Below are 72089 nucleotides of genomic sequence, written 5' to 3' on the forward strand. Positions count from 1 at the left end.
TAACCCAAAATCAAAGAAAGCTATTTGTTTTTAGTTATTTATAGACCAAGGTGTAAAAACATGTTATATTAATAAATGATGCTTTTTAGGATTAGATAAAACAAATAGTTTTGGGTAATTTTCCAAAAGTGTATAAAATTAAGGGGAATCCTTCTTATAATTCTAACAGATTTGGCTTTTAAAAGTTTTTAGAATAAAACACAGTGTCTTAATTTTACCATGTTTACTCCAAAGATAGCTAAAATACTTAAAGAGATATAGATATATTAAATATACATGTGAAACTATAAGCTATAAATGATCCTTCACAGAAAATACACCCAATTTTATATTTTATTACACACCTTTTCTTACATCCATATTTTATATGATTAACTTGCTGCAATCTTTACCCTTAGTGGTAGAAATAGCATATTAACTTTATTTTATAATAAGCATTAGTATATAAGCACATATATTTATGTTTAGGGTCTATGAACAGACTTTGATTTTTGTTATTTTGTTTGTTTTGTTTTTAAGAATAAAAAAGGAAAGTTGAAAAAATTATCTTCAAGACTTTTGATTTTTTTATTCCTTTTTATTTAAATATTTTAACATAGTAAGAACATTAATATTTTCAAGCCCTGTTTGTGATATTTTATTGCATGTAATAAGCATGTGTTGTGTTTTCTCCAAAGCACAACAAAGCACTTTTCTGAATATTAGAAAATCAAAAATATACTAGTCAATAAATCTAATACAAAGCACTTTATCCAAAGTGTTTTTCCTTCTCCAACACTAACCTAATTCCTTCAACTTCCATATTCAATCCATCAGTATTTCTTGTAAGTTCTACTTTCAAAATTCAGCGAGAAGCTTATTTCTTACTACCTAGCACAAGCTGTCATTATGCCCCCTGCAAATTACAAAATAAACTTCTATGTTTTATATAGTCTTTATCCTCATAATAATGATTTTTAAATATTTAAATACAAATCTAAATTAAATCTAAATAAGATTTTCTAAAAATCTCCCAATCTACTTCCCATGAATTCAAATATCTCTTTTTATATCTATCTTTCAGTCTTCTACTTTTGAAGTGAATATGGTAAAATTAAGGCATTGATTTTTACTCTAAAATCATTAAGAGTCAAATCTGTTAGAAATATCAGAAGAATTTGTCATAATTTTATACACTTTTGGAAAATTTCCCGATGCTCTTTAACTCATTATTTATATGATCCTGAAAAGCATCACTGATTAACACCGACTCTTTGCCATGAGATACAATGTTCACAGTATACAATATACCTGATGACTTTGTTTACCTCTAGGACCAGTTTTTCTTCAGCTCCAGCCTTACTGGACATGCTGCTTTTCTTCAACATCTCAAGTTTGTGCCCTTATCAGCTTTCATGGCATCTTTCCCCTTCACCCGGAGATCATTCGCTCTGGGTCTTCACAGGACTTGTCCTCTCACATTATCGAGATCTCTGCTGAAATCATCTCCCTGAAGAGATGCCTCGAACAACTCTATCTAAAAGCCACTCTCCACTCCATCAAGCTAAGTCTCCTTTTCTAGCTTGACTGTCTTCCTACTTACATTATCTGATTAATAGATACTTATATTATCTGATTACGTACACTATCTAATTTATATTATGAATACCTTTCTTCATTCCTTAGTATCCATCTTCCTCTCCTGTTTGGCTTTTATTACATCATATTCTTCAAGTTTTTATTCTACTTCATTGGCTCTTTCTCCAGAATACCTGCTTCACTCTCCTTTTTTGGCTGTCTTTCTATTACTTTAAATTTTGAGTATCCAGAACTCAGTCTTAGCTTCTCTTCTCTTTTAGTTTAGTTCAGGTAATTTCATGAAGGCTTTAAACTTTGACAAGACTTTATATAACACCAACATTTTGAAATTTCAAAACATAGCTCAAGACTCATATATTCAATTTCTTTCTTAATACTTCACACTAAGACATTTCAATATCAATATTTCTAAAAGTTTATCCTACCCCAACCCAATGAATTCCTCTACAATCCCAGCTTTCCCCCTTCCCATATGTAGCATCCCATATATCCAGTGGTTCAAGCCAACAAATCTAGAAGTAATGCCACTTTCTCTTTTCCCAAAACCAGTCCATCTTTACTTATAGTACTTTAAGGTTTAGCTTCAAAATATACATTACATCTTCCCATATCTCCCCATCCCCATCACTACCACTCCCTCCATCTTCACTACGATCACTCAACTCATACCTTTTTTCTCCACTCATATATCTTCTTACTTCTACTTGACCCCCTGCATTCCATTTTGCACATCATAGAAGAGACAGAATATTCTTTCACAGTACATCGTGTCACTTCCTGAGTTGAACTTAAAATGACTTTTCATTGCTTTTAGAGTATAATGTAATCTACTCATCACCTGATACGTTCGGCATTATTTGGTTTCTGTTTACCGCTCGACTTTGAATTCATTAAACTCTCTCCCTCAGTCATCATCTTCCAAACATAATGACCTCTTTTCTGCTCTCCTCAAATTCCAAGTCCTTTCTGCTTAAAGGCCTTCTCCTCTGTCTAAATATTGCCCTGCTCTTCAAATAACTGCAGGCATCAGTTCAAAAAGCACTTCCTATGAGAGGCTCCCCAAACTCTCATTCATTTATTTTAAAAGATTGTTTTATTTCTCTATATCAAGCACTATGACAGGTGGAAAAAGATTGATTTTCTTTCCTTCCTGAAGCTTAGATTCTATTAGTAATGATATATTATCATTTCAGAAGTTTCTATAGTACTTCACAGTTATAGTTCTGGCTTTTGGTAATTCCTGGATGTTTAAAAGATGTAAATTGTTTTGCAATATAATTTCAAAAACTTAAGACTAGAAAGTATAATTAAGAGCCTGAGTCCATTTTTGTTGACCTTTGACGCTTTTCATGCACACCCCTCCTTTCCTTCCCCCTGTCTCCACATGTGAGCAAGGTAGTAAAAAAGCCTCCCTTGGCTATGCAGAAGTTCAAATCATGCACTCTGTCCCTCTGGACCCCACTTTTTAACCTCCATAAAAACCAGAGACACCTGCCTGTAAGACCACACTCCCTACCTGCTTTGTTCACACCAGACCACATTTGAGCCTTCCTGAGGGAATTCTTTGGTTGTTTGTTGTCTTTCTTTCTATTTGCTATCCATTGGTGCATATGTACCATTCATCCTAACTGTAAATTTTGGAGAGGCACACTGCCCAGCATCCAGCAGAGGATGCTAAGCACCCTAATAAAATAATTGGCACTGTGAGTGGGATGCCCTGGCAATGACCCTGGGGGTGAGATCTCCAATCTCTCCCTCTTGATTTACTCAGTGTATTACTCACAGTTCAGTGGGCCTGAATGGGATCAACCAATTGCTGAGCTTGTGTGCTTGTGTTCCGGGCTGTGCCTCTTTATGTTGGGATGGCTAGATTCTAGCAGTCTTAAGTTTGTCCAACCTGAGTTAGCCCTTATGAGTGAGGAAAAGTGGCAAAGAGGCTAACTTTGGGTAGAGATGGGAAAATAAAAAAGGAATAGAGGCTGAGTTGCTTAGGAAATATAGGGCCACTGTGGTCAGTCTAACCAGGCATTGATTCCTGTATTTTCAGAATATTGCACATTAAGGAATGGTGGATCCCCTAGGTGGTCACCAGTTGCTACGTGGCATTCAGACCTCAATGGTATGGATCTACGGGGTCAGGTGTTGGGCTTACTATCCTCCCTTAGTTCACAAAATTTTGGTCCTCATTGGGATTCCACAAAGAAGAAAAAACTACAATAAAAATTATCCTAAAATCTACTGAATTAAAATGGTAAAGGTAAAATTGCTACAAGAAAAAAACTGAGATAATGATCCAATGTGGTTTTGCCAATAAAAATCCTAGAGTGAAATTCAAAGTTTGGGATAAGGTTGCATAATAAAGGAAAATAGAAATAGTTGGCTTTATATTTAAGCCTCAAACCAGATGCATTAAATTATTTATAATTAAATTTTTAGCCCTAGGGGTATATCTTACTAAATGGAACTCTAAATTTGCCATAGCAACCCAACCACATCAACTAATGAAAGCTAACAAATTATAACTCAGGCTATGAAACTTCCTAAAGGAAGGGATAATTAATCCAACGGTTTTCCCCTTCAGTTGTCCAATTAAGACACAATGAAAATGTATGGTACCTGACTATGAATGATCACAGTTCCACAGTGCTTCCTATAAACCTCTAATCCCACACATTATTAAAATAACAAATTCCATTCAATTGGCCATTAGAAGATACTTTGCTGTGATATTTGGCTAATGTGTTCTGCTCGACGTCTCAACAGCCTCCCAGGTGCAATTTGCATTCACCTTCGAAGGGAAACAGTACAGCTTTACTTGGCTCCCATGATACCTGAATAGGACAGACATACATAAACAATGCAGACTATAACCCCACCACACCCAGTTGTTCCTCAGAATCCAGGTATGGCATTTACTGATGATGCTCTTTCTATATACACCAACACAGATTTTTAGAAATATATATGCACAACATCCTTTAAAGACATTTGTAAGAGTAAAAGGATATAAATTATTTTTCCCTAGTGGCATCCTGGTCCAATCAATGAAGTAAAAACCAAATTTCTGATTGGGTATTTCTCTAATTTTAGATTGAAGCAGTTTTTAAACTTAGTTTCATTGAGATGAGCTCAGTTTTCCTTCAAAATAATGACTACCCTGCAATGAGTTTTACTGAGTTGACAGATGTTTACAATATGCATAACCAGATACATACATAAACATTTAAGACTTCTATAGAAGTGCAATTGGAGGAGGGAGAGGAAAGAAAATGAAAAATACCAGATTATTTCTTATTAAACTCATCCAGAAAGGGCATGAATTATACAACTTTAGGGTGCATTTGACACTAGATTAATGGAAATTTATTCACAGAACTCCCTAGGAACAGAGATGAGCATATACTATTTACATTTCTCATTTTACATATTATAACTTTATACATGCCGACAAGTTATATACTTAAAAGACCAGCAGGCAAATATTTAATGAGAAATGATCTTTTGATCCTGTTTTGATGTTTAGTTACATATGGAAAAACACAGGAGTTTAAAATGTTTACATCAAATCCAAAAAGCTACCTTGCATGAGGACAAGGGAGACTACATACTTATCAAAGTCTTGATGCTATAGCTTTAATTTAGACTGAAAATTATTGCTCTTGTTTCTGTTGCAAATACTGCCTTTATTACTCCTCTTGATGATGAGGGGGTCTTCCATGCCAGTTCTGGATGTGAAACAATTCAGAGGTTCAGTTTAAAAATCATTTTGATCATTTTCTCCTAAGAATATAAAAAACAACTCTAGTTTTTCTTCTGCCTAGTATTATAGGCAATACTAGGCAGAAGAAAAACTAGAGTTGTTTTTTATCAACTATTGCTTTCAAAAGTTGCCAGATGAAAGAAAATATATTCTAAATAAACTTTTCAGATCCGAATAATGTTGTAATCCAATGACCACTTGATGTATAGAGAGCTGACAAGAGGCCAATATATAATAAAAGATGTTTATAAATACATTTCTGTTTAGTCAAGAGATGGGTAATCCTTTAACTTCAAAATTGAGCCACAAATTAATAAAAGAAAATCAAGAGGTTGATCTTATAACCGTTAAAAGAGATTTTACTTATATTTACCTTTGCTACGTTTCAATTTGCTAGAATATGGTTCTAATGACACCAAACCTATGAGCTTGATTTTGAAAATTATGATACGATTCACAAGTTCTCACCAGCTGTCTTTGGAACACAAATTGGGGGGTTGGGGGGGCAGTTGATGCTTGAAGAAAAGATAGGAGATTGTAATCAGTGCTTTGAAAATCTACTGGGAGATAATCATCCCAGAAATATCTCAACATACATGCTGACAGTGGATTATCTCTGAATATGAAGGGCAAAAATAGCTTTCTAAGCACCTGCAGATTATTTCTTAGTTAAGATTATTATATTAAGAATCCAGTTTCCTCAGTTGCCTCACCAAACTCTAGAATCCTGTAACTCCTGTTCAATTTATACTCACATGTCCTTGAAAAAAAATTATTCCCAGGAGGGAATATTGTAAATGCAGCTGCCAACTCAGGAACGTTACTTGCCACCTGTTCTACGAGAATTAGGTCTTTAGCCACTGCTATCGCTGACTCTCAACACGCTCTGAAAGGATTTCAGGGCGGAATGAGGCCCTCTGTGTTCTGGGAAAACCTCCAGAAGAGACCTTCAGATACTTAGATATTTTCATCAGAAATTTTTTATGAACCTAGATCCTTGCATCTTCCCATTCCCAGAAAAGCACTAAAACTCCTCATGACTAGCAGCAACTTCCTAGTGAGATACGTACTTGGTTGCATGTACCTCCTTCACCAAAATCACATATACACTGTCTTCTCCCCTTACCTCTTCAGAGAAGTTTCTTAGGGCTCTCTGAGAGGGTGTTTCCGGGGCTACAGTCCTCAGTAAGACCCTGAAGAAACTTGACCCAGAACTTTTAAGTTGTGCTTTTTATTTTTCAGTTAACACAGTGTTGTAAATTGTGACATCTTACCTGAGTAAATGATTGAATAGACTTCCCCTTAACTTTCATGTTTCAGCAAGAACCTCTCAGTAAATCTTACACGTTAAGATTTTTATGGAAAAAGAAAGAAATGTTGTTTGTAAGCTTCTGCTAAAATCAGAAGATATTTTGACATTATTCATGTGGAAAATATTTATGTGCAAATAACAAACAAATAAAATTAAACCATTTTGTTTTGGTAACCACTTCAGTGTATTATATGACAGCTGAGTGAGGGTGACTGTTGTATTATGTGGCAATTGTTTTTCCCAAACAGCTAAATATTTTCCATATATTGTTTCTTTTTCCAGATGAAAAATGCATACAGCTCTAGAAAGTTTTGGAAATTAAAAAAAAATGTTTTTGACCTTTAGATCAAACAATTTTATTAATATTCAGTAACATGAACATTCAAAAAACAGCCATCAGCATATTTTCTGCATTCCCTTGACTTACTTTATGTGAATAAGAAATCAACCACATATTCAAAGTGGATATAACCTTGTTAAATATTATAAGCTTTTTTTAACCCACAGATAACTGAGAAAAAATACATTAACTAATAATTCACCAGTCTCTGTAAAGACAACATTACAATCTTCTTCATTAAAATCTTTAATTTAATCATTGTAGTGCTTAGTTAGAAAACATTTTAGGGAAATTTTCACAGTATGTTCACAAATTTAAAATGTAATATATAAATCACCCAGACCTACACAAGACTCTGCTATTTATTCTAACTTTATCTTAAGTGGAGAAATTACCAGCATACCAGAGAATAATCCAAAGGTTTTACTTGATCTACTTTTCAAAACTCACACTTTTTGTTTAACTACATGCAAAATGGACAATGTTTTTTATGTGAGAAAATCAGATGTGTTGTCCCTACCTGGCACCCCACCAGCAGACCCAGCTGTATTAGAACAATTTTTAACATTTTAAAATTCTATCTTCTGGGCAATTTTCAGGGAAAATAAGTCAATGCACTTGGCCAATCTTGTTGAGCATTTTACCTCTACTTCTGGTGCATGTGTGGCAGATGAGTCACTTCCAATTCATTCCTTCAACACATATTTATTGAGCATTAACTATGTGCCAGGCACTCTGTGCTGGTTATATTGATGAAAACACAATCATGGTGTCTAAAGCTATTCTCTCTGGGAATTGGGAAATGATCATTTGAAAGCTACAGAGAGGATAAAATAGAAACTGGATGGGAAAGAGATGGAATGCAACAATCTCCTTGAACTATATGTTTCTGATACACAAGCCAGAGAGAAGCCTCTAGGAGTAGATTTTTTTTTTTTTTTTTATAAATGGCAAAAATATTTTCAGCTCTTTGGAGAAAAACCTACTTCACTCCTGTATAAAGGAGAGTTTTCTCTTTAGATACAGAGAATTCATACTTCTGCTTATAATTTCAAGTCCTTTTACCCTCCAAATTCATAGACTGGTCATAAGGAACTATCAGGTCTAGTTACTGATACTCCCAGCCCATAAGGTCATTTCAATGTCTGTTCTTAAAAAAGTATATGAACGTGGTTTGGATGCATCACCATATTGTGTTTTTTCCGTAGATAAAGCAAATTAAGCAATGTAGATCAAACAAAAATTTCTATGCTACTCTGACCAAATCACTTCAATGGGTTTGAACATTAATCACAATTCAAATTAAATAGCAAAATATTTTATTTTCTGAAAAACTCTATTTTATTAAGGTCTACTTTAACTTAAGAGTAATGAAATTTTTCTCTCAAATTTTCAAGTATGAAGTCTGTCTCACCTAATCATGAAGTAAAAGTGTAAACTCCAGACCACTAAGCTTCATGGCATATTCAAAGAATGAACTAAGTTCCACATATACGTACTGTAGTTAGCTTTTAAAGCTCAGTTCCATCTGGACTTATCTCTCATTTTGTTCACAAAGAATTTAGTTTTATGTTACAGTGTATTCTTTTGTAAGAGCTCCAAAATCATGGTGGGCAAACTTCTACAGAACCCTGTCAGGCTGGAGCGCACAGACATTTGAACCCAGTGCATCAGGGCCTTACCAAGAGAAAACCATGTCAACTGGGTTTTAAAATGAGGAGAAATCACATGTTTTCTTAAAGCATTAATAGAAGGGTCTGCAGTTTATCCAGTGCCTTCTAATATAGCAGATATCAAGGAGGGTTCATTCATTATCTTTTCTGAATTTAAATCACCAAATTTAATATTACGTGTTGGACAACAGTTTCTAATCAGAATAACATACTTATCTGAAAAGGGTTACAGAGCTGCAGACAATGCACCTGTGTTGGAATACAGAATATTCAACCAAAGCTTTCAGAAAGGGGGGAAATCTGGGGGTGGAGAGTTGGGGGTGGGGAGTAGTTCCTAAATCTAACTCTAATGAGAGATTATATAATGGTCTATCTTATAGACCAAATTAAATCCACACATGTTTTCTTTGTAGTCACAGTATTGTTACATGTATGTTAATTATTTCTGAGTTAACTTTTCTTAGGAGAACCATGAATTAGCCAATTTGTCACTGGCCCCACCATTTCCTGTTGTCCCACATACAGCCCAATTCATATCATTATGTTCTCTAGCAGCCCCTGGACTCATGCTCTGCATAAACTATTCTACTTCTTATTTGAAACACTGTTCCATGAAATCTTGAGTTATTTTTATCCAGGAACTTAGATTAAGGTTGCTTCGGAGTTTCATTTAGACATGAGCCAGCTTATACTTGATTTGTCTACATGATGGATATTTGCAATGTCACAAATTTGAAATTTGTACACTATCTTGCCCCATACTTTATGGCGGGCTATTATTCAGCTTCTTAGAGAATGGGAAGTTTATATTCCTGTAAAGCAATGCTTGGATCACAGACAATAATAAAAGTGATCAGATAACTAAGATCTAAATATATCTGAGTCTGAAGATTAGAAGAATCTCTGTATCACAGTTGAGCATATGAAGCATATAGTTGTCATACTGAGACTAGAAGACTTTTGTTTGGATTTATGAAAGTTGGTTGCTCATGGATATCCCTTGGATACCCCAAACTGAAGAGTTTAACCAATTTGCGGTTCAGAACTGAAATACTTCACCAATGCCCCTGCTGTGAGTGAAATTGACTTAGATTACAAAATCTACAGTCACAGCAAGGGTCAGGGGCGAAATCACATCACTGCTCGAGAGTGTCTCCTGCTAGCTGCAAGCCAGGATGTGAAGAAAACAGAGAAGACATGAGGGCAGAAAATAAACAACAGAAACCTCAAAAGCAGTAACTACAAAAAAAGTGTTATGTGTTTATAGCATTTAAATTCTGCCTCACTGGAGAGGTTGCTGGTGTTTAATTACAACCTCATCCTTTATTTGTTTAGGATTTGATTTGAGCAGTTCTGTAAAAATGGCTATATCTAAAATTTTCAAGACTTTTCCAAAATACTAATCACTCAGCTTTTAATCCTTATTTACCTCTCACAGTAAATTAGAAGAAGGACATCCAAAGGAAATGCACAATGTGATTAGTGCCCTCCTGCTGACAATACAACAAGCAAAAACAAAAGCAATTATAATAATTTATTTTCAAGAACGCCTTCGAGTAATTTCTCATGCATGCATGTGTATTCATATATATGTGTGCATACACGTACACACATACACATAGAGTGTGTTTTTATGCATGATATTAGTCCTCCAGACACTAATTCTTATTGCTAAATTACATTAGATTTTTTGTAGTTTTTGGTGACAACTGTTTTGAACATTATCTTACTAATAGACTGGAAATGCTTATTATTTGGCTATAATGCTGTTGTCTCTTCTTTAGACAAGAATCTCATTATATCTCCCAAGTGTCTAGTTGTTCCCAGCATTTAAGTGCTGTTTTTAAAACCAGGGTCCAAAGTTCACATGCATCAGAATTCTCTAGAAGGCTTACTGTAAAAGCATTTTCCCCAAACTTCTGAATCACAGTCTCAGGGACTAGGCAGTGAAATCTTTATTGTAAATACCCAACGTGATCCCTCAGGACACTACAGTTTGAGAACTGAAAATTGTGATTTTTAATATAAAATTGTATTGTAATATTAAATATAAATATTAGACCTCTAAGTGATAGTAGCACAATTCTACCAGGCATAACGAATTCACACTTTCAATTTAATTTTTAATGTTAATTTGCCACAAAACTTTCATTTATTCATTAATTCACACAACTATCATGCTGACAACGGTCCCTTCATTGAGTTTACAATTATGTAAGTATATAAAATATACATTTTTATCTGTAGATATTTGGCCTAACTATGGATCAATGAATCTTTGCAAAAACTATCTCTCTGGAGTTCCTTGGCTTGCAGTTTAAGAACTACGGTTGCAGGCACATGAAAAGACGTTCAACATCACTAATCATCAGGAAAATGCAAATCAAAACCACAATGAGATGTCACATCACACCTGTCAGAATGGCTATCATCAAAAGTCTACAAATAACAAATGTTGGCAAGGATAAGGAGAAAAGGGAACCCTTATGCAGGTGGGAATGTAAATTGGTGTGGCTACTGTGGAAAACAGTATGGAGGTTTCTCAAAAAGCTAAACACAGACCTACCCTATGACCCAGAAATTTCACTCTTGGGTATATATCAGAAAAAAATTTAAAAAACCCACTAATTCAAAAAGATATGTGCACCCCAATGTTTACAGGAACATTATTTGTAACTGCTGAGATAAGGAAGCAGCCTAAGTGTGTCCATCAACAGATGAAGATAAAGAAGATGTATACATCTACAATAGAATACTACTCAGCCATGAAAAAAAATTTTGCCATTTGCTGCAGCATGAGTTGACCTGGAAGGCATTATGCTAAGTGAAATAAGCCACAGAAAGAAAAATATTGTATGATATCACCTATATGTAGAATCTAAATAATACAACAAACTAGTGAGTATAACAACAAAAAAAACCTGACACACAGATTATGGGTTGTGGGAGTGGGAGATACAAACTATTAAATTTAAGATAGGCTTAAGGATGTAATGTACAACAGGAGGAATATAGCTAATATTTTGTAATAACTGTAAGTGGAGAGTAATCTTTAAAAATTATATAAATTTTTTTAAAAATTTAAAGAACTACTATTGTAAATTATAAGTAGATTCTTAGCCTATTCTGCACCAAATAAAAATATTTATCCTTTCCTAATATCTGTAACTAGTCGTAGCTATGCAATGTTCATATAACAGAAAGAAAGAAACATGTTCTGGTATGTGTTCATCTGTGAGTTCTCTTAAAATTGGAGAAATTATTGAGAGAACAGAGTCAGCAGTTATCAACTGTAAATATCAATTTTCAGAATTTGAATTTGCTAAAAGCCACCTTAATTAAATAATTCTGAATTCAAATGATTTCATCTTAGGAAAGGTAGATTTACATGAGTAATGTTATAAAATAAAATTAATGACTTTTTGATATATCAATACTTCCCCATTTATAAAGTGCAAAAGAAAAAAATGCAGAAAAAATTAAAGGTGGCCTGTATCTTTACTTAATGATGATCAATATTATTTGGGTAGATTTTCTAGTATTATTGTATTTTTTCTTTAAAGAGTATTAACATGCTATAAGGATTTTTTATTTTATATTTTTTATATTTTCCATATTATTATAGTTCTTTGTTATTATAATGATAATTAGTACATAACATCTCATTAAAATATGCTCTTTATCAGAGTTTGCTTAAACATTATTGCATTTTTAAGTATTTACATGGTTACCAAAATTATTTCAAAGTAATAAATGGCACTGAAATGAATTTCAGGCTCAAAGCACAATATAAATTTTGTATTGCTGCCTTTGGGCAAATTTCTAGGAGTAGAAATATGTACTCAAAGGGCATAAAATATTAAGGCTTTTGATACTTACTTGGAAATTGTTTCCCAGAGTTTTTATTGGCTTTCTGGATGGCATATGAAAACACATATCGAAATCTTTAAAATGCCTTTGTTATTTAACTTGACTATTAGTCATTTATAAAAAAACTAATAATGAATAGGCTAAAATATGTGGAGCTATTTATTGATTTAAATTGGGAAAATCTAACAGTGAGAATTGGTTACCTAATATTTAGAAATGAGATTACATAATATTTTATAGCCAATGAAATATTCTTGAAGCAAAAAATGATATAAAAGTTGTTTTTGATAGTGCTACAGTAAAAAACTTGGTTATCATATATATTATATATGTGGTTATACATGTGTATGACTATAAATATGAATATATATATCACTTGAATATTACATATATTTACATAGGTCTGATAGAAATGCATGTAGTTTTAAATATTGTTTTAAAGTCTTTCTATATACATGTATTTATATGTCAAAAAATAGATTCTGTATTCAGAAAAAAACAAATACACAAAGTTTACCAATTTCATTTACACTAGCCTTCGGTCAAAATGTTATTTTCCATAACTTTGAAAGTCATTCTTAAAAAGTCTATTTGAAAGTGTATTCTTAAAGCTAAATATAGTATTTTTCAATTGAAGAATAGTCAGTTATAATGTGTCAGTTTCTGGTGTACAGCACAACGTCCCATCATACACATACATACATATATTTATTTTCGTATCTTTTGTTATTAAAGGTTACTACAAGATATTGAATATAGTTCCCTGTGCTATACAGAAGAAATTTGAGTTTTTTAAAAATCTAACATTTGCTAACATTTGCAAATCTCAAGCTCCAAATTTATCCCTTCTCATCCCCTTTCACCTGTAACCATAAGATTGTTTACTATGTCTGTGAGTCTGTTTCTGTTTTGTAGATGAGTTCATCAAAGCTAAATGTAGTTTTAAATAATTTTGTGTACATTTTGTGTAATGAGGTAAATTATGTGCTTTAAATTTTTTAAAGTAGTACTGATATGTTGAATAGATATATTCATTTTAGAAATCTTGCTGCTATCAAGTACATTGTGTAAAAGAATTCAACCTTTACCCAAAAGGTCACTGGTGACTTTGTGTGGGCAAATCATATTTACAAGAGTGACTACTATTCCAAGAATGCTTAGCCACTCCTTCCTGAGGAGTAGATAGCATTGGATGGGGCGTTTACTAACCAGTCTGATACTGAACAAGAAGATACTTAGCTTCGTTGGGCTTAAAAATATTTTTTTTCTTAGGGAAAAAAAAATCACTTGTTTTCTCTTTGCAATATGCCTAATAATCCCACATTTATTAGCAACTGAATTTTGACACATGTAGAACAACTCTATGTAGAATAATTCTTTATTACTTTTCAAATGATTTCATAATTGCTAACAATTTTGAAATAAGGCTACCATAAAAATAAGTAAGATACTAAGTACATACTGTAAATTAGGAATACAATTTTTAAAATCATCTCTGCAAAGTACTTTGGAAATACCTGTTATATTTTAAGTATCTGAAAGTTGTAATTTCAAATCAATATATGACATATTAGATGGCATTAATTTCCATGCATTATTACTAAGATATATTAGACATTTCCAATATAAATTAAAATCTACTGATACAATATCTACTCCAAATAGGTGCAGCCTAACCTGGTGCCTATGAAGAAGTTTCTGTGCCTGAAGCTGGAAGTGGAACATAGCAAATCAGTGCTTTCATTTCTCATTTTGAACTTACTAGAACTCATATTGAACTAGTTTTATTATGTTCTTAGGAGAAATTGCACAATTTAAATAATCTATCTGCAGTTTCACTTTTGGCATTCTTATAAGCACCAGTATAGCTTTCCACAGAAAATTTGGAATACATTTTTTTCCATCAAAATAAGTAGTACATTTTTGTATATAGTTTTATATAATTTATGCTTTTCTTTTAGGATGCCATATAATGGTGTAAAAATTAGAGTATGAATACTAATTATGTATAAGTAGGATAATAATTTTCAAATTAAAAGTAGAGAAACTAACAGACTCGGAGGAATGAACTGACATTTATCAAGGCAATGCATAGTAACCTGTAAGTTTACTTCTCTTTTCTATTAATATTAAGAACAAGAAGGCATGTGTTTATGTTCTATTTATAATAAATTTCTTTCTTTTGTATAGTATGTGATACCAATTATTCTACTTTCCAGGAAATTTTAATATTTGTATGAGTCAATTCTCATTATAATAAGAAAAGTTCTTTCTCTTTGCTACAGATTACAGTCAAGACTGAGTTTTTCACATACACCAGCCTTTGGTCACAAAAGAGAGTGTATTGGGCAGGGCTGGGGGCAGGGTGATAACAAGCTCTTTTACTAAAACATTTCAAAAGAAGTATATTAACTTGTCAATATCACTCTTGAATGTGATAAACATTTGAAGTACTGCACACTACTGAACTTTTCAATTTGATGTGTTTTATTTTAGAAATGCATGATGTTCCCTAATTATGTCACTTAACGTTGAAACCAATTATACCTGCTTTCTCCAGCCACTGCCCTTTACTAATGACGGCAGACACTGCCCCAGACAGGAGAATGTGCAGCCAATAGTCATTCTATCCTTCTAAACTGTAGACTTCTAAATCACTTCAAATTTTTTTTCTACTTTCAGAGGCAATTTTTCTAAAGTTAGTGCTAAGGCAACAAATATTCACTGATGCCATATGCATTTTATTCAAGATATATACCATAAATAAAAGAACCAGTGTATGTACCTGTGCTTAAAAAACATCTGCTGCATGGTAAGTGTTGTACAATTATAAATACTGAAACAATATGTGGTATATAATTAGAATTTTAAAACCTCACATTATAATATTTTATATTTAGTTCATTTGGTGCTTCATTTGGGAGATTATGACTTCAGGACAACAGCCGTATTTAGTTCATTGTAACCTTAGTTTTATATTTTGTAAGAAGCGAGAGAGAAGCCTTGAAAAAAACTTGTAATTGACTAGGTAATATAAAAGGATCATATAGTGAAAATACTGAATTTCTATTTCTGTTTATTCACAACTTTGTATTTATTCAATGACCTAAATCTGTGATTCCAATTCAATAGAAATTTTACACTGGCCTTTTTAAAGACAAACTGTTGAATGTACCACTAGATGGCAGAAAAAGATCAGAAAATTCCCATTGCGTACTCAATACTTAAGAAGTTATGTATAGGGCACCTAAAAATCTTACTTGAGGGACCTATATACATACATTAATTATGCTTCATTATCAACAAAACATGCTTTATAATTTTTAAATCAAATATGTCTTAATATGAAGAATTTTATACTTTATTTGGTATATGTATATACATATATATGTACTACATAATTCATATACTGTGTGTGCATGTGTGTGCATGTACTAGCAAGTTGTGTGTCTTATGTAGGACAATACTTGAGGAAAAATAAAAATGTAGACCTATGACAATATATATATTCACATTTTCTCTTGGGCGTAAGTCCTATGTTAATTTAAATTTTTACCTTTCTAACTAAGAATAATTCAATAATAATTATCATTATATTCATAACTTTAATACCATACTTTTATATTATTACATACATATGAATGTATTTAATCTACTATATTTTACCATTTTAAATTACTAATAAATATAATCTACTACTCAAAGATAACTTCTAAATTCTTTTGATTAATATTTACATAGGGTTATTGATTCATTGAAAGTTCCAAACAGCTACTCATATTTGAAGGAAGGTTCCTACTTCCATATTAGAAGAATTTGGTAAAAGAGTAGAATATTCTCTCTGGTAATCCTTAATCTGCCCTTGATCAAGGAGAGGTTCATTTTTGTCTAAACATAAAATTAGGAAAAGCCTCAGACTGAGCTACGAAACACTGGATCCAGTTTTGTCTCCACAAGTGATACGCTCTGTGATCCTTTGTAAGTCAATGAACAGATGTCAATAAATAAGTGAAAAGAATTTGGTTGCCAAAAGTTCTCATGAAAAAAAAAAAACTTCATTAATGTATGAATGACTTTTTTTTAATTGCCACACTTTTAGAGAAGCTTGGATGAAACGGTGTTGTGAATCAACTGTAGACCCTCCTAACCTTGCTTGTTTAATTTAAGGTTGAATTTTTAAAGAGTTTTTACATTCTGTCTTACCTAGTTGCCTTTTCCTTTCTTATTTTTCCTCCCCTATTACTTATCTTCCTCCATTCCTTCTCCCTCTCTATTTTCCTAGTCTTCTGTATCTTCTTATTACTATCTTTAGCTCTTTAAGTACAGTTTTGCATAAATGGTATTTGAGAAATGTTAACAGTTCATATTGTGACTTGAAGCTGTGCAGGGAACACTGTGAGAGCCTGGAGTCACCCAGAGGCCACTGCAGGAGCCTGACTTCCACCCACAATCCCTTCCATGATTTCCAGAGACTTCTGGGTTCTTATTTGACTTTCCACAACTTCTACTGTTTATTCTTAGGCTAAGAGAGACCCATTAGATTTTCTAAAAGTTCACCTAGAGAGATTTTCAGAAGCCTCTGGTTTCTAGACTTAACTGGAATGTTCTCACCCGGCTCCCCAGATGACAAGCAAGACCCGGATTACTTTTTCATGTCTGCCAAACTGCGTTTGGTTAGTTTTTTAGACAGTCAACTTGTTCAGTTTGCTTAGGGACTGTTTCCTGCCTGGTGGTTTCCAAGTTAAGTATAGGCTTTTCTCAAATCTTTGTGACTTCTATCTTAGCATAGCATCCAACAGTTTGATTTCTCACAATGCAGGTATCCGTAACAAGCCAGGAATAACGAAAGAGATGATGATGACAACGACTTCACCAACATGAACTGATCTCATCATATGCCATACACTCACCTCGGATCTTGAAGGGCTGTAATAGCTTTTGCTAGATTTTACTGAGACAACAATCACTGAAAAGCTTAACAACAAAAGGTTTTCTCACTATGTCACCTGTAGGCTGAAATTGTCTGCAGCTCCGCTAAACAAGTCTTCTTCATTGGGTTCTAGGCAAAAGAAGCAGCCCCCAGCTCAGTCTTATGGAAGAGGGAAAGCAGAAACTCAATAAAAAAAAGTTTATATATAAAAAAAATTGAAAGAAAGAAAGAAAGAAAGAAAGAAAGAAAGAAAGAAAGAAAGAAAGAAAGGAAGGAAGGAAGGAAGGAAGGAAGGAAGGAAGGAAGGAAGGAAGGGAGGGAGGAAGGAAGGAAGAAAGAAAGGAAGGAAGGAAGAAAAAGAAAAAATATTTTCAAATAAAAAAAGAAAACCTCACATTTTAACTGGGGCATATTTTCTTTGATTTAATAACCTCTGATATATCATCTATTTTTCCTTAATATTTTGGATTTGCTCCTTTAATGTGTCTAGATTGTTCCTATAATCACTTGAGGAAAATAAATCCTTACTGCATATCAGTTTACCAACAGCTGAAAAAGTCTTCACTCATTCATCTCAAAGAAAGAGCTTTCAGTGAGGAAAAAACATAAATATAATCCAGTTAATCTTTCCATAAAAGATCTATCCATGGTGTCAGTTGAATGAGAAGAATAATCACAACCCTCTATGGACATGTTTTACATTTTTCTCAAATAAAATGAATGTTGAGAGAGTTTTAAAAGTAGAAAGGAAAAGTCACCAACTAAAGACACTAGTTTATACTACTATCCTGCTAAACTTTAAACACATGCCTGCTTTTGGTTGTGCTTAAATTTAGAAAATACTCAACAACTATAAACTCACCATTTAAAAATTTTTTTCTATATGAGAAACTTCCTACTCTCTTTTGTGGTGATAAAACTATCAGATCGGAAAAGTGTGTTCTTAGCATCAAACTTATGTTCTACCTGTAAGGTTTTATTTAACGTTCTCTGAACTCTCCACATCTGCTTATAATAAGAATCAAACTATATGCAAGGATTTACTAAGATTCTAATCAACATTTTAAGAGAAATATTTCCTTCACATTTTATATTTCCTATTGAGATTTTTTTCCCCTCACACCACTAACAGTTGCTAAAAAATATACTGCTTATGGCCCAGGGTGTCTTCAGTGTCATTCTTAATCGATTATGCCCCAGTTGGCTCCTCACTTTACTCTCATATTATTTACAGCAAATATGAACATCTCCTTTTTCATTTCTTCATTCTATTTTTGCATATTCATTGATATTTCATATCTATTGACTTTCAAGGAAATTTCAAATTCCATTGAAAGCTAAGGCAGTTGTAATACTAACCAATGGTATCATCTGCTTATTAAAACACACACAAAAGCACACACAGAGTATCACAGCAAGTTAATCATCTAATTCTATTTTCAGAATGTATCCATCTAGGAGTTACTTAACTCCCGTGAAATATTAGCAATCTGCTTACAATTCTTCCAGATACTGGAGAGACCATAAAGAGGTTGTGGGCCAGACCTCATCCACAGAGTTTAGAATTCAACCATCTATATTGGATCCTAACAGAGGAAAGTTATTTTTTTTCTTTCTCTTATTTCCTGCCAAGTTTTCCTCAGCTGTTGAGAGTTTCTATGGCTTTTATCCAAGGAGTTTTTGCTACATAATAATTGCACAGTGTTTTCTAAAAGAGAAATGTCCCTCAGAAAACAGCTCCTGGACACATTGGTCAACAGTTTCTTGAGTGCCTTCCCCTTTGGAAAAGAACACTGAAGTCAATGCACAGAAAAGACTGCCAACCTCAAGCCAAGCATCACTCTTACACATAAAGTAAATGTGTCTGGTTGTTATCAGGTTATGATGTTTTCTGTTATTAATTGGACTGGCCATGAAACCTATGGTCAATTAATCTTCAACAAAAGAGGTAAGAATATACAATGGAGAAAAGACAGTCTCTTCAGCAAGTGGTGCTGAGAAAGCTGGACAGCCACATGTCAACCAATGAAGTTAGAACACTCCCTCACACCATACACAAAAATAAACTCAAAATGGCTTAAAGACTTAAACATAAACTTCCTAGAAGAAAACATAGGCAAAACATTTTCTGACATAAGTTGTAGCAATACTTTCTTAGATCAGTCTCCCAAGGCAAAAGAAAGAAAAGCAAAAATAAACAAATGGGACCTATCAAGCTTAAAAGCTTTTGCATAGCCAAGGAAACCATAAACAAAGAATAGACAACCTATGGGAGAAAATACTTGCAAATTATGCAACCGACAGGGGCTTAGTTTCCAAAATATACAAACAGCTCGTACAATTCAATATCAAAAAAAAAAAAAAAAAAAACCCAATCAAAAAATGGTCAGAAGACCTAAATAGACTTTTCTCCAAAGAAGACATACAGATGGGCCACAGGCACATGAAAAGATGCTCAATATTGCTAATCATTAGAAAAATGCACATCAAAACTACAATGAGGAAGTTGTAGTCAGAATGGCCATCATCAAAAAGTCTACAATTAAAAAATGCTGGAGAGGGTGTGGAGAAAAGGGAACCCTCATACACTGTTAGTGGGAATGTAAATTGATGCAGCCACTATGGAGAATAGTAGAGAGCTTCCTTAAAAAAACAAAAAACAGAGTTACCAAATGATCCAGCAATCCAACTCATATCTCATATCTAGCACATATCTGGAAAAGAAAAAACTCTAATTCAAAAAGATACCTACACCCCAATGTTCATAACAGCACTATTTACAATAGCCTAGACATGGAAGCAATCTAAGTGTCCATCGATAGATGTAAAGATAAAGAAGATGTGGTGTATATATCAACGTACATTGAATGAAATACTATTCAGCCATAAAAAGAATGAAATAATGCCATTTGCAGCAACATGATGGACCTAGAGATTATCAAACTAAATGAAGTAAATCAAAGACAAATATCATACAATATCACTTATATGTAGAATCTAAAAAAAAAGATACTAATGAACTTATTTACAAAAACAGAAACAGACACAGATTTAGAAAAACAATTTACGGTCACCAAAAAGGAATTCACTGTTTATGTGAAATTAAGATTGAACTGGGGGGATGAAAGGATAAACTATAGGAGCTTGGGATTAGGAGATACACAATACTATATATAAAATAGATAAACAACAGGGACATACTGTACACCACAGGGAACTATATTCAATATCTTATAATAACCTGTAATGGAAAATAATCTGAAAATATGTATATATGTGTTTATAGCTTAATCACTTTGCTGTACACATGAAATTAACAGAATATTGTAAATCAACTATACTTCAATTAAAAAGACTCAAGTTGATCACGTTATTAAAACAGTAAATACGATCAACTTTTACATTAACCTGTATACCCTGATTGGTAATTCATAATTTCATGTTTTTATTTTCACAAATAATAAACTAAAATCTCACCATACATTAAAAAAATTTCTTTCCTTCTAGAAACTTTCTAGTCCTTGTATTAATTTATCTGGTATCTGCCATAAGGTAAAAGGAAAAGCTTGCAAATTTTTTCAAGGGCATTCCTGGATTTGGAGGACAGCAATCCTTTGTTGTAAGGAGCTGTCTGATGCATTACAGAATATTAGCATTCCTGTTCTTCAAGCAACAAATGCCCGTAGCTCCCTCCTCTCAGTGATTGTTACCACTAAAGCATCCCAATTATTTTACTAAAGCCCCTTGGGGGTGGAAGAGGTATTACAGGCCTGAGAATTACCATTATGCTAAGGATGATTTTTTTCCACTAACATTAAAATATGATACTGTATACATTATAAGTCCCTACATTTTAAATACATATATACAAAATTAAGCAGAGGGAAGTTTCAAGCAAATAAAAAATTTCTGAATATTATTGTTACAATGCTCAGATTAAATCTTCAGTATTGCTGATTCTTTAACAAGTCTGGGTGATCCAGAAAGAAAATCTTATCCTTTGTAAATAGACAAAGAATCTTGGAAACCATTATAGTCCAGTGTCTTTATTTTACCAAAGAAGCATCTAAGGTAAGTTAAAAAGTGGATGTGGTCACCCTTGCATCCTGAACTTCTGAAAAGTGGTATTTAAAGCCATGCCCACTTTAATAAAAAGATGTAAACGTTTCTAAGAAGTGGGACGCTTAAAAGAGGCACACCTCCTTTAGCCAACTTCCCAGCCTAATCTCTCAAGGTGAAACCAGCTCAGTGACCCATACAGTTCTCAGTCGAGCACTGCTACAGCATCTTAGGGCAAATTTTGTCTTTACAGAGAAAAACAATTGCTCTGTCTTCCATTTCATTCTAATTGGAATAAATGAAGCCCAAACAGAACTTTCACACCTAAGTCTTACTCTCAATGACTAATGTAATCAAAACCTCTTTAGGTGCTGACACCATCCCCTAACTGTGGTGTTCTGAATTATTGTAAATATTCCTTTAAATGTTTTATTCTCATGACCTACTAATCTCAGCTAAGATAATCAATTCCTTTAAACACATTTGAACATAAAATAGTAGATATTATGTGACGTAATCAGACTATTCATGAAGCAACAATGACTCTAGATTGGAGCCTATGGGACATGACAGATGTGTCCTACAGGTGTATTTTTAGGTCTTACTTACTTTTGAGAGAATGTCATCTGGGATTGAAAAGAGATCTTTTGTGAAATTTGAAGCTTATCACTATTTGGTTTTCTTCTTGTCTTGAAGTTGCCACGCTGTCACAGAGAGAATAAAATTAGTTGGACTCAATTTATTCTTCATACCACCTGGCTATTTATATTATCTTAGTGTTCACCATTTCTCCAGGTAAAATCAAATTGATTATTGAGTGAGTCTTCCTAAGATCTTCCAAGGAATCAAAGTTAAACCTTCTAGTCTGGAATCACATATTCTCTTTTATTATTTGTTAAAGAGACAATTTGCATATGCTACTTTTCTGTTTGTAATGAATTTTGTCTTTCCTCTTGAGGATTGTAATGAACCAAAATTCTGACTCTAGGAATCTTAACTTTGATTGTTTCCATTTTACCCATGCTCTCTTTCTACTAACTCCTACTTCTTTCCTCCTAAATTGTATTTGGAAATTAACCTGGTAACTTGCTCTCGGAGTCCATCACTGATAATAGCACCTTTCCTTTTATATTTCTCATGTGAAAGGGAAAAAATGAGAGTTTGAGAGGGAATCACATAATACAGTCCAAGTTTTCTTATTACTGTGCTTCCTTCTCTCTCTCTCCCAGCATTAATTCACTTTCGCATGACCATCATTCCATCCTCCATCTCCAGTCTCTTGAGATCAGTGCGGGTTCTACTAATAGACTGGCAGCTGGAGGAGCCAGGAGACAGATATCAGATTGTCATTCTGCACAAAAGCTTGAGTTTACCAAGGGTAGAAATCTTTCCAAATATGTCTGAAGTATGAAAAATGTGGCTCATTCATGCTTGAATAACTGAAAGGTAGCCAAACTACTTCTATCAAACTTAAAAAAAAAATTACACTGAGAATAGCATGATAAATTTTAACTCAGAAGTTAATTCATTCAAAAGGTTATAGATCACCTGAAATCAGGGAATTTAAATAGCAAATGCCTCTCAAACATTTGGAGTATTATTGCAAGAAACGTGAAACTGATAAGGAAACATATGAGAAAGCCAGGTTATATCCAGTTAATTATAAATTCTGTTCAGATAAATGGATAAATGGAAATAAAATTCTTCTTATCTCTTTGTACCTGCATAAGACTCTCATTCCTGCAAAAGAGCATTTTGAAATATGTCACCTGTGCAAATGTCCTTTCCAACTCCCTCCATGGGAACAGTATATTTCTTAGGTGACAAAGATGAAAATATTTTAAGACCCTGTGATACGTTTTTAAAAATACTTTTTTTGGTCTTATTTTGATACATTTTGAGGAAGATGGGGTATTTCATATTTGTTGTAAACATTTTCACATTTCCATGCTCAGTTACCACTCTGGAAGACATAAGAGTTTCTGGTTGTGCTAAGAATTCAAATTTTCAAAAGATTATAAAATTGGTATAGTATAAGTTCACAGAGAAGTCACATCTTTATCTGACACCCAGAACAAATACACAGAAGTACTGATACATCCACTGATTGTGGAAAATAGGTTTTGTTCTGCAACTTGTGATATATTCCTTCCTGTGTTCACATATGCTGAAACAATATGCATAGTGAGCTGGATGGAAAATAAAAATCAATTTAACATTGCAAATAGGTGCCAAATAAATGGCTCGTGCTGAAAAAATGAAGTGAATTTCCAGACCTCAGATCTGAGGTTAGGTACTTATGCAGCAGAAGTGGGGTCTTGGGAAAAACCCAACTGCAAAGGTTGTATTATTGTTCTTTCACCTCTTATTTCCTTCTGATTACAAAATAGATTCCAACTGATAGTGCAAACACATGCCTGAAGTCATAGTTGTGTATTTTGATATACTGTCCAAAATTTGTGGTGAAATTATTTTGAACGTAAAAGAATGAGTAGGAAACATAGACACCACTATTAAACTTGTTTATGCCTCAGGCTTAGTTTGATGACTGGACCATGTGTGACGACTCATGAGTCTTGTAAATATTGTCACCTCCACCTCATAAATGCCATCTCCTTGTCCTCCAAGAAAAAATGTATTGTAATGATCCTCATTGTTAACCAGTTACAATGGCTAAAACATTAAAGTAATAAAATATGAGGGCTAAAGTTAGGAAAATAGCCCTATAATTGAGATCTTTTTCTTTTTTTTCCATTTGAGATATATCAGAATTTTTCCTTTAAAAGGAAGAAAAGTTCAGCATGTCTTGCCTTTGTCTGTGTGTTATTTCACTTTAATAAGTGAGTCCTAGCACTTCCTAGAGAAACCCCACGTCTCAGAGCAGCAGCACGACCGGTACAGACCTCAAGGTGTTAAGATTTACAGTAACTTTTGGACAAAGTGTAATAAAATGCTAATGAATGTTATCTTCCTAATTAAAATTAAAATTTATAAGCAGAACACCTTGCTACATTAAGAAAATTCAGATATAAATTTATAAACTGCTTTTTTTTTAGCTTTCCCATTTTTATTTCTACTATGGGACACTGACATTTGGAAGATTTTTTTGCTACTGTGCTGACTGATAAATGTACCATAAATGTGGTAACAATGTTGTCTGAATTTATATTTTTCTATATTCTCTGGAGCTATAACTACTGTTAAATAATCACATACTTATTGTTAATGTAATGATTAATACATACTTAATATTATAAATAATACTGAACATATATATACATAACTCCCACCATGAATTACTGACTATAGTTTAAGGAAAAAAATCCCAGAAGAATTACTGAATTAAAATGTGTTAATAATGTCTCAAAAACTTGTACTAATTACCCTGTATCAGCTATGTTCCCTGTGATCCTCATCACAAGGCACTCTCACTTCTTCAAGATATTAATTTTAAAATGGATTGGGGAAATGGTAATACATTGTGTTTAGAATGTTGTTCAAAGAGAAATCTAATGTCACTTGAAAACAAACAAAATGACAACAAAACCTAGAAATACTGTAACCACTTTAATTTCTTTAAAGAAAAATTTAAACAAACTATTTATTAATTTTCTTTAATTTCTTAATTTCCACTTTAATATCTGCCTTAAAAAGAAAAGTTTCTAACATAATAAATCAGTAAATCCTGTATCACAGGTTAATAAAAGTTACTGACTACGTAGCTTAAGGAGTTACAGAATTATACTTTTTAATATCCTATTTTTGGTAACTGTGAGTTTTTGTTTTATTTTATTTATTCATTTGTTTTATTTTTTAAATTCCATATGTAAGTGAAAATATACAGTGTCTTTCTCTGTCTGACTTATTGCGCTAAATATAATCCCTTCCAGGTCTATATCTGTGTTGCTGCAAATGGCAAAATGTCTTTTTTGTGGGTAATATTCCATCATATATGTATGTGTGAGCGTGTATTTGTGTCTATGTATGTACACACACACACATACACATATATCATATTTCTTTTATCCACTCATCTCCTGATGGACACTTATGTTGCTTCCATATCATGCTTATTGCAAATAATGCTGCTATGAACATTGGGATGCTTATCTTTTCGAGTTAGTGTTTTTGTTTTCTTCAAATGTACACCAAAAACTAATATGGTATTGTGAGTCAACTGTACTTCAATTAAAAAATTTTTGTGGTTTACCTGTTCATTTATGTATTCAACTATAACATATTGAGTAATTTCTATGCCCTAAAAGTTAAGACCTTACATGCAATGGTCCCATGGTTTATATCAGAGGAATCTGTATGTCTCTAAAAGTAAAATTCAAAGAATGCTGAACTGACTTAAATGAGACATCTGCCTCTACTTACATATTCATGTCATAAAACTTGCCAAATGTTAGAACTAAAGGAACTGATGGGCCCTTGCTATCATCTCGTAATTTGTTTTTATATAAAAGGAAGGTGGGCCCTTGGGAAGTGAAACGGCACGTGCAAAGCGGCACATGCAAAGTTGCACTGCACGTTGCAGAAAGCTGGACAAGAACCATGACACTCTAATTTTTGATCCAATGTCCTTTCTGTTACTAGGCTACCAGTGCAGCAGCAACAAGCTCACTTTTCCTGTGGGTAATCCAGGATATTTTGCTATAGTGAAACATCACCTTATATGATGTATGAAAAGATGCCTCTGTAACTAACTGGCCCTGCGACCATGGCTTTGCAGGTATTCCTGCACTGTGCTTGTTTCACCAATAGATGGCACACTTACTGCTCATAGTTTTAAGACTTAACCATCTGGTTGCCTCCAGAAAGGCTCCATTTATAAGGACTTTGAGAATATGCTATTCTTTTTAAACAAGCTGTGCTTTATAAAAGGACTATGTAATTTTCTTCATTGGTCATTCAAAAAAAAATCAATTGCCTGTCAATGATTTTAGCAATATGTCATAAGTCAACCAATATTTATCACAATCAGGCAGTGAAATTTCCTTCCAAATATACTCTCAAGTCTTCTATATTTCTTTAGAGAGAGGATGCCATATAACGGCTTATTCAATCTAGTTCTGCATATTTGATTCTTCGCCATATATCTTTTCATACAACTCCTATTTTATCTCTGGTCCTACCTTTACGCTATTCTGCCATTCATTTTTAGATCAAAGAATAAACTGTTAATTAAGTGATTAGAATTTACCCCTCAATGTCAGATGTGTTCTAATCAGCTTTCTCAACTTCCCTGATAACTAAATCGATTGTATTGTATAGCTATTTCTTAACTTACTGTCCACTTTTTAAAAGCATCCTTTTAGGAGAACTTTGTACTCTAGACTAAAATTCTTTTAATTTTTAAAACTCTACTGTTTTAAATTTTGTTACGAATTTAGAAAACAAAATTTTCAAGTAACATGCAATTCCTAGATTATTTCTGAGAAATACTCTAATTTTGTTCAATAGAACAAAGCAATTGGAATGATCTTGAAATTTAAATAGGTGCCAGTAATTTTCAGGTTTGATCAGAAACATTCTTTCAGGTATTCTGATATTACAAAGTCACTCCACATAAACAGCTCATTTGTACTATTTAGTGGTAGGAGAAACAGAATTTATTCATCTCTAAAAAACTAAGTCATTTCTTTCCGGAAAGACAAAAAAAGGCAGTGCTTTATTAAAATATAAAGAATCTCTCACCCTTTATTTAGCATTTTGAGTGAAAACGCATAGCAACTCTCCTCAGTCATGATCATCTTTAGTTCCTGGCTCACTGATTTCTCCTTTGCTGCTCTAGTTAGCATTCTTGGGAATTCAACATTGATTCACTGAAAATACTTGATCTCTTCCACTTCTAAGGTTATTCCTTCCTAAATCTTGTCTTCATCTCTGTCAATCCCACTTCAAAAATCTGCATTTTCAGTATTTCCTTTCACAAGCACATTCTTTTCTGTTCACTTACCGAAGTAACTGCACTCCAGCTAAGTTGCAAACTTTTGTAGACCTCTAATACTTGACTTTTTTTTACTCTTCAAATCCATTTTTTCTTTACCTTCCTTCACACTCCTTTTCTCACTGTTCTCCTTACCCAACTGAGATTCTTTAGATTCCTTGGATAACTCTGCAGCATTATGACCCATGCCTAACTAATGCCCTTGGCCGCCTTTCCTTCTGACCTACTTGCTGGCGAACCCCCAACTATAGTTAAATCCAGCCATTCACCGACACCAGTCTCCTCAGCAGCTGGGTATGGCTGGAGGAAAAAAAAATCCCTCCACTCTGTGGACTGATCTCACTTTAAATTTATGTTTCCAGATCTCAAACGGGCACCAAGCACAGATGATTCCCCTACACTTCTCCAGGCCGTTAAGTTCCTATTCCATACCTTTTCTTCTCTCTCCAAACACTTACACCACTCTCTCTGAGTCTACACAAAAGATACTACTTCAAATGTCATTGAAAATAATTTGTTACCATAAGAATCAATCTTACCTTCCTGTAACCAAATCCACTCATTTCTCTGTGTCTGTATTCAGATAGTCAGTCTCTTTCCTCCAGTTACAAAGAAAGAGACATTTTTGCTGTTACCTAAGACCAATTTTTTTCTTAGTCTGAAGATCCCCACTCACTCTCACTCATCTGCGGGCTTTGCTTTTCAGTTATTGCAGAGACAATTAGTCCCTTTCTCTCTGCATCATCCAGTTTTTCTCACTCCTAAATTGCTTCCAACAGCAAAACAAACACCAACCAAAAAGCGTTAATGTCACTCCATCTTAAGAAAAAAAGATACCACATTTCCCACCAGCCACATCAGCTAATATTCATTTTCTTTGCTCTCTTAATAACACCTCAGAACATTTTTCCTTACTTATTGGACTTCTCTCCCACCTAGAGTCTTCTCCTTAACCCATCCCAAATGGGTCTCAATACCTTCTTCATTTCACTGAAATTGTTCCTTAATGTCTCTAGTGATCTCCGTGTTGCAATATCTAATCTTAATAAACCCTTTACACAGTTGATAGACCTCCTTGATAGACCATTTCTCTTAGCTCCTGTGACACCGTATTCCTCTAATTATCTTTTTAACTCACTGGCTACTCCTTAGGTATCTTTGCTGGTTTTAAATGCTGGATTTCTCCAGGTTTCTATTAAGCTCCTTTGTTGTTTTTTTTCTTATTAATCTACAAGTTCTCCTTATATCATCTTTTGGACTCATGTCTTCAAATATGCTTGCATCTTATCTCTATCTACTCTTTTTATTTTTAATCATCTCCCCTCTACAAGACAAAGACAACACTCTCTTGATCGTCACCTTTGAAGGACTCGCCCTCGTGTCTTCCACTTTCCCCACACTTTCAATCCAACACATCATCATTTACATTAGCATTACCTCCAACAGAGACCTTGAATCTTTTCAGTCTCCAACATTTTTACAGCTAAAACGCTAATCCAAGTCATCATTGCTCATCTGGTTTAAAAGCTGAAACAAGCTTTTTAAAGTTTAAAACATCATTTCATCCCCTAGCTCAAAATTCCCCCAGTTTTCCCCACTAAAAGTAAAACACTATAAAAGCTGCATCCTGCTTACCTCTTCAATTTCAATTTCTAATACTTCTCTCCATTTTCATTATGCTTAAGCCACAATGATCTTTCTAACTTCACTTGTATATGCCAAAACCATCCCTAGAAGCGAAGCTCTCCATTCTTCCTGGAAGATTTTTCTTCAATATCTCAAATGTCTTCTTACCACATAGGTTTAACTTAAATGTCTTCAGACTACTTCACAACTATGATATCTAAATTACCCCCCATGAAGTTTCTATTTCTGCCTCAAATATATTTCTTCATATGCTTTTTGACTTCCTCCCCAGTGGAGTGTAAGCTTTGTGAGGACAGGAACTTAGTCTTTTTCATCGATACATCCAGAATGCCTAGACCAATCCTGTCTATATGATAGGCCTTCAAAAATTATAGGTGAAAACTCAGAGGTAAGCTTTGAACTCTAATGTTCCATCATGCAAATTATTTTTTATTAAAATCCTGAATAGTAGACACTTGGTCTCACAGAAATTACATTTCTCTTAATTTTTTTTTTTTTATAGATGTTGTGTTAGTTTTCTAGGGCCACCATAACAAATTGTCTCACAGGGGGAGTTTCAACCAACAAAAATTTATATTCTCACAGTTCCAGATGCTAGATCATTATCAAGCATCCACAGGTTTGGTTTCTTCTGAGGCCACTCTCCTTGGCTTTTCCATGACCACCTTCCCTTTGTGTGTTCACATAGACTTTCCTCTATATGTGTCTGTGCCTAAATTTCATCTTTTTATAAGGATACCAGTCACACTGGATTAGGGCCCACCCAAATGGCCTCATTTTAACCTAATTATCTCTTTAAAGATCCTATCTCCAAATACAGTCACATTTTGAGGTACTGCGAGATTGGACTTCAATATCCAAATTTGGTTGGGGACACAATTCAACCCCATAACAGATACTTATTGAGGAAATTCATATCTGCAGTTTAATCTAGTTTCCTCAACTTTTCAAACTTGTAGAAGTTACCTAACCACATAAATCTTGGTTTCCTCCACACTAAGATAGTTAACAGTAATAAAACCACCTTAAAGGATTTTTATGAGAATTAAAGGAAAAAAATTAACAACTCAAATATTTGCTTGTCACATACATGGTAGGTGACCTCATTTTACACTATAAATCAGTACCGTTCCCATTTCCTCATCTTTTTTCTTATTCTTTTTTTTTTTTTCTATTGTAGGGTGTGTGTGTTTCCTTTTTCTTTCCATTATCTCCCCAATAATTTAGGTTTAAACTCTCTCCATATGAAGAATGAAGGTAGAGTAAGTAAATAATTACACAGAGCGTTTGCTCAATGTGCAACCACTCCGTCGTGAATACCAGGAGTCCTGCTCACATGCTGTAAAAATCCTTCTAGGCCACAGTGTTCTCTGTTGACAAGTAGAGCTGAGGCCTGTTTTGAATTGGCAGTCATGCTGGAGCAAAAGTGAATTGTCACTGAGTACCTCCTATGTTTTCTTGAATCTGATGGATGTTAGAAATGTACAAAAATACGTTCTCTGACCCTAAAGAGTAAATACTCCATCCCAGGGGTGGGGAAGCTTTTCTGTAAATGGCCAGGGAGTGCATATTTGAGACCCCCGTGGGTAGTCCTGTCTCTGTTGCAGCTACGCAGCTCGGCAGCTGCAGTGTAAAAGGGGTCATCAGCAATATAGAAGTCAACGAGTGTGGCTGTGCTCAAAGGCACATTTATTTATGCAGATTAAAATTTGTATTTTGTATCATTTTTACGTGCCACAATATATTATTCTTCTTCTGATTGTTTTCAATGCCTTGAAAAATCATTTTGTAGTTTGTCGGTCTGCCAGAGGCAGACAGCAGGCCTCATTTGGCCTGCCATCGATAGCTTGTCAATCCCTGACCTAGTTTAAAAAATGAGAAAATACTTCAGAAATATTTGGGACTAATACATGAAATCGTGTGGTATGTTTTATGGCAGAGTCTTTTTGATTTCAGTGATGCATGTGAATATTAATTTTCTTGTAAGAGTGTCCCTTAGAAGATAACTGTCATTAGTTATGACTAGTATCTAGACCTTTATTCCTACGTTCACATCAGGCCAGACTTTCACTCCCAGCTTAGATAATTGGGTTTACTGCATGCGATGGGAACCTGGAAAATGGCAATTCTCAGAGTCAATTCCTTTCTGGCAATCATTCAAGAATCCCAAGTGTAAGCCGTTTTTTGTTCCTTGGGGGAGCAACTGAGTATTCAAATGTAGAGAGTAAGAGGAGTGAATGAAGTACAGTTCTCATTGCTGAAAAAGTGAATCTCCAAAACCATGGTCCACCTGATGGCTGAGGTGTCAGTAAATCTCCATGGGTAACTGTAGTTGTGAAAGCTGTCACTAACATCCTGAGATCCTGTCCTACTTTCAGGCATCTGGCTGCCAAAGTGCCATGATGCTGGGATTGAGGCACACGGCCTCCTCGTAAGTAGTATGGACGCGTAGACATGCTTATGAAGTCATGAAAGGAAGCAATTCTATCAGATTGGGATCATGTCTAGTGGAAAGGGTACTTGGGTAAAAGGAATGTTCCATTGGTGGATTTATGAAATAATTTAGAGAGTTCACAAATCTCTTCTAGTTTAGAGCCCCAAAATTGCTTAAAAAAGAGCTGGTAGAGCAAGATGTGTTTGTCTTTTATAAGTGGAATGTGGCACCTGTTCATGGTTATGAACTTAAAGGTTACTCAGTACAGTGTGAGAAGTATTTGATGGTAATGAAAATATCAGTTTTAAACTTCTAGCACCTAAGAAGCACTAATTCATTCTCTAGACTGGGAAGTCTCTCAGTTTTCCATTTCCTATGAAATGAATCAACTCATTACTCTGATTTATAATATGATACTAACATTGCATCAAATCTGTAATCTTTAACTGTAGACTACAATTCTAGAGTTTAAAAATCAGTTCAGTACATAAATGAAAGTTCGAAGTTGTACATATGTTATAGGAACAGTCACTGAACCTGAGTGGGTAAACTCTTAACTCATGTTTATCCTCTCATGCGATGTAATAAATAATGTCATTTAATATTTGGTCTTTTTAACAAATTTCTGTACTTAAAAAAATGATGTTATACTTAATTTTTTAAAGAAACTCAAATCCATTTTGGAAGCAAGAGGCATATAATATCATTAAGAACATAAATTTAATTTTGTACTTCTCTAACATGGATCTATGATGCTAGATAGAATTATAAGGGAAATGACATATGTCCTATAGCAACAGCAAAGCAATCCTGACAAAAAACAAAGTCAAAATGCAGAAGGATTTCCTGTTTAACAAGTTCGCAAGCAACACCCCTTTTCTACCCAAATGTCTTGTATTTGAATATAATTTTATTTTCATTCCCTTACTGTAATCTCCTTTGCACACAGCAGAATGGCTAATGCCATCACTCGGTTTTACATTTGTTTTGCTTCCCACTGTTGAATGAACAATCAGTGTTTACAGATTAGCAGCAGTTGTAGGCTTCTGACTTTTACTCCTTTCAAACTGGCGAATGAGAATCATTTTATATTTGTTGCTCTGGCATTTTTGGAGTAGCGAGGACATTCACAGTGCAATCCACTGTTATTCATACTGTTATAATTCCTTTGCAGTTAAGTCATTACTAGCAATCATAGCAGGCCTGTAGTACAATACCTTATTTGGGAATGTCATGTGAGATGCCCAGAGCAATACAAAAAATAAAGGCCAACTTGTCTGGCTGAGGAGGGATTTGCTGCTAGCATCCCCGGCAGAGGGATCTTTTGGAAAGTCTTATGTGCTTCCAGGGGGCAGATCTCGTGAACCTGAGGTGGAGCAGGTGCCTTAGCCTCTGAGAAAAGGTGCTACGAAAATCCAACCACATGGCCCTTCTTTCAGAATTTATCAAAATTCCAGTTGTATTTCCTGTACACACAAGTCCTTAGCAGAAATTACTTTGATAGTTAAAGTATTAACCCAAGTGAGCACAGATAAGCACAACCAAGAAGACACTAAGGACATTTAGCTAAACTCACCTCCTATTTCCCACCCTCCTTAGAAGCAAACTGGAAAGACAAGTTCACTTTCTTGCCTGCAGACCTGTATCTTTGAATGCTAGTAATTTGCTGGGAGAACTTATTTTGAAACAGTTCTTCCAAAGTAAAAGTGAAATGAGGGCCTTAATTTATTAACCCCAAGGGCCTCAGGAATTTTATTTACGCTACCCTAGGTCAGTTTAACACCAAGCCTCATCTCAAGAGAGGATTTGGAATTTTTAAAGAAGTGGTTGCTCATAAAGAAAAACTCCAGAGGGAAAGAAAGCAAATGTGGGCATTCTAGAACAATTTCTCAAACCACCTAGTTAATCGAGTCACTTATCTTTTTCTCTATGTGTCTTTATGTGTGTGTGTGTGTGTGTACATGTGTGTGTGTGTGTATGTATGTGTGTGTGAGTGATTTATTGTTTCAATTAAAATGAAAATAATAATATCCTATCCAAGTGTGTGCTAAGGGAATAAATTATTAATAATAACGAACATTTGTATAGCATCTTATGGCTTATAAATCTAAAATCAGTACATTTGACCCTCACCCCTAAAGATGAGATATGAAAAGAATGCATATAAATGAGAAAACAAAGCATGAGAGAGATTTAGTTATTTGGTTAAGTTCACAAAATATATAAAATCATCATAACTTGATGTTCTTACTAAATAGTCACTACTGTTTTCAAAATACTTACCAAAAAATATAAAATGTTTAGGTCACTTCAAAAGGAAAAAGGCTTGTCTAAGTGCAAAGCTAAAGGCCTTCTAAGTGCAAAATAATGTTTTCTGAGTCCTCTTAGTTATAAGAATTGGCAAGGATTTTGGAGAGCATCTCTAAGCTGCTGGCTGTACCAAACAAAGCTGAGAATTCTACCGACTTTCTGCAGTACGAAGGGCAACAGGTTTTTTCCAGACAACTGTGATGGATGCCAGATTTTTTACTTAGATTTATTTAAAATTTCTGAATCAACTGAATAGATATGAAAGTCAGGACCCAACAAATAATGCTGACAAAAAATGGAGCAAGGATCAATTGTAACTGCAGTCCAGTATGCTTTACTCTTGTGTTCTCCATGGTGGGTATCCCCATTTACCTGTGAATATATTTTACAGAATAAAAGGGACAGTGCAAACATTATTAAGAGGAAAGATCTTGACATGGGAGAATCCTCCTGGATTATCCTGGTTGGAGCAACCTAGTCATGAGTTCTTAAAAGTAAAGGGCCTTTCCAGACTGGATCAGAGATAGACACACAACAGCTAAAGAAAAGTCAGAGACACGTGATGCTTCTGGCTCTCAAGACGGAGGAAGGGGCCATGAGCCAAAGACGCTGGCGAGCTACAGAAGCTGGAGAAGGGAAGAACTCGGATTCTCCCCTAGAGCCTCTAGAAAGAACGTAGGCCTGCCCACACCTTGATTGTTAGCACAGTGAGACCTTTGTCGAACTTCTAAATGACAAAACTAAAAAAAAAAAAAGTGAGGTGTTTCAAGCCACTATATTTGTGGTAACTGGTTACAGCAGCAATAAAACCACAAACACTAGTAAATGCTCTCTTTTCTTAAACCTCTGAATTTACTGTTAAACCTGTAATGTTCAAAGTTATGTCTGTTATTTTGAGTGGAATCCAGATAGTGCATCAAAAAAATAATACAGAAAGTACTCACATAATAGACAGGTAAAGAAAATCATAATAAGGCTAAAAAGAAAATCACAAAAAGGCATTACTGATTCACTCTGAGATTATTCTTTTGATCACGTGTTTTGACTAAATTGTTTTATACCATCTTACACTAAAGTTGTGCTTTCCATTTCATTGGGCGATTTTTACATCACGCCTTCTCTGAGAACTGAAAAAAACTGATTAAATGAGTGTTTTATTCATTTTATGACTAACATTTGTTTGACTTGTTTTTTTTTTCTTTTCATCATATTGGATGCATGTATTTTCTTGAATCAGCAATGACTTTGACATCAAACTTACTGTCTACAGAAGCACTAAGATTGATCATCGCCCACAATAACATGATATGAAGATACGTGGAGTGGTATAACTGGCTACTTGGTCAGTTTCTTTGCATTAAATCTGCCTTCTCTAATATAATGGACTGCTGTTTTTGAATTCTGGAAAAGAAGTGACTCTCATGTGAGGATTTTTATAAAGAAGATTTCCCTATCATCTGACTTTTCTGTCTGCATTTTTGAGGGATTATACTTACAAAGCACTTGAGAAGAATATTGAAAATCATCAATGAACTGGGAGGCCACGGTTATATTTATAGTTAATGTTGTGTATCACATTTACAGAGGACTTCCTATCTTCACATATGTTTGACCTGGCTGGCTCACTGGTTATATAGATCTTGATCTATTTCAATCCTACTCTGAGACTATAACGAAGTGAACTTAAATATTTCACATGCCACATTTTCAGCAATATATACAAATGCATAAAAGGGCTTGTTCCAGGACATTGAAATACCACTCAAATTCTTTTTACTTACTCCTTACACAGATGGAATTCAAAAACATGTGGAACAATCAACTGCTCCAGGCAAATGTATATGGATTTAGAAAACCATCATTTAATATGTTATTTTTTTCTTAGCTAGAATTACTATGGCATGGCTTATAGCCTCAATTTAAACTGAGTTCAGTTATTCCATGGGTATACTTGCCTTTTGTGTTGCAAAAATTCCATTTTTTTTCCAGTTCATCTAAAGTGCCCATGTTTTGTGGAGTTATTTCACAATAAATATATTCACAGGTCACTCATGTATAGATTAGTATGCCAGTGAATTAAAGCACACTGAGAAATGTGCTGTCGTCCAATCTGCAATAATGAAATTAACTAGTCGGAAAAGTCTCACCTCTAAAGGATGGAGTGCTTAGAAGGGAAATCTAATGAACACGGGAAGGCTGTTCTAGTGAACACAGATGAATCTTTTTTACTGAGTAGCTCCCCTTGAGGTTTTTCTGGTCTAATCCCTCACATGGAGAAAATCACAGTCCAAAGATATTGAGCCCAGGGTATCTGGGAAGAGCTGAGTAAACAACATTGGCATTAAATATTTGTGGCAGCTGACTTTTTACAAACAACCAAGTGAATAATCCATTCAGACTTAGTGAAGACTTGAATGAGAATGAACTATCCTAAGAGCTTGACACAGAAGATTTAAGTGACTTCTAACAGGTAATTCACTGAGCGAAGCATGGAATTTAGTATGCTTTTTCACAGTCTTTTCTCAGAGGAAGATTTACTAAAATCCATGCTCATGATCATGATGATGATGTAAGACACTAGAAACACTTAGATTTGTGTATTGAATTGTCTAGGATCGCACACCAGTTAATCTAAATCTGTGTCTATTGCTCTCAACTATAGGCAACACAAAATTGCACTTTTTATCTTAACATCTACTGTCAGCACTTTTTATCTCCACCATGAGAACATCCTAAAGGTAGATCAAAACACTTTCTTGAACAACATTGCATAAATTTAACTCTGGTTATTTTTCCATGTTCTGTATTCCAAGAACATGCATCTATGTTACTGCCTTAATGTTTAAAAGTAATGTGTTACAACTAATTAATTTATGGCTTATGTCATATTATTTTTATTTTACTCTTGCTGACACAAGATTTCAAAAAGAGCTTAACCAGTTTCCTCAATCTATTTTTTGTTATGTCCCCTCCGTGATCATAAAATTCACAGGCTCCTACTGCCTTCAAAGACATTGAAGGGCCAAATTTCATCTCCACAGCCCTGCCTCTATTCATAAAACATGCCCTCTATGGCCACAAAACTCTTTTCAAGGGTTCATATTTCTATAGTTGAATTCCCCAAATAAATATTGTGAAACTATAATAAAATTGCCTTATTTAACCACACAGATATATTCTGCCCTCTGCCTGCACCCACAACGGGCATTCCTCTCATTGGAATCACTGTAATCCCTTGATGGAATGAATCTATAAAGTGGTTTAGTTCTACCAGCAACATATCTGCCACCATCTGTGATAGCTAACCAGCATTTATCATACTCTTACTATACATTATATTATGTACCAAGAACTTCATGTATATTTATTTATTTTAGAGACGCAGCCTAAGAGGTTTAAAGATGTTAAGTATCATGCCCAAGTTAATAAATATGAATCAATTGGGAACTCAGGGGCCATATTCCAGTTTGGGGCTCTAACAGTTATTCTAACACCACCATCAGGTGACCTTGTAAGGAAAACAAAGAGGCACATTATAAATCAACTTGGTTAAATTAAGGCAATGGTCAGGGTGGGAGGCTATATAGGTCAGTGGCAGAGCACATGCTTAACATGCACGAAGTCCTGGGTTCAATCCCCAGTACCTCCATTAAAATAAATAAGTAAGTAAATAAGACTAATTACCTCCCCTCAAAACAAAAAATAAAACAAAGAATAAATAAAATAAAATATTTTTTAAAATTAAGGCAAAGGTCTCCTAAAATTTCTCCCAGAATTTGCCTTTACTTGTCTATAACCTAATCTCAAAATTACCACCATTGGGATCCTTTTAAAGCATAAATCAGGTGGTCTTAGCCAAGTGTTCCAAACCACCCGGTGGCTCGCTCAGAGGTGGCCTGTCTGTGTGCACTGATCTGCAAAGTCTTCTGCAGTCTGGCCCCTGGACCACTCTGACTTCATGTCCTATCACCATCCACTCTGGTTCATGCTGTTCTTTACACACAACAATCACTGTCCTGCTTTTCCACCGTCTGTCCTTTCTACCTAGAATGCTCTTTCCCCAGACACTGGTATGATGAATAGCCTCATGTCCTCCTCCATATCTTTGTTCAAATATTACTTTCTCCATAATGCTATCTAAACTTGGAATCTTCCCCACCCTAGGTCCTGGCACGCCCAATACTCATTCTTCCCTATTCTTTTTCATTCATAGCACTTATCACTACATACTTTTAAAAATCATTTACTTTTTATAATACACATTGCTCTACTAGATTGTAAACTCCATAAGAGCAGATTTCTGTTTTGTATTTGGAGGGCAATCTCTTTTGTTTACTTATGTATGCAAAATTCCTAAGGGACATAATAGGCACCGAGTAATGTTTGTTGAATGAATGAATAAATGAATAACCTTTTCATCTTCATTACATATGTTTTCTGAGTTCCTATAACTCAGGCAAAAGCTTTGCAGCATTCACTTGTACTACGTTTTCTAAGGTCTTTGTAAAGAGATCTTCACACGGATCCATTTTTTATCATCATCTCACATTCAGGAATCATGCAGATACAGCAACGTTCTAATTTTATTTTTCCATGTTGAAAATAAGAATGGCAATCAGAGTTTCTGCATTAACCTTCTGTGAGCCAGGATCTTATGAATTTTGCTGTCTTTTTTTTATTTTAATTTTTTTTGGTCAAATGTGATTTATATAAGGGGGATTTTTTAAAGAATGTATACATTAAAACAACATTATGGAAAACAAACTTGGCTGCTCTTTTCCTGTCACTGATTGAACATAACTATAGTCAGCTGTTCACATAAGTGTATGTGACAACTTCAAGAAGAATTCTGCCAGAAGTGTTGAAAGAATTCTGCAAAAAATTCAAATATCCTATAAAAGACTGTGTAGGGAGAGTGTAGGATGGACCTGTACTTGTTCATCACAAATACATGAATTCAAAGCTTCTATTTTTCTAAAGATCGTAGCTATTTTTCATATGGATTGTAGGATTTTAGTATGAGGCTATCTGGGACCATGTAGGGTTTATATTTCCTACTAACACCAAAAATATGGCATGTCTCTCTGAATCCTATTTTATAATCACTCCTAATAAATCATTTGAGATCATACTGCCATGTAGAAGAATCACTTTTAATTCTAGTTAGTGTTAATCAACATCAGTGCTGTTAAATATTTTCTCTAAGATGGGTTCATTCACAATTTTTTTGAAGATTACTTTCACTCCGTAGTACCACATTTCTTACTTTATAATGATAATAGACATCTTTCACTTTATTGATCACCCAGCTGCTGAACCACTTTTAGGACTGGGATATTCACTCCCCACAACAGAATTTAAAGATGTCCAAAAAAGTTATTCCCAAGTCCCTTGTGGTGAAGATACAGGCACATGATGTAGATTTTGCCAAACAAATGCCTCCATCACAGACTTTGAACTTGAAATAATAACAAAAAGATTCAGGGGTCACACAGAATCCTGCTTGGTGATGAGAAACAGAGACAGCAGAAGCAGCAGCTACGTTCAGTTTCCAAAGGCAGTTGTAGTAACATGCAGAACATGAGTGTCTAGAGTGGGTGAGGCAGGCACTGTGCATGGCAGTATCCAGAGCCCAGTGGCAGTCACTGGTGTCATTACCAGTCTCTGAGTGATGGGTGGATAAACTTCAGCCTTGTTCTCTGAGCTCCCCGGAGATTTTTGGGTACCACTCCATGCCTTCTCAAAACATTGTTTTTGGTTTAAATCAACTAGATCCATTTCTGTTTCCTTCTTCTAAAAATCTAGTCGGCCATGCTAATAAATTTGTATTATTAGTATAATAATTAACATTTAACAGTGATTCATATTTCTATGCATTAAAATGTTTATAAACTATATTTAGGTTGCCCCCCCCCAAGATTATAAGCATGTTCTAGCCATCTTTCAATTTCATTATTTAATATTTAGATATAACCTAGTAAAATGACTAGTAAAAGCAATGTACAAAGGGTGCATTGCGTGATGATCAGTATTCATGTGTTCACCAGCGTAATTGTGGAGCAATCACAGTCTTCATAAAAAGTTTTATAAACACACAAATCTATTGGGTAATCAGAATTTAATTTCTCAAAGTGGGATCACTATAGTGTAGACAACTAGATCCTCTTATCTTCAAATATCAAGTCTTCAAAATAATGGAGAGGGTACTCAACTGGGACTCAGGATATACAATTTTTAATATCACTATTATCATTACTATAAGCCAAACATCCTCCTTTTGAGAAAAGGTCTTAGAATTCTTAATCTATACATTTTCCATGAAATGGACATCAACGAATTGATACTGTTTACAGTGTTGAATGAGTCTCCTATTTAAGTAAAAACACATGAAGTATTATAAAATGTTAATATTTGTTAATCTATTTTGTTGTGTCTGTTATATGGAGGTCTGCTGTATATATAGATTCATAAGTTTTCATTGTAATATTTCATATTAAAATTTTAAAAATATTTTTAAATAAATTGGTTCAAGAGAATGAATCATTTTCTTCCATTCCTCTTTATTCATTCATCTGTAGACAGACACAATGTTGTTTCCAGGCCTTGGCTGTTATGACTAATGATGCAGTGAAAATGGGGATGCAGAATTCTCTTTGAGATCCTGATTTTATTTCTTTAGGCTATATATCCAGAAGTGAAAATACTAGATTATATGATAGTTGTATTTTTAATTTTTTGAGGAAACTTCATACTGTTTTCTATAGTGTATGCATCAGTTGACATTCCCACAAAAGGTGCACAAGGGTTCTCTTTGCTTCACAGATTTGTCAACACTTTTTATCCCTTGTCTTATTTTTTTTTTTTTGGATCATTGATTATTTTTTTTTAATTGAAGTACAGTTAGTTAAAATGTGTCATTTTCTGGTGTACAGCATAATGTTTCAGTCATACCCATACATATGTATATTCATTTTCATATTCTTTTTCATTATAGGTTGAATATAGTTCCCTTGTCTTTTTGACGATGGTCATTCTAACATATTTGAACTGATACTCCATTGTGGTTTAGATTTGTGTTTCCCTGATGACTGGTGATACGTATCTTTCCATGCACCTGTTGGCCATTTGTATGTCTTCTTTGGAAAAACATTTATTTCCTCTGCCTAATTCTAATTAGATTTTTTTTCTGCTATTGAGTCATATGAGTTCCTTATATATTGTGGATGTTAACCTCTTATCAGATATACGATCTGCAAATATTTTCTCCCATTTCATGGGTTGCCTTATTTATTAAGTCAAATTAAAAGACAGTCAACTCTTTGGAAATGCTTAAGGTAATACTTTGTTTTGATCAGTCTAGTCAACTGTTAAAACAAATCAGTATTGAGAGTAGAGTAAATAATGGTTAGTTATCAGTTTTACATTTGATTTACACTGAATATTTCCACAGGTCTACAGATGTTCATTTTGTTGCTAGCTGCCCAACAGTCCACATACCCAGGGCAAATAACCAGTGTAGAATGGGGATGTCTCATAGCCAAATAATTTAAGCTGCCTTTCTATGTTCTTATTTTTTTTTTTAATTCTTTATTCTTTTTGACAATTTCTGGCTAACATGTTCTGTATTGTGATTGCTAACAGAAATTTTTGTCCTAAAATTCAGAAAGTCAGTAAACTTGTGACTTCAGTTTCCTCATAAGTAAAATCATAAAGTTAGACTGATGCATCTTTAAGTTTCCTTCCAGGTCCAGAACTTTATAAATTAACTACAGAATTACGTTTTGCTTCTCTTCTTTCCACCCCAAATTAAACTAATCCTATACATAATTAAATGTTGACTATCATGAATGATTAGATAATTAGATAGGTAATATTAGCATAATAGAAACAATTTAGCTAATTACCTTAATCAGCTAAATAATTTAGCTAATAAGCTAATTCAACATTTTCTAATTTGTGTCTCTTATTTACAGATAAAACTCACGTGTTATTCTTATAACACAATTATCTGAGATGCTGTAAAACTATTAAGGAGCTCAAACATGGTTAAAAAGATGAATGAATCAATGAATATTCCTTTAAAAGTAATATGCACATGTTTCAGTCATCTGTCACTAAAAACGAGTGCTCAATATTCTTATCATAAAGGTATGATTTATAATAATTTATAATTTTAGTTTTAGAACAATGAACAAATTGTCACTGACCTGGTCAAATCAACTTTTCATAGTGACTATAATAAAATTTATCTATTTGCCATTTTTATTCAAATGCTTTAGAGACCTATTTGCTCATTTAGGAATAACAAGTTGTGAAACACAGTTCAAATAAGAAAATAGAATAAATAGTTTCCCTATACATAGAGTGAATGATTGAAGTTTAAATAAGAATTTGATCTTGGACATTTGGGAAATCCATTTTTTTTTCACTTTGCTTTTCTAACTAAATCAATATTATTAGGCCAAAAACATGTTTAAATGACAAAGAATGAGCTAAGTAATATACTTTAGATCTCAAGTGCTGAGAAAGTTTTGTTGCTTCCATGTTGTTCTTCATTTTCTGTTGTCAGTGCCACTCACGGTTTTTAAAAAGCTTCATCTCTGAGTGTACACATGTGCTGATTGATTCAATTCATGAGAATGATCCATATATATATTCATATATACCTATATCTATATATATCTAGATAGATGAGATTACTATATTACTTTATATATATCTATATCTAGATATAGATATATATAAAGACCAAATTTAGCCCGTAATAATGAAATCGGCTTATAGTAATCTCATCACACAGTTAATAAGTGATTAGATGCATTTTGTATTAGTGTTAGAGTAACATAGTCCAAAAGTATCTTCTAGCATAAGACTATTTTCCAAACTAGTTAAACATTTTGATTTATGACCTGATCATGGTGGGTTTTCAACATTAAATATTATATTTGGGGTAGGATAGGTTCCCTGGGTCAGTTTGAAAAGATTCTTGAGACAGACCCTGAAAACTCAGCATCAGGGAGAATGTTAGTTATGCAGAGCATTCACAAATGTATGCAGTGCCACTCGCTGACATCCACAAAGGGTCCATTTTATAAACTGTCAAAGGAGCCATTGTGACAGAGTGACACCAGAGAAGAGCTGTCAATTCTATTATTAAATTGACATTCCGCACATGCTGCTTTCAGATGGAGGTCCTTAATGAACTTAGTCTCCCTCTTTTCTGCCCTGAACTATTTAATGCCTTCTGTCTTATATGCTCTTCAAATAGACATCAGTTGATGTTAAAGCAGGGGACAAGTGAGCCCTCCAAGAGGCCATCCCTCTAGTATGAAACACCTGGGAGAGAGTCTTCACGGCGTCTCTGTGCTCAAGGATATGACAGTGATTGCTACAGAAATGATGACATCTCCCAGGGTATTGTCAATCAAGCATTTGAATATAAAAACAAGAACCAAAAAAAGAAGAAATAGAAAAAGAATGTTTGTTAAGCAAGACAACAAATAGTACTATAATCCTATTTGTGAAAAGGAAGAAGAGCAAGTCATTGTCTTAATCTGCGGAGCACAACACCCAGCTTTTAGATGTTTTTTGACAATGAAAAGCAAAGGGCACATGCCTTAGCCAAAACTGTGGGTTTGACACAAGCCGGTTGTTAATTCTCTGGGGATCTCCATTGTTTTCCTAGCCACTGGAGTCATGTGTGCTAAGCAGGCTTCTGATAAAGAGAGTGCCCTATCAACCTCGTTCACTTGCTTAATGTCATCCCCATTGTTATACATCCCCCACGCCTGGATTTCCCAGGTAGCCAGTCCTGCTCTCCTGCCTGCTGTGAGTCCTCTATGAAGATGACAAGCACCAAGAGACGGCTAGCTTTGTTCTCTGGGCTGTCTTGTGGATATCCTGGGTGACTGACAGCTGTTGGGAAGCAGGACAAGGAGATTTTTCCCATCTGTTTACTGCCTTGAAGTTTCTCCATTGCTTCCCACATTGGCTATTGTCATTCGTGGAGGAGCTAGAATTTCTACCCTTCCAATTCAGATGCCACAGAGTCATGAAGCTGTTGGGCTACGAAGTGATTATTATATGAGAAATAAGAAGTGGATCAGGGTCACTGCAGAGTGGAATGCTGTGATAGCCTGGTCATTAGAATATAAACATTCCTAACGTTCTTAACAAGGTATTTCATCTTACATTATTTTTTGTATGAAGCAGAAAGCTTACATACTGTATATTTACAATACGGTATCAATAAAATGAGGCCTAATTTAAGGTTTTTTAATTGGTCCCAATCACTTTGCTTTAAAATTTTTGATTACAACTGGTATTTATTAATATAGCTAATAAACTGAATGGAATTAACATTTCTCCAGCAGTAAGCTGAAAGATTCACTTTTGGTTTTGCATTTTCATTTGCTGCATAGTTGCTATGACTCAGAATTCCATAATTTGTTGCTTGAGTATCTTCAATACTTTACTTCAAGTCTGATAGCAGAATAAAATCTGAGACTTAGGTAAAACATGAGCACAGAAATCACATTACAGAACTTTCCTGAATGAAGAATCCAACTCAATGGAATTCCCACGCCCATTATGCTGTCTAAAACTTTCTGAAAAATGTTTTACTGTGCCATATAATTTACTCAACATAAGTGGTTTCTATAGAGCTATTGAAAAGCCTTTCTTTCACTTACTGGCTTGAGGATGATGAGGTTTTAAGCCCTTTGATCCAGAGCCTGTGTTTCACAGTAAAGACCAAAAGCCAACACTAAAGCAGAATTGAACTTCCCAATTTAAAAAAAGAATTATGTATAGCCTGAGGAAAAAAAAATCAGTGCATCTTCAAATGTAGAAATATGTGCTAAATGAATATAAAACCTTGAAATATACAAGTCAGCTAAAAAAAACCAAGAGTTTCAAATTTAGTACATCTACCTACATTTTCCTTTTCAATTAACCATATTATATATATGTAATATATTTAATTAAGTATATAATGATGTATGTTACATGTTTATATACATAAGTTACTCATATAAAACAAAATATTTTCAGGGGAGGATATGGCTTGGTGGTAGAGCACATGCTAGCATGCACAAGGTCCTGGGTTCAATCCCCAGCACCTCCATTAAAATAAATTTAAAAAATAAACTTGATTAACCTTCCAAAAAAAACATTTAAAAAAATCTTTAAAAAATCAAAACTTTATTTAAAAAACAAAATATTTTTTCATGTTATTTCACAGTAAATTTACATAAAACACCTTTTCTTTAGGATAAGAAAAACTTTAGAATATTTTTGTAAGTGAGGAAAAAATTCTTTTTCCCACTACCCTCCTAGGTTTTCTAGCTGGGGCCCTCTGTAAAGTAGATTGTCAAAAGACAAATTAACAAGAGAAAAGCCTACAAGGTATATTTATGAGATACAGGAGTTTTTCTAAGTAAATGAGGACTTGAAGAAAAGGTTAAGCCTGAGCATTTTTATATTAGGTTTGATGAAGAGTAGAAAGTCATGGGGAAATATCAGAAGACAAAAGGGTATGAGCTAAGGGTACTAAACTGGGGGAAACAGTAATGACTGTTCCTTCAGATTCCTCCTGGCACTCCACAGTCTTTGAAGATAAGGATGTGCCTTTCTTTCAGGTACAGGGAGGGCACCTCTCACATGACTGTCTTATGGTCTGCTTCAGGGAAAAACAGGGAGGTCAGAGAATCTTTCCTGCACCTGCCATTTCTCAAATTGTTTCCAGCTTGAAATATTCAAATGCCAAGGTGCCATATTTTGGGTTACTGTGTTCTGAACCCCATTACTTTCAATATAATAGCTTTAAGTATTCTGAATTTTTAAAACAGTTTTGATTTTCTTCTTCTCTCTCTTTTCACCCCTTAATTCCACATGATTTGAAACAAAATATGATTGACATACAGCAGGAAGTTCAAGAGAGTGATTGGAGGGTCATCTTATAATAGTCTATGTATGCTTTTTACTTAAATAAAATAAGAATCATCTCTAATGCTATGCCAGCTGTAAATTTTATGATTCCATCATTGTAAACTTGAGGGAGTTGTGACTTGAATAAGGAATCAAACATTGTGCATTTTAGAGAAAACATAACAATGTAGATAAAGAATAAGTTAAATGCAATTATAAAATTACATCTCATAAACTATTCTTTGTATTTTATGTGTATTGAATATATATAGATATGTAACATGCATATCATAAATTTGTCACTTTATTTATTATAATTATTATAATTATAATTACTTTTTTATAATTTCCAAAATCTTGAATGCTAAATTTATACCAATCTTTTATTCAGTTATCTGTTTACTCAGCAAAAATATAATGACATGGTGGTATTGTACTACTGGGGATTGCAAAAAGGTGAAAAAAGAAACAACCCTGTTCTCATGGAGCTTACTCTGTAGGACAAGGAAATAATAATTAACAAATAAGTTGTATGAGTATTTGATATGAATAAGTAAAATAAAGCAAAAAAGAAGGTAGTAATTTTAAATAGGGTAATCAGGAAATCCTCTCTGAGAAGGTAACATAAAAAAATTAAAAAATAAACAGAATTAAATAAGAGACTGAGTCATGCAGGTAGAAAAAGTACCCAGCAGAGGAAAGAGCATGTAAAAGTCCCAGAGGCTAGAAGATATTTGACTTGTTTTCAAAAGAGTAAAGGTCTGGTAAAAGAAAGCTGAACAAAGACTAAGGTCAGAACCACATAGTAGGTAAGGTTACATTAAGGGTTTGTAGAATATTCTATAGACTTTGAACTTTACTCTCAATGACATGGAGAGCCACTGGAGAATTTTGAACAGAGGAATGATCTAATATGTGTTTTTAAGCCATCAATTTGCAGTGAATATACGAGCCTGAAGGAGAGAGACAAGTTGGTAGACTTTTGCAATATTACAGGCTGAGATGGTGGTGGCCTGAAGGTCATGGAAGTGGAACTGGTGAGAAACAGTCCAATTCTGGATATATTTTATTAAATGTACAGCTGAGAAATTTGCTGACAGATTGTATATGGAGTGTGAGGAGCCAAGTACTTTCCCAAGATTCTTTAGCTGAGCAAGTGAAAGGATGAAGTTGTCATTAACTGAGATTAGACAGCTGAGGGAGGAGCAGGTTGGACGGGTAAGATGAGGAAACTGATTTTAGACATGTTATGTTAGAGATGCCCATTATGTGCTTAGAGACAGAACACAAACTATGAGGCTGGAGTTCACAGGAAAGGGCTGGGCTAAGAAAACAGAATTGGAAGTTTATATATCATATAAACTATGTAGTTGATGCATAAAATCAGGAGACTAAAGGAAATAACCCGGAGATTAAGTACGTACAGTATGTTTGTGTATGTATATATGTGTGTGTGTATAGTATGTATAAATATAATAAAGTAAATATATGTCTGTATATAACTGATCTATATTTATATACATATATGTGTATGTATATGTTATTATAAATGAGTGTATTATATATGTGTGTGTGTATATATACATGCACATACACACACATGCACACATACACATGTAAAGAAGAAATCCAAGGACTAAGCCCTGGGTCATTCCAAAGTTTAGACGCCAAGACATGAGAAACCAGCAAAGAAAACACAAAAGACATAGGCAGTCAGTAAAAGGAAAATCACAAGAGTTGGTGCCCCAGTAGCCAAGTCAAAATAGTGTTTCAAGGAGGAAGTATTAACCACCACGTCAAATGACTCTTATAGGTCAAGGATGAAGATGACTAAACATTTAAATTGTATTTAGCAACAAGAAGGTGATTAGGTATCTTGATAAGAGTGCAATTTCTGATGCATTTTGAGGCAAGGGTTATAACTGGAGTGCTTTCAAAAGACCATGTGGAAATATTATTGGCATAGTTTGTGATTTCTCCTTTAAATATAGTGATTAGGATAGCAAGACTAAAGATCCACAGAAAATATTTACACTAAAATCTAGGGAAGAATTCATTTGAGGAAAATCAAAGAAGGCCAAAAAATTATCCATATTACCACAACCCAGAAATAAGTAGTGCACAATATGTTTATCGTGACTCTCCTTTCAAAATAAATAAACTCATCAACATGGAATTATATCATTTCATGAAATACCATAATTATTGGGATAACACAGCATATGAAGTTAAAATGCTGATTGCAAACATTGCAATCCTTATTTAGTAAACTAAAAATATGTAAACCTAAATATGTAATAAACAAAATAGCTAAAATAATAGTGATACACTAAAAATACAGATGGATGGATAAATGGATAGGGCTGGTGATATAAAAAGGAATGTTAATAGTAGTTATCTCAGGATGATAGGATAGTGAATAAATTTGTTTTAATATTGTTTACTTTTCTACATTTCCAAATTTTCTAAAATAAATAGTTTTTCTAATTTAAAAAGGAAAACATATTTCAGAGTATTGCCATTGCTTTAAAATAAACTCTGTGTGTGTGTGTGTGTGTGTGTGTGTGTGTGTGTGTGTGTATATATATATTTTTTTTTTTTCCTTCATGAGATCTACCCCTCAAGGCTCATTTCACACAGCTCAGCCTTCCTGGCCTTCTAACCCTGTCTGTGCTCCACCATTAATGAACTATTTTTAACTTGCTGAACAAGGATGCTATTTCATGCCTCTGTGCCATTGCAGACATTAGTTTCTCTACCAAAAATGTTCCTTTCTCCCTCATTTACCTAGTGATATCACCTGGTGAGTCACCTTTGAAGATTCTTCTCAATTACTTCTTTCTCTAAGAAACATTCCAAGGCAGAATTCTGATAATGTGACAATTTTTTATTTCCCTCTGTCTTCTTTGAATCTATTATTTCTTAATGTTCCAGAATTTATGACAGTTCATTTCTAATCAGCTTATCTTACTTACATATGCCAATCAAATTGAGAACATGAAAAAAAAAAGGGAAAAAGTCTTATTTATCAAGTTCATTGGAGAAAGTTGTCAGTGCTATCTATCACTAACCTTTATTTCCTTCTTTTGGACTCTACACCTTGAAATTCATATGGCGGGTAACACATAGAGACTTCTATAAAACTATGATTTGAATCTACTTGGTATCTTCCCAAAGAACTGATTCCAAGAAACTTCAAAGGTGAGAAGCTACACTTAAGATACCCTCTTCACAAATTATCATGTACTCTGAAGGTCGTGTTTCCTGACCAACTCTCATTTCAGAAGCAAGATGTGATTCACCTAGGTCCATCTTCACTAACTTTGTTATATCAAAAGTGGAATTTTGCTTTCCATTGGCTTATTAACACTCCGGACCTCTCATAAAAAGTATTTAGTTATTATTTGTTCAATTTAAAAAATTTGGTTACAAAGTCAATCTTCAGGTACACATTCAAAGAAAACATTCTTGAGTTCCACTCTGACTCACTCAAGTTTAAGAGGTTGTTTTCCTTGTTTTCTTATCATAGTACTTGCTCTTCAGTAACAAAGAACGAGATAAAAAGAATAAAAAAGAAAATTAAAATGTGTATCTTGCTCTACTTTCTCATGCCTCAAGGCCAGAGGAACATAAACAAAACGTAAAAGAGATGGCCCACATTTGTGTGCATACTTCTGTGGCAGTAGTCCTTTCTGCATTTCTGTAATTTATTTTCATGCTTTTCTCCACTATTGACTTGAGCTGCTTAGGATAGAAACCGTGTCTTACTAATATCTCTATAATTAGGTCCCTAGAAAACTACTGGAAAAAGAGAAGTGCTCAATAAATATTTTTCCATATATAAATGAATGGATAAATATTGCAATATCTAAAGCACAGCTCCTGTCTTTAAGAAGTTTGTATATATGGGACCTAAAACCAAGGAACTATAAGCCAAAGTAAAGCAAATAACTAGCTAGTCACAGGAAAAAGTCCACATTTATCTCACAAATTACTTTTACTCTGTATTAGTCTAATATTACAAGAGAGACATTTTGGCCTAATCCAAATCTTTATCATCTTGTTACAAAGTGCCAATACAGGAACATACATGAGATATAAGATATACATGTAGATAACTAGGGATACCCAGCAAAAAATGAGAGAGAATGGAAATTGAAAAAAAATGAGAGAAATAAGTTATTGTTGATAATATAGATTGGCACAAGCATTCTGGAAGTAACTGGCAGTACTTAGTATAATTAAGTTAAAGAAAGCCCTGGGATGCTGAGATCCCAGTTTTGAATGCATGTATCAGAGAAATTCTCATGTGGCCCATTTGAAATCAAGTGGGCAGATATCTACTGTGTTTCTTTCATAAGGGCAGGAAGCCTCAGGCAACTGGAAGACTGGGGGAAAAAATGAGGTGGAAATACACTTGTGAAATATTATTCACCAATTAAAAACAACTAGATGTGCATATTAAAAAATAACATTTAAAAATAACATTAAGCTAAAAAAAGATGAAAAGCAGAATATGATTTATAGCCCAATACCAAATTTAAAAATTAAAAGCACACATATATAAATAATTCTAGATATTTTATATGATTACATGAATGTTTAAAGACATATCAAACACAATAGAATGGATTTCAACTGCATGATTGGGAGGAAAGTGAAGATTAGAAGTGAAGGGAAAATCAAACAAAAGATGAGGTTCACATATACTAGGGAGCAGTATAATTAACTTCCTGTGTATGGTACAAAATAATACTTTGATAAGTGATGGGCAGAAGCATGGGAATATTTTAATAAATCATTTACAAAGAAAATGTAATTTGAGCAGCCAAATGATGTTTAAAATTATTGCAAATTAGAGAAACAATAGAAGTCATGTCTTGACATTTCTAGAACAATTCTATGTTTGTTCATAAGAGAAACAGACAATCTGCTGGGGAGACCAGGATTGTGATAAACAATTTACAATTTACAATATAAACTGAAGAACAGCAAAACAGCCTATATGGAGATGGCAACAACTGAAAATTTATAATTACTCTGGGTTTTAATATTTTACAACTTTAAACATTATACTCAAAGTAACATAGAATTGTAGGAGGAGAGATTTAATTGAAAAATAAAATCCTTAAGCACCTACTTATCATGAATAACGTGATTTTGTATGATTTGAGTGATAATACCAGGAGCCCATAGAGTGAGAAGAAAAGATCATTAATTCAAAAAAGCTGTCTCAGTTATCTATGCAGCTTAGATAGTGACTGTGTGATTCTAGATATTTTATTTGATAATTGTGGATAATAATAGAGTTCTTATGATGATTAAATGAGTTAAAATATATAAAGAACTTAGAATGCTTGGTACAAAATAACACTGCAGTCATTATTCTGTGAGCTTTACTTTCCCCTGTTTCAATATGAGGATATCATCTTATGAACATTTTCTCTTAACTTTAATATAAAAATTGATATCTAATTCACATGATTGCCAAGAGAATAAGACTGCTTATTTAGGATGGCTTGGGATGACCTAGTTAGAATGTGATGTTTGAGCAGATATCTAAAGGCCACGAAGGAACCAGACCTACAGGTTTCTTGGGGAATGATATTGAAGATAGAGTGAGTAGCAAGCGTGAGAGCAGTGAAGAGGGCCCTTTCCTGGCATGCAATAGTGACAGAAAGGAGACCGGTAGTGTTAGAGCGGAGTGAGTGAAGAAGAGGAAAAATGGTTAAAATCAGAGAAGAGTTGGGAACCCAGAAACACAGAACTTTATAGATCATTTTAAGGACTTTACTCTGAGAAAAATACCCATTGGAGGATTTTGAAGAGTAGTAACATGATGTCCTTGAGTGTTCAAAGAAACATTCTGACTTCTATTTTGAGAAAAGACCAGACGGGGGCAAGCACTGAATTAGGCAGAGATGTTAGGGGGCTCAACAATCCAGTAAGAGACGATGATAGAGATGAGGAGAAGCAGAGAAATTTAAAAAAAGTTAATGTGCTGTGTGTAAAAAATAATCAAGAGGACAACTTGATTTAAAAAATCTGGAGCCAAGGGAATCAGTGCAGGCTGTAGAAGTAAATATGAGAATTGAAAGTGATCGGGAAATCTGAGACCTGAGAATTGTCTTATGGTTAGCAATATGAATCTCACTTGACAAGACAAGACACTGACAAGAAATTTCAGCAAAGTGATGGGGGAAAAGCTAAATGGACAAAATTCAAGAAAGAATGGGAAGGGGGTATAGGAGTGAAATAGTATACTTTTCGAGGAGATTGCTATAGAGAACAGAGGTGGGGATAGTAAAAGTAAGAAAATATAGGGTCAAGAAAAGTGTTTGAAGTTGATATAGTATCTTTGCATGTTGGCAAGAATGATTCAAGGGAGAAAAATGTGATCATTGCAAAGAATTGAAGTTCTGGAGCCATATTCATAAATAGGTAGGAGAGCTGAACTCAAATTCAGAAGTAGAGAAGTTAGCCTAGGAAAGGTTTAAGATGACTTAGGCACAGTTACAGGATGGAAAGAAGAGCTTATGGCATGAATGTACATGGTACATGTGGTTATAGCTTCGAAAGGTCTTTTCTGATTGTAAAGAAATTGGGGGCAGCAGCCTTGGTAACAAGAAGGAGAGTTGCTTTTAACCAGAATGGCTGCAGTCTGGTAAACCCAATATCCACCCCCCCCCCTAAAAAAAACATCTCCAAAGAGTCTGTTCAGCCCTGAAAGTTCTAAAGGGAAGTGGGGGAGTAATCTCAGTTAATCGTTGAGATAGGTGGTCAGAGTCATTGCCATCCCCCCAATGCCTGCAGGCTTGTCCAAATCAACTGCTTCAGCCTGCTCTTCTATGATTAGGGAGGCCAGGGAGACTTCAGCTTTTCTATAAACAAAAGAAAGGCAGGGGTGGGGGTGGGGGCCCACAGGGTCCTGCTCCCTTCCAGTATTAGGTTAAGTCAGACATTGTCACAAGAATAAACATTTTTTTTTTTTCAGTTCACATTGTAACCCATCTAGGCTGGTGAGTGGAGGGTGGAGGAGGGATTAAGTGGACCCTGTTCCACACAGTCATTTAGGGAATCGGGCTGACAGAGGCTCTCCATGTTAAGGCCGCACCATACAGAGCACAGGGGTCACCAAAGGGAAGAAAGGAAGCTGGAGGAGCCCTTGCCAAATCTTTTCATCCTTTGACACAGTTTATCAGCCAGAACTGATCACATGGTCTTGCCTACCTGAAAGGAGGTAGGAAAAGTATGAGAGCACGTAGACATTTGGCAAGCAGCAAACATCTCTGAGACACCTGGCGTATTTAAGATGACTGCTATAAAGACAGGTGGTAGATGGCTTGTTCCCCACCCTGCTGCCAACAAATCTTTCTAACATGAAAATCTCACTATATCCTCTGCCTACGAAGAATCTTCCAGTAAGTGTATTTCAGTATATGTAAATTTTACCTCAGTTTAAGTGGGGGTGGAGGGATCTCAGTGGCTCCTCCCTAAAATTTCAGATAAATTTCCCACGCTTTATCTTGGCCAAAAGGACCTTTTGTTATCTGGCCCCTGCCTACTTCTCCAGTTCCTGCTATTTCTCTGCTTTCCTGCATTTGCCCGGTTTACATTGAATATTTCCTACTGCCTCAAAATTCAGTGTAAATATTAGTTTCTGGAGGAACTTCCGTTCCCCACTTTTGCTCCCACAGTTCCCTCTGTTTGGAATTCTACAGAACTCCAATCCTTTCCAGCACTGTCCTATACTATTGTTGATTTACATCTCTCCCTGCCTCCCACTCACCCCCTCAAGGGCAAGACCATGTATAATTTGACTTTGTATATCCAGTAATTAAAAGTTACTGGTACACAAAGCAGGCAATTAATAAACATTCGTTGAATGAATGAATATTTATTTGTCTTTGTCATGGTTTTCTGTATTCCTTTGGCTTCTCATGAAATGCAGATTTTTCTTAATCCAACTGTTTTCCTTTTTAAAGGATCAGCATGGGTTGTTGTATCAAATGTTATCTTTTATTCCTTAGCATGTCCAACTCTCCAAGCAACCGTTTTTCTTTGTGTAGAGCTTAATCTATCTTTGAATAATTAGTATTTAAACCATTAAAATTCTTCTCTTGGCAAATTACCATGATAATAATAAAACCACAAAAAAGTCTTTTTTTTTTCTGTGCCTTAATAAAATACAATTAAAATTTAATAAAAGCTCTGTACTTTCATTTATCCAATTCTACACTTCCTGATGGAGGTAACAGCGGTGTTACAACCAGACCAATTAAGCAGCCAGTTGTACCTCAACTCTCTAATTCACATAAAGGTGAGTGTAATTCTGTACTTACCATTCCAGAGCTGCTCATGACTTTTTTGAACAAAATGTTCATTTTTATTCAGTCCTGTCCATTTTTCAGTATTTTGCCGAGCAAAAAGTTCTTACTTTATTGTTTTTGTTAAAATTAAAATGATGTTTCTGGCATGTGTCCCTGGTTGTCCATTTTCTTCCAATAGATTAATAAGCTTAACTATCATCATTTTAAAACGCACTTCCCCTCACATTATATAACACCATTGTTGTCACAGAGGAAAAAAAAAATCAAAAAGGAAAAACCAGAAGTAGAAGTATATTTTTAAAAGACTAGATTTCACTGAAAAAAAACCAAGAAGCAGTATTTTCCAAATATTTAAAATATCCATGAAGGATTTTTGCAGAAGCATGCAAACATGCTTTTATAAGAGTTGAAAAGTGTATTCTGAAACATGAGTGAAAATTGAGTTAACATATGCTACCTGTATTTTGGCATCTCCCTCAAAATAACTGAGGCCCACTCTCCTCATTTTACTGAGGACAATAATAGGCAACTTTGCCAGATATTTCAAGATGTAGGTCTTGTGCACAAAAAAGTTGCTCTTGTAAATGTATATGTTTACCTGCACCCAAATGTTTGCTAGGTGTGTAAATCTGGAGAGACAGTAGTTTTTGAAACACTGCTGGAAAGTGAAATAAGACTTTGAGAATACGAGAATATTTTCTTCCTCCATCTCCACTAGCTGGTGGTTCCTGAGAGAGGGCTAAGTCCCACACATAATTGTTTTGTGGTTTGTTTTGATTAAGTACTGAATAGACCTTACCATTGCTTAATAAGATATTTAAAATTCCAACATGAAAGATATGCTTCATATTTCAAGCCCAATAAATCACAGTTACAGCTTTCAATTGAGACATTTATCTGGCAAACTCGAAAGAGCCAGCAGAAACCTAATGGGAACTTTTTTTTTTTTAACTGTTTGTGGTCAGGAAAAACTGGAGTTTTCTAAATGTAATCATCATAAAATTACAGTGACAATCAGAGTAGAATTTTTTTTTTTAAACTGAAGACCTTAAGTTTGTTGAGGGGGCAAAATTCAAACTTTTTCTTTTCTAGTAAATCATCAATGGTCTTATTCCCTCAAAAAGCTAGAGCTCAATATTTAGAAAAAAAGTAATTATAAGGGTATGTAACATGTTTATCTTTGATAATTCTATAAATTGTATTTCTTATAAGTACAGGTATAACTTAAGAGATAGTGCTGACAGATGAATATGTGGGAGGAAATTATGATTATTTAGAAGCTAATTTAAAACATCATCATTCCTTTAATAGCCGATAAAGGAATTAAAATGGTTTCAGTTGTTTTCATTTCTTAAATATGCTACTGAAACTTTTAATGTTAATTTCAGAGGAAGGAAAATATTGTGACATGCATTTCACTGCCTTTGCATCTGACTAGAATTTTGTTAGAGCTGGTTTAACTATATCAACTAAATAATACCAGTTTGAGTTTCTCTCGGACACTTGTAGTTAGTTCTGAGTGCTTAATTTTTGAATGTACACTACTTTGGCTGTGTTTGCATGTATACCTGTCCTAGCACTTTAACTCCATTATCTGTCTGCCTGAGTTCATGCATCAGTTCACTCAAATGGTTTAACTAATATTCTTTCAGACCCAGGACTCTGATTGTTTTGGAGGGGATAGGAAAGGTAATAGAATGTCTGCATTTTCTGGATCATTGGGAATGAACACTTTGTTGTACTCTGAAATAATCTATATTTTTCTTAATATTATCACTTCAAATATCATCATATACCTTTCTGATGTTTTTTTCATACAACAATTTCAAGATGAGGCAGATTTCTTTGCTTGCATTTTGAAGGAGTTAGGCAATTTAAAATTTTCCAACTGGCTAATTTTTACTGCAGTCTGGTTGTTCTCAATCTGGGCTGGGAAGCTTTGAAAGCAAATGAAAACCCAGGCCTCACCCCATACCAAATGAATCAGAGTATCTAGGGGTGGGGACAAAGAAGTACTAAACAAAGGAGGGGGGGTGTATGTACCATGAGCTAGAGAACCACAGCTCTACAACTTTTGTGACATTTTATTGGAAGTGGTGGTTCCATCCACATGTTTCCATGAATAGTTCTTGATAAATATTTTAGTTTCCAGGAAGAGAACTAAGCCATCTCTAGCATGGACCAATGTGAACAAAATAATCATGAAAAAAATAAAATAACCACAACAAACTAAGTTATTTTGTTTAAAGAAAAGGTTCCAAGCAGACCTATAACGCCCCAATTTTTCTTTTAAAAACTCGTTACTCTAAATCTGTGGAGTTTAAGAAGTATTTTTAATTCTACTAAATGTCTCGCCTATAGGAATCTTACTATATAGTTGTGGAGAAAGGATTGTACTGGCCACTTTTGGTGCCCTGCCCCATCTCATCCAGTGCCTGTTACTGGTTCTCCATTACTTTGTTGGTGATGCTTTGCATCTGGGAAACCTTCTTCTGAGGTGGGTCCATGGACTCCCGGGTTGTGCCTGAGATTTTACACCAATACCATTCTCCTGCTTTCCCCTCCATAGCACAGCCCACGACTGACGCATGCAACATACAAGAGTCCAGCTCTATCACCATTAAGTGGAACAATTTTGGCAGAAGAATATATATTCCAGAAGTCTCCACGGGATCCGGCTGAGTCTTAGATTCACCTGATCATAGCTTTGTTTACTCTCTTCCCTTTTTTGCCTGCCTGCCTCACGCCCTGATCACTTATAGATAAGAATCTGGCTCAGGCTTGTCTTCCAGGAAAACTAACCTAAAACGTAAGACCATCTCACATATAGAAACATGGAACAAGTAAAGAACACAGTAATGATACTGACAATGACAGCTAACACAAAGTGAGTGCCTACTCCGTACCAGGCACCATGCAAAGAACTCTACTCAATCATCACTTTATTTAACCCTTACAATAGCTATTACTGTCATCATCATTGCTCCCTCCTCCCAATTTACAGATACAGAATCATAAGTTTTGAATAGATATGCAATTTTTCCAAAGCTCTCAACTAGACAAGGGATGCAAACATATAGTTTTATCCTCTTCTCATAAATTCAGTGTTTAAAAGAGCTGTAAATGATACAGATTCATACAGCATAGAGATCAATGGACACAGGCTATAAAGAGTAGTGGTTGCTGTCAGACAGATCTATACTCTTACCATGGACCAGACACTTATTGTAGTGGTTAGCAAAGCTACTTAGGGCCACAGCTGCAGTTACCTCTACCTCATCAGAATGTTTTCAAGGATTCCATGAAGCTCATATTTGATGCTTTAAGAATAGGAGTTACCAAAAACAAAATAATTACAATATCCCACCCATTTCTTGGAGTCAAAGAGAAACTTAAAATCTCAGTTACATGGCCAAAACAGTTAGATACATAATATATTTCTTGTAGAAGTGAAGTTGCTAAGACTGAGATTTGATTCATCAATAATGAGAAAATTGTGTTTACATACATATATATACACATATTTACAAGTCCCAAATTGGTTATGGCTAGGATTACTTGAATTAATGGATGCTATACTTAACACAGGTCTTGTAGCATAGAAAACACTAAATGATGTTATTTACTTCCTTAAAAATGGCTTCATCCATATTGATATAAATAAGTGATTGCACAAATATATAAAAGTGGAAGAATAGGTAAATCTCTTATATGGAAGAATTCCAAAGAAGTTATATACAGGTGCTCCTCCCTTAAGGAGGGGAGCATCACTCTCTACCTGCTGAATGTTGGTTCCACTTAAGGATTTTCTTGCAAAGACAACAACTTGGAAGGAAGGGACAGCAGCTTTACAAAGGAGGAACGTGGCAAACAGCACCTCAACCAGGTAATTAGGATTAGCATCAGTGATAAGCTATGTTGACAGTTTGTACCCTTGATATGATGCGATGAGAACGGTATGTTACTTCTGTGGTTCTTTTCCCCAGTTTCACACTCTACAGTCATGAGAGAAACAGGGTAAATCCAAGGTACCTGAACTCCTAAAAACTGCCACGGTCTTTAAAAATGAGGAAAGTTTGAGAAAGAGTTATAGTCTAGAAGAGCCTCAGGAGACGTGCCAACTAAATGTAATGAGGTATCCTAGATGGGATCCTGAACAGAAAAAGGAAATTTAAGGTAAACACTGAGGAAATTTAAATAAAAGATAGACTTTAGACAATACAAATGTATTAATGTCAGTGTGTTAGTTGTAACAAATTCTCTTCTTTCTCAACTTTCTTTGCAAAATTTTATAAATCTAAAACTAAAACAGAAAGTTTCTTTCTTTCTTTCTTCCCCATTATCTTTTCGTCTGCTATTAGTTCTGCTGACTCTTCTCTCCCCTAGAGGGAAAGGAAACCCCTGGGAGCTCAGAGTTGAAGAAAGAGGACTCAGAATGCAACATTTTAAAATACATTTTGATTTTTCATTCCTCTTTCCACCTACGAATCCTTAATCCTTGCAATCTATTTCTTCTAAATAGACTTAGGGTCTAAGGTTTAAACAAGAACAAAATTCCATTTTAGTTCCTTCTCATCTCACATCTCCTTACATTTTCCTGCCAAAAACATCGGATCTATAGCAATAAAATCTATATTTGCCAATGGATCAGAATTTATATTATTTTCTCAGTTTTTTTTTTTTAAATTGAGGTATAGTCAGTTTACAATGTTGTATTAATTTCTGGTGTACAGCACAATTCTTCAGTCATACATGAATATACATATATTCATTTTCATATTCTTTTTCACCGTAAGCTACTACAAGATATTGAATATATTTCCCTGTGCTATACGGTATAAACTTGTTTATCTATTTTATATATACCAGTCAGTATCTGCAAATCTTGAACTCCTAGTTTATCCCCCCACCCCCAGCTCCTCGGTAACCACAAGTCTGTATTCTATGTCTGGGAGTCTTTCCTATTTTATATATAAGTTCATTTGTCTTTCTTTCTTTCTTTTTTTTTTTTTTTTGATTCCACAGATAAGTGGTATCATAAAGGTATTTTTCTTTCTCTTTCTGGCTTACTTCACTTAGAAGACATTGTCCAGAAACATCCATGTTGCTGCAAATAGCATTATTTTATCATTTTTATGGCTGAGTAGTATTCCATTGTATAAATACGCCACATCTTTATCCAATCATCTGTTGATGGACATTTACGCTGTTTCCATGTCTTAGCTATTGTAAATAGTGCTGCTATGAACATTGGGGTGCATGTGTCTTTTTGAATTAAGGTTTCTTCTGGATACATGCCCAGGAGTGGGATTGCTGGGTCATATGGTAAGTATTTTTAGTCTTTTGAGGAATCTCCATACTATTTTCCACAACGGCTGCACCAAACTGCATTCCTACCCATAGTATAGGAGGGTTCCCTTTTCTCCATACCCTCTCCAGCATTTATCATTTGTGGACTTTTGAATGATGGCCATTCTGACTGGTGTGAGATGATACCTCATTGTCATTTTGATTTGCATTTCTCTGATAATTAGTGATATTGAGTATTTTTTCATGTGTCTATTGGTCATTCATATGTCTTCACTGGAGAATTGCTTGTTTAGGTCTTCTGCCCATTTTTGGATTCGGTTGTTTGTTTGTTTTTTCTTATTAAGTTGTATGGCCTGTTTATATATTCTGGAAATCAAGCCCTTGTCAGTTTCGTCTTTTGCAAACATTCTCTCCCATTCCTTAGGTTGTTGTCTTGTTTTGCTTATGGTTTCCTTTGCTGTGCAAAAGCATGTAAGTTTAATTAGGTTCCATTTGTTTAGTTTTGCTTTTATTTCGATTGTTTGGGTATACTGCTCTAGGAGAACATTGCTGAGATGTATGTGAGATAATGTTTTGCCTATGTTTTCTTTTAGGAGATTTATTGTGTCTTGTCTTATGTTTAAGTCTTTAAGCCATTTTGAGTTTATTTGTGTGTATGGTGTGAGAGAGTATTCTAACTTCATTGATTTACATGCTGCTGTCCAGTTTTCCCAACACCATTTGCAGAAGAGACTGTCTTTATTCCATTGTATGTTCTTGCCTCCTTTGTCAAAGAGTAATTGAGCAAATGTTCATTTCTGGCTCTCTATTCTGTTCCATTGATCCATATGTATGTTTTTGTACCAGTACCATGCTGTTTTGATTACTGTAGCTCTTTAGTATTGTCTGAAGTCTGGGAGGGTTATTCCTCCAGCCTCATTCTTTTTCTTCAGTAATTCATTGGCAATTCTGGGTCTTTTGTGATTCTGTATAAATTTTAATATGATTTGTTCTAGTTCTATGAAATATGTCCTGGGTAATTTGATAAGGATTGCATTGAATCTGTAGATTGCCTTGGGTAGTATGGCCATTTTAACAATATTGATTCTTCCAATCCAGGAACATGGGATTTCCTCCATTTTTTTTAAGTCTTCTTTAATTTCCTTAATCAATGTTTTGTAGTTCTCCATGTATAAGACTTTCACCTCCTTTGTTAGATTTATTCCTAGGTATTTTATTACTTTGGGTGCTATTTTAAAGGGGATTGTTTATTTTCTTTTCCTGTTGATTCATTGTTAGTGTAAAGAAATGCAACTGATTTTTGTACATTAATCTCATATCCTGCTACCTTGCTGAATTCTTTTATTAGTTCTAGTAGTTCTTGTGTGAAGCCTTTATGGCTTTTTATATATATTTTTTCATGTTGTCTACATATAGTGACAGTTTTATCACTTCTTTTCCAATTTGGATCCCTTTTATTTATTTATTTTTTCTTGCCTGATTGCTGTAGCTAGGACTTCCAAGACTATGTTGAACAGAAGTGGTGAGAGTGGACAACCCTGTCTAGTATCAGATTTTAGTGGGAAAGTTTTCAGCTTTTCACTGTTGAGTACTATGCTGGCTATAGGTTTGTCATAAATACCTTATATTATGTTGAGATATGTTCCCTCTATACCCATTTTGGTAAGTGTTTTTATCCTACATGGGTGTTGATTTTTTCAAATTTTTTTTCTGCATCTATTGAGATGATCATGTGGTTTTTGTCCATTTTGTTGATGTGTATCACATTGATTGATTTGCGTATGTTGAACCATCCTTGTGTTCCTTTATATCTGTTAGTATTTGCTTTATGTATTTAGGTGCTCCTAAATTGGGTGCACATATGTTATCTAGGGTAATACCCTCATCTTGTATTGCTCCTTTAGTCATTATATAATGTCCTTCTTTATCTTACTTTATGGCCTTTGTTTCAAAGTCTATTTTGTCTGAAATCAGTATTGCTACTCCTGCTTTCTTGTCATTTCCATCTGCATGGAATATCTTTTTCCATCTTCTCATTCTCAATCTATGTGTGTCCTTCTCCCTAAAGTGGGTATCTTGTATGCAGTATATTTTAGGTTCTTGTTTTATTATCCAGTCTGTCACTCTATGTCTTTTAATTAGAGCATTTAGTCCATTGACATTTACAGTAATTATTGATAGATGTGTGTTTATTGCCATTTTGAACTTAGTTTTGCAGTTGATTTGATATTTCCTTTTTGTTCCTTTCTTTTTTATTCTTGTGGTTTGATAATTTCCCTTTGTATTAGCTCGGTTTCTTTTTAGTTTTTGTGACTCTATTGTAAGCTTTTGGCTTGTGGTTACCCTGCTTATACATATTTAACCCATTACTATATCTATTTGTTTTAAACTGACAGTAATATAAGCTCAAATTCATCCTACTGAGAACAAAAAGAAAGAAAGAAAGAAAGGTCTCTATATTTTCTTGCTCCCCTCTCCCACTGTTAATGAATTAGATGTCCTCTTACAATTTCATTATTATTCTGTTATAATTCAGTGTAGTTATTACCTTTCCAGTTATGGTTTTCTCCTTTCTGTAGCATCCTTCTTTTCTATTTAGAGAAGAACTTTCAATATTTTAGCACAGGTTTAGTGTTGCTAAATTCTTTTAGTTTTTGCTTGTCTGTGAAGTTGTTTCTCTCTCCTTCTATTCTAAAGGATAGCCTTGCTGGATAAAATATCCTAGGTTGCATCTTTTTCTCATTCAGTACTTTGAATATATCTTGCCACTCCCTTCTGATCTGCAGTGTTTGTGTAGAGAAATCAGCTGAAAGCCTTATGGGGGTTCCCTTGTAAGTAACTCTTTGTTTTTCTCTTGCTGCCTTTAGAATCATTTCTTTATTCTTAACCCTGGCCATCCTGATTATAATATGTCTTGGTGTGAGTCTATTTGGGTTCTTCTTGTTTGGGACCCTTTGTGTTTCCTGTAGTTGGATATCTGATTCTTTCTTTAGGTTTGGGAAGTTTTCAGTCATGATTTCTTCAAATACCTTTTCAATCCCCTTTGCTCTTTCTTCTCCTTCTGGGACCCCTATTATGTATAGGTTGGCATGCTTTATATTATCCCATAGGTCCCTGATGTTGTTTTCATTGGTTTTTATTTGCTTTTCCCTCAGCTGTTCTGATTGGGTGATTTCTGTTTCCTTTCTTCTAAGTCACTTATTCATTCCTCTGCATTATCTAGCCTACATTTTACAGACTTTAGCTCAGCTCTTCTCTCAGCTAATGATTTTTCCTATTTTAATTGGTTCCTCTTTATAGTTTCAATTTCCTTTTTGACATGTTCTCTGTCTCTAGTCACAATCTCTTTTATTTCCTTCAGTTCTTTGATCACTCCTTTTTTGGAAATCATGATCTAGTAGACTATCAAAGTCTATTTCATTGTCATTCCTTTAGAAGATTTCTCTTGTTCTTTTGATTGGGGGTTGGTTCCTCTGCTTCTTCATTTTACTTATATCTCTCTGGCACTATGGATTATGGAGTATCAGTTATCTACCGTGGTCCTGAAGGGGTTTGTTTGTTTGTTTATCTATCTATCTAAAGCAGAGGTGGAAATAAAACTAAAAAAAAATTTTAAAGAAAAAATTTGAAAACAGAATATAATCAATAAGAGAAGAACAAGAAAGAGAAATAAAAATCAAATCGAAACAGTTAAAAAATTGTAAATATTTTCAAACAAAAATTTTAAAAGGATTAAAAAATAGATACATAAACTTTTTTTTAATTAAAAATTTAAAAAGAAAAAGAAAAGAAAAAAGAAGTGAATGTATTCCCGTGGATACTGTGCGATCTTAATAATTTTGTCGAGAGGTTCTTCTTAAGTATGGGTGGTTGTCAAGTCTTCCTTCTGTGCCTTTTGTCTGTGATCCCTTTGGTTGGAGGTGTGGCCAGTGTTGTGGTGGCCAGAGCTTGTGCTGGCTATTGAAAGGGGCCTCCTTCTTATTCTGTGGTTGCTGCTGCTCCTGCCCTCACCCTGCTGTGCAAACTCACCTCGCTGTTTCCAGAAACCCTCTGGTCTCACCCCAGGTCTGTGCTGCTCCCAGTGCCAGTAGGTGGGTGGGTTGCTCCCCCCGTTCAGTGCCACACCTGTGCCATGTTGTGTCCACACTCCATAGGCAGGCTTGGAGAAAACGGCCACACCAGCCCTTGCCCCTGCTCTGTGCTGGAACTCTGCTCCTTGTTCTTTTGTCTTAGAAGCACAAGTTCACAGAGGCACTGGGGCAGAATGGTCCCCTCTGCCTGGGGCTGTAAACAAACCTCAGTCCCCTCTGTGAGGTTGTGGAGCCCTAGGTAAGGATTCAGGTTTTGACCTGGACTCCACCTGGAAGTGGTGCTCTGGAGAAGTGGCAGCTGTGGCTGGGCCCTGCCTCTCTTCTCTGGAGAACACACCAGTAATGGTGCTGTGGGTCTGAGGAGATAAAGACTAATGCATCCCTCCCCCAGCTGTATTGCTTTCTTTTTGTTTGTATTTTATGGGGGACCCAGGCTGTTCTAATGTGAACCCTTCCAGTCATGGCGCACAGCCCACTGCAGTCCCCCGGGGTTGCCTCTGTACAGTGGGCACGAGTCCTCTGCCCAGCTCTGGCAGCCTGTCCCTTCCCACCTCTGCCAGTTTGCGTCTAGGACAGGGGTCGCAGGGACACTTTGTGCCCGTTTAACTTAGTTCTATTGGTCAAGGGCTGTTCCGTACAGATCCAGGCCTCGGAGATTCCCTCTCGGTCCTACTGACCTCTCCATTGGAGAGGAGGAGACCCAGTGATCAATGCTGTTCCTCCTTGGCCACTCCCTCCCCATGGTACCGGTCCCACACTATTTTTCTTTTTCTTCCATCTTTTTTCCTTTTCTCCTACCAGACTTGTGGCTTATTTTGTCTTTTGAAGAAGGCAATGTTCTGTCAAAGTTCAGCAGGTGTTCTGATTGGCTGGGTGAGTCCGTGGATGTCAGTCTTGGTGTATTTGTGGGAGAGGGTGAGCTAACAGCATCCTCCTCTGCCATCTTGGCCCTTCTGCCTTATTTTCTGTTTTTAATAGTTGATATGCCTTTCTGTTTCTATTTATTAGGCAATGACTAATATTTAACCACTAGACAATGCCATTTTAACTCAGTAAAATACATCTTAGGTAAAGTCATTTGTACATAACTCGTTTAGGTTGTCTTTCTCATTTAAAATATTTTTGTTTTTTTCAATCTGATATTTTTCATTTCACAAATGACGATTATTACTTTCTAAATTGTACAAAAAGGCAAAATAGTAAATTAATAGAGTAACCTACTGATGTAGAATATTCAAGGGGATGATTGAACATTAAGAGAATAATTGCGTTTTGGGTAAGTTTTGGCAAAAATTTAAATAGTATTAGGACATCTTTATTCACATCTCCTCCGCAAGATAAACGTACATTTATACATACATACAATGTGAAAGTTATGCGTACTTACCCAGTGTCGTGGCAAGCAGTCAGTCCCTGAAGGCAGCGCTCCTCACCCCAGCTGCTGGAGCTACGTCAACAGTCTTCACAGTGCACTTCAGGGACCACCACAGATGCAGAGCAAAGCTGCCTAAGGCCACGTCCCTACTACTTAGCGGCATGCATTTCGCAATGACTGTTAGGGAAATAAATGTCTGTCCCTCTTGTCCCAATACATGGCAACTCTGAAAGGCGTTCAAAATGTGCTGTGGGGTCAGCTGAAATGTACGTCTGCACGGAAACCCACGCTCCGCCACCCCCTTTACCCACAGGTGCAGACGCAGTGGGTCTGCGCCGCGTTTTGGCTCCTCCTTCGGCCAGCCCTGCCTCCGTCCCCGCCTTTGCACAGGTGTGGCTCAGCAGACGCTCAGTGATACACAGCCTACGTGCTCCACACCCCCACTGTCTGTTTTCTCAGAACCTGATAAACCATTTCCTAATAACTTTATTCTTTTAAATTTAAAATAAATGAAGTAAATTATTTTTTAAATGTTATACATACTTTTAAAATTTTATTCTCCTTCGTGATCATTCAAAGTAATTAAAGTGAAGAGACGTTTTTATACCCTATAAAAATCTATTGTCAACTACTATTATATGCACCCACACATAAAAACAGTTTTACCTCTGAGGGTCGTAATTCCACAAAATTGAGTTTGGAAATAAATAAAGCAAAATAAAATAAAACTTACAGTGAATATACAACTCAAAATTAAATGTTTCAATCAAAATGAAAGCTTATTTTTGCCAAGAAAAATCAGAGCAACAATGTATCTCCACTCTTTCAAGGAGAAAAGTGGAAAAGGAGTAAAGATGAAATGTGAGCTGAGCAAAAGGAAAACCAGTGAAAGGCCGATGCAGGAGCTCTCTGACTACAGTCCTCGACCTTCAGATCCGAGTGGGGAGTATACCTTGACACTCTCGGCACGCCTGAAGGAGGCAGCAGCTGTTCCTAAATGACTGCAATTTGCTGCAACACAGAAGATAATATAAATTTCTCTCCAGAAGACATTTTCAGAACCAAGTAATTAAAATTGCTTATGTCAGGTAGTAGGTCGGGAAATGAAGACAGATAAACAGAAAATAAAGGCACGACAAAAGTAGGGATAAGGTGGGGGAGAAGCTCTCTCCTCAAAACAAACAAAAATACTAAAACAGTATTCTGCCACTCGAACGCTTTCCCCAGTTATCATCATGGGATCTAACAAAGGCGTTCCTACAGTGAGACCCATGGACCCTTTTGTGTTGTGTTCTCTACACTTCAATTCATGTTGGGCACCTGGGTGTTCCTAGAGCCACTTAGAATTACAAAATAACAACCATAACCAAAACAGTTCTTGGAAGAAACACTAAGATATGGTGTAATCCTTCAAATATTGTTTGCATTTAAATCCGTGTTTGCCACTCATCCACTCATTTCTAATGTGACAATGGGAATCATGTCAAAATACGTCTTCAGTTCTTAGGGCACCCATCTGAATAGCACCCCCCCACACACACAAAAATGGTCTCACTGCCACTGAGAGACTGATTCAAATGACGTTAGGTGTGGCCTGGGATAATTATACATTAGAAATGGAACTCTAGAAACTCCAAACTTAAAATAGAGACTGAATCATGGATTTGACAGATGATGACACATTGGAAATAATTTATTGATTCACCTTGTTATTTAGTAACAAAACTGATATCAGACTAACAATACTGACTAAAGCATTTCATATTTTTACAGTCTTTTTCTTTCTTTCTTCTTCTTTTTTTTTTTTTTTTTTTTTTTTTTTTTTAGGTGAGTCAAACCAATTTTATTGTCAAAGAACATTTCATGGCATAGGTGGTATCTGCCCTTAAGGTGACCATTTAAGGTCATAAAGGTACCCTATGCATTCCTAACTTCTTTCTATGAATTTCCATTTTTAAATTACTGAATCAAAAGCAATAGCATTTAAACTATTTTTGATAAGTATCCCATATTATATCTTTTTTATTGAAGTATGGTTGATTTACAATATTATATTAGTTTCAGGTGTACAACACGGTGATTTGATATTTTTATAGATTACACTCCATTCAAAGTTATTTTCCAGACTTTTTCTACAGCAAGTTTTCTCTGTTACTCATTTTCTTTGTGCCTCTCCCTCAATCTGCTTTTTACACCAAGTATCTACTTAAACAGTGCAGGGAAAAGACATTGGGAAGTGGTGCTTATCAGGTACAGAATGTATTGGAGAGAGGAGAGAATGACCAGGTTTACTATTTGAAATTTGTTTTAAAAATGGGGAGAGACATATATAGAGACAAAATAGTCCAGTGTTGTCTTTCTAACTGGGCTTCAATTAGACATTTTGTCTTTTTATTCCTTCTTACTCTACTAATTTAGAAAAGAAGATTGACTACACAGTTTTACTCTCTGTAAGTATTTGGGTGGGAAAAAATGAAGAAGAGAAAAACAGGGAAGGGGGAGAGAGAGACAATCAAGAAAGCCTAATATCAGCTGTGGTAACAATTCTTAGTGGATTAAACAAGGAAGGTTGATTTATTTATTCTTTTTGTTGTTGTTGTTGTTAATACCGAATGTCCAACACAAACTGAAAAGACTCTTCCCATAACAGGTTCATTCAGGGACCCCGCCTGCGCTGCAGAAAAAGGGATAAGGTAAGTTGCACCCCAGCTCTTAAATGCTTCTGCTCACATTTCATTGACTAAAGCAATTCATGTAGTCATGCCTAACTTCAAGGGCCAAGCTTTCTGTGTGTGCAGGAGAGTCTAAAATCTTCAGTGAAAAACTTAATGTCTGCCACAGTTTTGATTATTTTCAAATAGGAATCTGATATTGTGTGCATGCACACACACACACACACAAACAAAAATTTAGATAGATTGGCTGATTTGGGATAGAGATTATCTAAACATCTAAATCCAGTGTCCTGCACATGATAATTGCACTTGCTCTAGGATTATTTTCTAATAGGTATTTTAAAAAGTGGGTGTTTTATTTTTCTGTGATGATAGAAAACAAAAATAGAAACAAAACATAACTGTAGGGGGATTAGGGAGGAATAACTTGAGTGAGTCATGTTATATTTCAATAGTGACTTTTACAAAAAATATCTTTGCAGCCTTTTTTTAAAATCTTAAATCAAAAGTTAGTGTGAATGTGTATATTTGAAGAAATTCAGTCTAAAAGTTGCAATTCTGCAACTCTCTGCTTTAATACAAAGAGCAATTTTGCAGCTCTTCAGCAAGGTAAGTGTTATTGTTCAGAATTGCTGTTAATATTCTCTGAAAATTTAGTAATGCATTTCTGCAATATTTAAAAACTTGTTATTTTGAGATATGTATTTTCACACTTTTACTGTGATGAAGTTCACCTACAATGTATTGTGTAGTTGGAGCTTACACCATTATTGGAATGGATACAGTGGTATTTGAAGAAATATAATTGTTAACAGGGAATCAGAGAATTGTGTAAATTTTTAGATAATTTACAGAATCAAATGGCTGGTTCAAGCAGGCTTGCATGCCAAACTCTTACTGCTGGAATCTAATCTCAAGTTTAATTATTTCAAGAGTAAGGCTTTATATTTTAAAAAATCAATGTGTTTACCCCTTAGCCCTAGTGCCTGGTAGTGTAGAGAAAAAGTTTTCTAAATTTAGCAAAAATAGTTGCTGATGGGGTCAAGTTAATGAAACATTCCAAAGAGTATGACTACAAAGTGAAAAATATTCATAAGATCTTTTTAGGATCAAATTTATTTTTAATTAATCCAGATATAATTAATTAAATCATAGCTTTGAGACATTGAAATGTAAACCCACAAATCTTATTTACATAGTATTCTTTGCTAAGTGACAAAAATGTGGTATTATTTTAGTTCTTAAAAGACAACAATGGAAAGAAAAAATCTTCACAGCAGTTTCCCTTTACATTATCTACATGTTAAAAAATCATAGGAATTATACATTCAGAGTGTAGACTCTAAAGTTTGGGTAATGATCATTTCTTGGTAATTTCATCTGTTTATTTCAGTGATGCAATCATAAAAGAAAATTTGGAGTTTTTGTGGTAAGCATCTCAGAATCCATCCACATTTTCCTGAAGTCAAGAAAACAATGTGACCAAGAAAAAACCCACTAGGGCCAATTAAGTATTCTGAATCTTTAATTTGATGGTAGCTATGTCTGTGTGTTAGATAATTTATATGCTAACACCACACATTTCCAAGCTTTCAAGTATTTCAGAATGCTGAAACAATTCACTTTTTTTTCTCCTGCAACCCACTCCCCCCTTAATGCTGACTTTAAGATTTTGAAATCCTGTCCTTTCTTCTGAGCATCTGGCATAAATCTCCATCAGACACGAAGAAGGAGGGGCAAATTCTGTGGTCTGCATGAGAGCAGCCTGACAGCTGCCAGTTTAATCCCTTGACGATGCAAAAATGTCTTCAAGGAGGGAATCCCACTTAACATTCGAGTAGTCAAGGCTGATACATTTGGTTTCTTTCCATTTTAGTGATATTAATTAGAATGAAATAGAACAGCATTCTTTTTTTAATTTTTGAAAAACAGTTAAAATTATAAAAAAGGAATTTTGTCATGTCAGCATCTAGATGACTCAGATTTACATAGTAAATTTGAAATTACATTGCCTATTTACAGAATGTCAATGTCTGACATACTTTTACGTTTGAAAATACTGTACTGAAATAGTTTCATGAAAACTTTGAGGACTTGTAACTTGAGACCTTAAATGTAGAATGAGGATAGATAGAGGAGGCGCCAAGGGTGGATATAGATAATGTTCAGGCTTTTGTATTTGTACTTTTATTTATTTATTTATTTTTCTTGAAGCATCGCATAGCTTTCACCAATCTTCACCATGGAGGCATGGGTCAGGTCCATCCTTGTGATTCTGGGCAGAACCGCATTTACTAGAAACTTTCTATGCTTTGCTCCCAAAAGCTGTAGCTAGTTGTCCTTCAGGACGTATTCCATGACTCCAGTCTTCTTCAGGAATGCCTTCTCTCAACTCACGAGCCTTGCAGCCAGAAAGAGACCCTATTAAAGGGAGACTTCCGGAAAGAAAGTCAAATACCATGCCCCATGTATTCCTCTGGTATCCACTCCAAAACCATGGCAGGATTAGTTTACTCTCTCTGCGGTCAGAACCCCTGGGTACATTGACCATCACCCAAATTAGAGTGAGCCTGCTCTGAAATCACTATCTGTGTCTTGGCTGGGGAAAAAACTTGGAAGAATTGACCATTTCTAGCTCCCTCTTTGTGTTTTTAATCTGTTCAAGGGAGTTGTAATTATGTTTACAGTTTAACCCATGACATCAGAGACAATCTTGGGACAATTAGACTCGTTACAAACTATCAAGTGCAACCCCTTATTTACAAGTCTCATTCTTACTTTACGTCTCCTCAGCCTGTCTCAGAGTAATAATAGCAAACACATATTTGCCATCACTGGGTACTCTTCTAAGTGCTTTACAAGTATTAATTCATTGGATTAAGCACTCTGGACACCTTCTCAGATTTCTTTGATGGCCTCCCTCCCACCAAGCTCTACTCCTGCTAGGACTCTTCTCCACTTTCAGACTCAGATGAATATCTGCAGGATTCCTGGAGCAAACACCAAGGGCTGGATGACAATCTTGAATTGCATGAGAACCAGCTCTGCACTGAGACAAACTTGGACTGATGGGAACAGATGGAAACAGATGAGGAGTTGTGAAGATAACTTCTCCCTCCCTTCTCTTTTCTGTGGTTGTTCCTTATGACAACCCTTCCAGGTAATCCCACATACAGAATAAACATGCCTACCAGGAAACCCACTTTGTCTTTAGGAGGCTTCCTGTGAAATAGAACCCAGATTGATAAACACTGTATCTCATCATTTTACCTCCTTTGTTACAAGTTTCCTTTTTCTCTCACTCTTAAGCTCTAGGCTGAAACCACCAAAATAAAAGGTTAGCTGCTTAAATCTTCTCTCATGCTCTGTTTTCTAAAAGACTTGGACTAAGGTGCTTATTTAATTTTCATCAAATCCTATGAAGTAGGTACTATGATTTTACCTATTGTACAGATAAGAAAACTGAAACATAATCTAAGTAACTTACTCAAGTTAACATAGCTAGTAAACAGCAGGCCGGGATATAAATACAAACAGTTTGGTTCCAGAGTGTATGCTTTTAATCAACACTGTATGATATTGTCGGAATCAAGAAGGCAGTTTAGAGCCAAATCTCTATGTCAGCTTCCTCTCCACAGACATAAAGAATTATTAGGAAAATTAAGAAAAAAAAATTGGAGATAGTTGTCTTGGGTCCTGAAGAATATCCTAGAAAAGATGAAATTGACAACACCACCATGTCACTTAGATCTGCTATCTAATGGGAATATCATTGCCAAGGGGTATCTACTAGCTCACTGCTTCCATTGACACAGAGCAGGGTAGAGGTTTTTCTTTTTACAAACACTATCAGTTCTAGAATATTCTAGAATTACCAGAAAGCCATGGGAATAAGTATACTCTGGATTGCTATAGTATTCTTTTAAATAAACTTCTGGAAGAAATCCCACATTTATCTTTTCTTCTGTTTATTCCTCATGTAATAACTTATGAAAAAATACACTTCTATTTAACTTTAAATAATAAATCTATCCATAATTTAGGACTAAACATTTATTAATGACTCTTCCCATCAGTTTTTGACTGTATATCTTTTTATACTGGAACTTCTCTTTTAAAAATCAAACCTAATAAATCCTCAAATTAATGTAGCAGTGCAGACTTCTACCAGCCAAACCTAAAAAGCAGTTGTAGTAAAATTATACAACAGGGCAATAGATACCTGGCTAGGAAAGTATAAAATTAGTATTTGCTGACTGTGGTTTTCAACTTGAAATGTCAACATAAAAACGTTGGGAAATCTAAACATCTGTTCTGAGTAATATTTTTTCACTTATATACAGTAATAAATCTGACAACCTACTTCTTATTGCAGAATGGACTATGGTCTGCCTCAAGTACATATAAACCATTCCATTCATTCCAACAAATCAATTATAGTTCTTTCAGGAAATTGTGGAGGAGTCTCAAAATCCAGTTGAATTTTTTAGGCATTCAAATCCCAAACTCTGTGT

This window comes from Camelus bactrianus, chromosome 1, assembly GCF_048773025.1.
Source record: "Camelus bactrianus isolate YW-2024 breed Bactrian camel chromosome 1, ASM4877302v1, whole genome shotgun sequence".
Lineage (NCBI taxonomy): Eukaryota > Metazoa > Chordata > Mammalia > Artiodactyla > Camelidae > Camelus > Camelus bactrianus.